This window comes from Labeo rohita, chromosome 20, assembly GCF_022985175.1.
Source record: "Labeo rohita strain BAU-BD-2019 chromosome 20, IGBB_LRoh.1.0, whole genome shotgun sequence".
Classification (NCBI taxonomy): Eukaryota; Metazoa; Chordata; class Actinopteri; order Cypriniformes; family Cyprinidae; genus Labeo; species Labeo rohita.
Window position 1 is genome coordinate 9,727,958 of NC_066888.1, and position 72,089 is coordinate 9,800,046.

Sequence of the window (72,089 nt, forward strand, 5' to 3'; positions counted from 1 at the left end):
TCCCCTGGGGATTTTCAAGCTGTACACTTGCTAGCCAACAGTATGTGATCACCACTGACCTGAATCAGTCTCCAACACCTCCGACATTCAGACTTAGACAAATGCTCAGCAGACGTGATAAAACCTACACCCTCAATGCTGAGCACAAAAAAATCCAGAATGACATCCGCTGTCTCTGAGTTTATGACTTTATTGGTTTGTGCGGGACTTTTATGAGTCCTCAGGCATATGGCCACATGCGCTGTATACTTAAAGATTTACTCCAGGTACAAGAAGAGCACTGTGACCCCCGGAGGAGCTGTCCAGCCAGAAGCTGCTGTGGAAGGGATGGGAATTAGGCCGTGTGGAGGGTGGGCACAGCAGGAAGGACGTCCAGGGGCTCTGAGGGTCTTTTCACTCTACGGCCCACCGTAGAGGAGGGGCGACAGGGCTGGGCTCCGCTTTCCACTTCCTTTAGGGAAATGGAGCACATTCCTGAATCCAACCTAGAAATGCACAGAAATAATCACAAAGAGGAGAGGAAGAGAGAAAGGGAGGTGGATGACATCTGTGCAACCAATCAAAGATGTTGAGGTTGAATGCAAGGGTCAAAGGTGATGGTTTACAGAAAATACACATTCAGATATGAGTACATTTTAACTGAAAGCTTGAGCTGTTTTTAGGACTTTTTTTTCATAAATATTAGGTTGGGGCAAGATGTCACAATGTTATTTTAGTATTATTTAGAAACTATAATGGTATTTATTAACATTTAATTAGATGTTATTTTTATATGTACAGATTTTCTTTTTTTATTATGTTAGTTATGTTTTTAGTCATTTTAATATGGGCTTTTGTCATCTATATTTCTACTAGGTATAATGTATTTTTATTTTAGTTTTGGTAATTTTAGTACTTCAGTTTAAACCGATTTTTGTATGGTGATCTAATTTTTGTATGGTGATATAATTTTGTAAAGTATTTAAGTTTATGTTAAGATTTAATATTTTTATTTTATTTTATTTTATTTTATTTTATTTTATTTTATTTTATTTTATTTTATTTTATTTTATTTTATTTTATTTTTTAGTAATTTATTTTTCCCTGAATTGGTATTTAGCCATAATTTATATTTATTTCAGTTTTAGTCATACTAGTATTTATTTCAGTTAGTTGCCAAGACAGCTTTTCTAATTTTTGTATGGTGATATAATTTTGTACAGTATTTAAGTTTAGTTTTAAATGTAATATTTTATTTTATTTTATTTTTTAGTAATTTATTTTTCCTTACATTACTGTTTAGCCGTATCTTTTTTTTTTTTTTTTTTCAGTTTTATTCATTTTAAGATTTATTTCAGTTAGTTGCCAAGACAGCCTTTCTAATTTTTGTATGATGATATAATTTTGTAAAGTATTTAAGTTTAAGTTTTAGATTTAATATTTTACAATAATAATAATTTTTAATACATAAAAATAATTGTATTATTTATTTATTATTTATTTTATTTTATTTTAAATAATTTTGATATGTGCTTTTGTCATTTTACTGCTTAATTCTTTTCTGTATTACTATGTAGCTGTAATTTATTTTTATTTCAGTTTTAGTAATTTTGGTGCTTCAACTTAAACAGATTTATTTCAGTTCATTGCCAAGACAGTTTTTTCTAATTTGTATGATGATATGATTTTGTAATGTATTTAAATTTTATTTTATTTTATTTTATTTTATTTTATTTTATTTTATTTTATTTTATTTTATTTTATTTTATTTTATTTTTTAGTAATTTGTATATGTGCTGTTGTCATTTTACTGTTTTATTCTTTTGTATAATTCTATTTATCTATAATTTATATTTATTTATTTATTCATTCATTCATTATTTCATTTAACTTGTAAAAAGTTTATCTTTTATTATTTTATTTTATTTTTATTTTAGCTACAGAAAATATTTTTGAATAGTTTCAGTTAGGGTTAGGGATACATTTATTTAAAAACAAACAAACAAACAAACAAAAAAACAATACTGTCTTTAAATGTCAATTGTTGCTGTCTAAATTACCCCTTAAGTTACCCCTTATGTGATTTTGTGTGTTCTTTTTATTTATTTATTCAATTATTTATTGCAATAACGGTGAACTTCAGAAATAAACCTAATGAAAAACATTCGCAGGAGTAAAAAGTGTGACAAGCCCCAGTCTCCCCCAAAAAGATGAAAGGGTTATTTAAAGCGAAAGAAATGAGTTATCAGTGTTTGACGCACAGCACAATTTTCATGGTAAATCCATTATGAATGGTGGCAACATTTCCAGACACTAATCCACACACAGCAGCATTTATAGTGTATTTTTTTTTTTTTTTTTTTTCTCTCTTCTTATGAAGACACATTTGTAGGTGGGTCTCACAGGATTTAATCAAACTCTGATTTCTGTGGGATTATCCTGCAGCTCAATTGAATTTTCTCAGATTTACAGTATTAAAACAATATCCCAGAATTTCCGGTTGGCTTTAAACATAATAAGAAAAGCAATCCAAAGAACATCCTCTTTAATTGTCAAAGACAGGATTGGCCCACTTTTGGCTGCTCTCATTTTTGTCATACAGGGCTACGCCGAGCCCTATTAAGAATTTTGCTGGGAAATTGCGTTTTCTTATCAGATTACCTTTTAAAATAAACACCTGCAGATAATGAGGATCACATTGCTCATTTGTTGTATATGATGAGAGTTATTTTGTAATTAAAGTTAGCATGTTTTGTTTTTATTTAATTAAAGTTGGTTTATACAGACCTGAAAACACTCAAGATGATTTTCTGACTGCCTGACTAATGCAAACATGGCCTGTCTAAACTGGGTAAAGAAACTAGGGTAATATGTCAAGTGCAATGGTTCATATCTCACAGATGTTTTATGTAAACATACATTAGATGAATGTCCAGGCTTTAAGCAACCAGCGTGGTAAAGGTGTAGGTTTAATTGCATATTGTGCTTTCTAAACAGCCCTTCACACATAATGTGTTTGTAATCGTTTCTTTGTTTTTGTGCTTTTGTCTTGTTTTGATTTTCTTAATTTGTACTCTTCTCCTGTTTACTGTTTCATGTTGCCCCAAAACCACAGAAAGGCAAGCTTGCAACCTTCAGCCAAAAAAAGCCTAATTGCTAATGCTAACGTTGTTTTAGCTGTAAGCAGGGAAGGAGACCAAAGGCCATTGTATGATTGGCTGAGGTGCCTCACGTGATCCAAGTTAGCGGTTACGCTTTTTTCAATGGTAAGTACTACAGACTTACAGTACTACAGACAGTAGTCAGTTATTCCACAAGGTGGCAACACTGTCATGAATCATTATAGCAGCATATAGAACTATGCAAATCATTTAGCTAAATAATAGCCTGAATTGGTAAGCTCTCTAGTTTTTTCCATAATGCCAGCTATGGGGCAAAGTGAGCCATATGCTGTGGGGTAAGTTGAGCCAGCACTTTAGCTCACCCGACCATTAGGCACTGAAGTTAAATTAAAGCTCTGAAGTATAAACTGGCATTTTAATGTGATATTACGCAACTGGTTTAGTTTATCATATATATAGATATTATTTGTAGTTTATTTGATAAGGGCAGTGTACAAGTGCACCAAACCCTTCTCTGAGAACCAGAAAATGCTTTTCATCACATAATAAAGTTCTTAATGGCCAGTCTGACATTGCAGAAAAGAAAAGCAGCCAAGAAAAGCAGCCAAGTATCTTTTGTCTAAAATGTTTATTCGTTTCAGTCACATTCACCTTCAATCTAATTCAGTTTTTAATTCATTTTACTCAACAAACTCAACAAACAACAGACTCTGTTTAGTCTGTTTTTTTGGCAAGGTTAAAACTTTCTAAAACTGTTAAACACATTGTTTTAGAAATGCAAACAATTAAAGATTGAAAATTAAACTTCATATGATTGGGTATATTTAGTTTAAAGGAGAAGTCCACTTCCAGAACAACAGTTTACAGATAATGTACTCACCTTCTTTTCATCCAAGATGTTCATGTCTTTCTTTCTTCAGTTTGAGGAAAACATTTTTCTCCATATAATGGACTGATATGGTGCCCCAAGTTTGAACTTTCAAAATGCAGTTTAAATGTGGCTTCAAACGATCCCAAATGCGGCCAGCCGAGGAAGAAGGGTCTTATCTAGTGAAATGATTGATTATTTTCATTAAAAAAAAAAATACAATTTAAATACTTTTTAATCTCAAATGCTCGTCTTGTCTCGCTCTCTCTGAACTCTGTGTACTCTGGCTTAAGACAGAAAACTCCAATCCTATTTTCTCCCTCAACTTCAAAAATCATTTTAAAATCATCCTACATCGCTGAAAAAGTACCGACCCAGTCTTTGCAAAGAGAACATGCAAAGAATATCAAACATCCTTAACAAAAAAGGTAAAACAGCGATATAGGACAATTTTGAAGTTGAGGGAGAACATGAAATGGGAGTTTTTCGACATACCCTTAATGTGGCTGCAACCACTCCTTCAGTGACTGCAGCATCGTGACAAGTGTTGACATGTTCACATCCTGCCAGGATGGCATCTAGCACGTCTTGTCTTTGCTATTTGTAAGCTCTTTTAGTAGCTGTGGTCTACTAAAAGCCTTAAAGGCTTCAGGGCCTCAGTGGAGAGAACAAAAACGCAGGTCTTTAGGAAGTTTTATTTGTCCACAGGCATCTTCCTATTTTTTTCCTTCTTCTTAGAGAGCAGTGAAGACTTGCATTGCTTCTCTTGTTGTCCATCGACTGAAAATTACAACCAAAAGTGGCACAATGTGGCATCGTATCAGTAAAAATAGCAACAGGTAACGTTGTTGGACGCTCTGCTGAAAACGTTTGCATATGTATTAGTGTTTTTATACATATATTACATTTAAAATGTTGACTGTTTAAATCCATCTGAATCCACCCAATGTTTTGAATCCAGTTTTCTTCTCTCCCAGGGTCTGACAGGGTCATCACGAGTGCTTTCAGTTCAGCTTTGTGTTTCACTAACTACTCAAGAGCATCATGCAACAGTCTGTTTCTCTGCAGTTTAATTACTACATTTGAAAACATCCTGTTATCATCCAGTCCGTAAGTAAACCTTGTTTTAATTTGTGGAGCCGATTTCCCAAATGTTGTTCAAGGTTGCCATAGAACATCTGCGTGAGGGTCATTATTGTGCAAGAGCACATACTGGAGGTCTAATGCTGGAGTCTGAATAAAACCCACACAGAAATATGGGAGAGCTGAGATCAGTTTTTTCCCCTCAAAGAACAGACGTATCCTCATATTATGACAGACATGCTTTAATATTGACAAGTATGGCAAGTCAACAAATTTAAATCCCAAACCGACTTCAGTTTAGCAACAGTTTTCGATTGACTGGCTCTTAGTGGTCTCGCTGTTTACGCCACACCATTAGAGATGACAAGATTTACTATAACTCTCTGGATATTACTGCCAATGGCATAACAATGACGTTAGTTCTCCTCCAATAAATGTAAACTGAGTTCAATTAGTTACAGTTGTTGTTGTGTGTCCTTGTCTCCCATGGTTGTGCGCCGCAGGCTCAGGCTCCATATGAGGACTGTAGTCTGAGGCTTTAAAGGCGGGTTTTCCTGATCTGTCTGATCTGTTTGGGTCTGGGATTTATCTGATCATCAGATGGACGCAGCATGCTGAAAAAGGCTCTGACGTACCTGAGGCCGATATGGGGACAGATACTGTAGGAACCTCTCGGCTCAAGTCCTTCTTTGTTTGATTAAAGCCAGAAAAGGGAAAACAGACAGAAATTATAGATAAGGGTGAAAGGGAATGTTCATCTGATTTAAATGTCAGTCTGTTCATCACACAGACGTCATTTGGCTTCAGAGGACGTAGAATATAGTGCATGAGTTGCATAGAACATTTTTATGATTTGGACTTTTATGGTAGTTTTGTGTGTTTTTATGGCATGGGTAGGCAGTGCTGCTCTTGGAAAGCTATTGTACCATTCAGCTCCAACCCTAGTAACTTTAGTAACTTTATATCCAAAATAGCAAGTTTCTTTTTCAGAAATGTGACTTTATTTCTTATACTAGCAATTTTAATTTTCATAATTTCATTTTTTTCATTTTTTTCATTTATTGCAGCTTCATATTTTATATTTGTGACTTTATTTGTCATAATTTTGATTTTATTTTTCTTAATTGTAAATTTATATCCCAAAATTGCAAGTTTATTTTTCAGAATTGTGACTTTATTTCTCATACTAGAAATTTATTTTTCACAATTTCATTTTTTTAATTTTTGCAGCTTTATATCTCATAATTCTGACTTTATTTGTCACAGTTTAGATTTTATTTTCTTAATTGTAATTTATATCTCAAAATTGCAATTTTATTTTTCAGAAATGTGACTTTATTTCTTATACTAGCAATTTTATTTTCCATAATTTCATTTTTTTTTAATTATTGCAGCTTTATATTTCATATTTGTGACTTTATTTGTCACAATTTTGATTTTATTTTTCTTAATTGTAACTTTATATCTCAAAATTACAACTTTATTTTTCAGAATTGTGACTTTATTTCTTATACTAGGAATTTTATATTTCATAATTTCATTTTTTCATTATTGCAGCTTTACATCTCATAATTACGACTGTATTTGTCACAATTTAGATTTTATTTTTTTTCTAAACTGTAACTTTATATCTCAAAATTGCAACTATTTTTCAGAATTGTGACTTTATTTCTCATACTAGCAATTTTTCATAATTTATTTTTCTTTTTAATTTTTGCAGCTTTATATCTCATAATTCTGACTTTATTTGTCACAATTTAGATTTTATTTTCTTAATTGTAATTTATATCTCAAAATTGCAATTTTAGTTTTCAGAAATGTGACTTTATTTCTTATACTAGCAATTTTATTTTTCAGAATTTCATTTTTTTATTATTGCAGCTTCATATTTCATATTTGTTACTTTATTTGTCACAATTTTTATTTTATTTTTCTTAATTGTAACTATATCTCAAAATTGCAAGCTTATTTTTCAGAAATGTGACTTTATTTCTTATACTAGGAATTTTATATTTCATAATTTCATTTTTTTCATTATTGCAGCTTTATATCTCATACCGTATTTGTTGACTTTATTTGTCATCAATTTGATTTTATTTTTCTTAATTATAACTTTATATCTCAAAATTACAACTTTATTTTTCAGAATTGTGACCATTTTTCATACTAGCAACTTTATTTTTCATAATTTCATTTTTCATTATTGCAGCTTTATATCTCATAATTACGACTTTGTCACAATTTCAATTTTATTTTTTTATATTTTAACTTTATATCTCAAAATTGCAACTATTTTTCAGAATTGTGACTTCATTTCTCATACTAGCAATTTTAATTTTCATAATTTCATTTTTGTTTTTCATTTTTGTTTTTTTATTTGCAGCTTCATATCACATAATTACAACTTTCTGTCGCAATTTTGATTTTATTTTTCTTAACTGTAATTTTATATCTCAAAATTGCAAGTTTATTTTTCAGAAATGTGACTTATTCTTATACTAGCAATTTATTTTTTATAATTTCATTTTTTTTTTGTTCATTTTTGCAGCTTTATATCTCATAATTATGACTTTATTTGTCACCATTTTGATGTGATTTGTCTTTAATTGTGGCTCTCATAAAAGCATCTATTTTTCCGAATTGAAACTGCATTTTTATTGTGACTATTTCTCATAACTGTCTTTATTTTCATAATTTGATCATTACATCTTATAATTGCAGGGTTATTTTTCATAATAAATATGTTGTTTGTTTGTTTGTTTATTTATTTATTTTCCTAATTGTGACTTAGTCCCAAAATTGCAACTTTATTTTTTTATACTTACGACTTTGGTGCTTATGAAATCAACTTCATGCAGCTTTTTTTTGTACATGTTTTTTTTTATATTGCACCGTTGCTTGTGTCTTTATTTTTAACATTTTTATTTTATTTTTCTTGTCACTTAATCTCAAAATTATTTATTTTTCATAATTAAAATATTATAGCTCATAACTGGTTCTTTAGTTTCAAAATTGTAACCGTTTTGGACTACTTTATTTTGCACAGTTTTGCACATCCTATCTCAAAATTATGAAGATGAGAGTCTGCAGAACAAAAAGGGTGTTTCCCAATTAGAGTTTTTTAATACTTTAAATAGTGTCTTTATTTTTCATAATTCCTTCTTTATTTTCAATAACTGTTCCTATACTGTATATCTTTTAATGCAACTTTCTGTATTACAATATAGTTTCAGTATAGTGTAACTTTATATGTCACAATGTAGTTCTTATTGCACAATGTGTCTTATTTTATTTGTTTATTTTTAGGTGAACTATCCCTTTAAATCTCCTGAGCTCTGAAAGAGCAAACTGTGAGCAGTAACATTTCCTTTGGGCCTAACTCTAGTCCTAACTAAGCCTGAAGTCTGGATGGATGATGGGAATAATCTTTAACAAGGATGTAAATCCAGGAGCAAAATGAAGGTAAGCATCAGGATTTCATATTATGATACATTCTAAGACACAACAAACAACAACAGTGCTGGATGCTGATAATGCTAACAATCAATAAATCCGCACATGGAAGCCTTCTCTGCGACTGCAAAAGCTGCAAGCAGCTTATGTTTGATACTCATTGAAATAGACTAATGTTTCATTTAGTTTTTCAAACTTCTTTGAGCCTTGAAAGCCATAAATATAAAAAATAAATGAGTCAAAACTGAGTCAAGCACATGTGGTTCATTTTAGCCTGGACCTTTTTTTTAAAATATTTCATAGTTTGTTTATATGTCGTTAGAAATTTTGCCAGTGTTCAGCTATTACTTCAGCTTGCTTTGTTTGTTGCAAAATGTCAGTCAGGAGATGTTGTGTCCTTGTGAGGAATGAAATGCCCTTTATCCAGCTGGTCAGAGTCCTCATTCATGGTACATTAGTGGTAATTGTGAGGAGGTCCAAATCCATCTCTGTACTGTGTCTGTTACTGTCATGGACAGAGCGTGTCCCATTTTCCAGTAATGAGATGAAGCACGTTTGGAATCTGTGAGTAATGATGGTGCAAGGATGAGTCTTTGCGTGATGTGCTCGACTTAACTCGCATAAATACACGCTGGTGGACACCTGTGTCCTGTCTCGTGTAGTCCGAATCGCACAGAGGTGATCTGGAACGCATCAACGGCAGACGATTAGGGAGGTTTTCTCTCCCCTGTCTCATTTGCGTTTTCCCCGAAACGGCATATTTTACTGTCAAAAGAGACAAATGGTCTGTTTGGGTATATCTAGCTGTCACTAGAAAAATTACATCAAGGTGAGGTCATACAGAATTGTGTGCCAGTACATTATAAATTCTTATGTTCATGTTCACCATGGGGTTCAGACATCTGAGACTGCAAAAATAATAATAATAATGAGTAAATGTGATTGATTAATAAATTATGTATACTGCACAAATAAATACATACATAGTCAAATGGGGAAGATATATTATTATTATTTTTTTTTTTTATCAATTTATTTGACAATTATACAATAAGTCAAAAATTAATTTAATGTAATACATTATTATTAATAGTTTTTTTTTTTTTAATTATGTGTTTATATGTTTGTTTTCTACTGATATTTTCTGATAACTTCTCTGTTGGATAATGTAATTTTTTTGTCGAAATATCAATCTTATTTATTTGTTTTATTTGTTTTGTCCTTTTATTTAAATGAACAAATGAATACATTTATGAATAAATTATATCAAATATCAAGTGTCAAAGTATCAATTTCTCTGTTTGATCTTGTAATTATTTTTTGATTTATATACATATTTATCTATATATCAATTTTATTTAATTATTTGTTTTTGTTTCTTTCTTTTTTTGTATGTTTCCTATTTGTATTCCTATTCCTGATATTCCCTCCTGTGTAAACAAACAGATGAATAAATACATTTATGATTCAACTGTATCAAAATTAAAATACAGTTACCCTACTGGATCATGTAATTTTATTTTATTTTATTTTATTATTATTATTATTATTATTATTATTATTATTATTATTATTATTGTTGTTGTTGTAATATACATATTTATTTATTTATATATCAATTTTATTTATGTTTGTTTGTTACTGATATTTCCTACTATTTAAATTAAATAAATAAATACATTTATGCAAAATTGTATCAAAATTAAAATACAATTTCCTTATTGTATCATGTAATTATTTTTGGGTAATATATATTTGTTTATCTATATATAAAATTAATTAATTAATTGACTAATTGTCTGTATAAAATACAATTCCTGTCCAAATAAAAATACAATTTCCCTATTGAATCATGTAATTATTTTTTGGGTAATATACACATTTATCTGTTTGTCTGTCTGTTTGTTTGTTTGTTTTGTTTGTTTCCTACTGATTTTCATCCTATTTAAATGAACGAAGAAATAAATACATTTATGAATAAATTGTATCAACATTAAAATACAAATTCCCTGTTGTATTTTATTAGTTTGCTGTCTTTGGCATTGTCCCTATGTAACTTTTTCATATAAATGATATTTTATTTAAATCAAATTATTTTTATTATTATTATTAATGTAATTGCAGTTAAATTAACTTTAATTATTTACTTTACTTGATAAACCTCAAATAATTGAAAAATAATAAGTGAGAATGTGAATGATTGATTACATAAACTGCACAAAATAAATGAACATAAATAATCCAATTAGGAAACTGTATTATAATTTTCATATACATTTATTTAAGAATTCAAAAAGCCAAAAAATATAATACATAATACTCATTATTATTAGTAATTATTTGGTTTTGTTTAAATGAACATGAAATGTAATTACATATATATATTATTAAGTTAAATTAATTGGCTTCTTTACAGTTTCTTTACAGTTCACATTTGCTAAAGTAATGCTTATAGTATTGACTAATGTGTGTATGATTTGAAAGCTTTGTTTCATTTTGAGTATAGGTGAAATGGTTTTGAAGCGATTGTTTAATTTTGCCAGAAAAGTCAGGGGTTCAGTGAATTTAGTTTGAATGTTTGGATTTGAAGATGGCTTGAAGAACACAGATAAACCAGATATTGTTGCAGACAAGTGTTTATTGTCCTTACATTTTACCTTATCATTCAAAACGTTTAACATTATATCTTGTTTCTATTCAGTTACAGCAATATGGCTTTATCCATATTAGAGAAGCTGGAACGGAACGTCATCAGTGATACTTCTTTGACACGTGTATTTTCTGCACTAGGGTGCCCTCTGGCATCCAGTATAAATGAAAGCCATTCTATTTTGCGTAAAAATCTAAAAAATAATACCTCTCTCAAAATAAAAATTAAGCAGACATATACTAAACCACACTTTTTCCAGTGTACAGAGGTGTACGGGAGTATTTTGTTAATTTGTTGCAAAAAAACCCACACTGAAGTGGCAAGATATCCGAAAAAACCGAGGTACGTATTGAACCGTGGACTAACCGTATTGTTGCATCCCTAGTGGACGATCTTAGCATTAGCATGGGAAGTTTCCATTGAGATTTATCAGAATGAACACATGTTGATGGTATTACAGGTCAGATGGCATCAGAGGAGCTGAACTCCTCACTGACACTCACATTCACGCTCTTCCCTCCTTCCTCATCTGCTGTTATCCTGTCAATCCTCATTCGCGCTTTCTCTCGCCCTCTGAGACCTGCAGCATTGCTCTCCTGGCCTCTCTCTCGCACATTATCTCTTGTCAAGACACTCCCCGCCTTTATCTGTCAGTCACCTTTTTCATCATCATACTGTCTTTCAGAGTAGGGAGGAAAAAAGCGAGTAAAAAAGCTAAATTCTAAACCCTCCCCATAGTTATGAAGCAGAGTTTCTCTCGTCATTTCAAAGCAAAACTTAAATTCTCATGAATTATTGTGCTGTTATGTAAATACAGATAATGTGCTGTTAATGTATACATGCGTCATACATACAGTAGAGCCTTTCCACATATAGACCATATTCATTACACCAAGTGTTTATGTTGCCTTTTTGAGGTTGCCAAGCAGATTGATTGTTACCCTTTGAATCATGATAAGTATAAGTTTATCTGAAACTTCTGAGTAGGTAGTTTCTCACTTAGATAAAGCTAAGACCTGTGATTTACTACTAAACAAGCTCACTCTCCCACACTGGCATCAGATGTATTTTCTTTTACAAAATGCACAAAGATTTTAGCATGTAAGCATTGTTCTGTCGCTGGGAAAAATAATATGTGAGCTTTTACCACTCGTCATTTTATCTGGTCTTGTCTAGTTAGGACGCTGTCAGAACCAATGCATGTTTTGTTTCCTGTGTATCTCGGTTGTCTACAACATCATTCAACTGATGTAATGGTTCAGTGAAGAGCTATCAATCTGAAATTACTCTCTATTTCTCTCTATGGTTGAAGCCGGCCAAAGTTGATCTCATTGTTCTGGCTGGATTTAGACATGAATAAATCAAGCACATGCCATGTTGAATGAAAAGAGCTGTAGGACAGCTAAATATTCTGTCAAAACATTTTCAGCGAGGAAGATTTGCTGGATACAATAGTTTCGATTCTGGTGTAAATTTTGGTTGAGCAAGACGATGGATGAAACAGATCAGTTACGGCAGATCCGTTTACAGGAAACGTAGTCCCACTTGACCAAAACCATCCTCCTGAAGATTATTTGAAAGCTTGTGTGTGTGTTCATTTGTAGTGCGGATCCATTACAGAAGGCTGCAAATGCTATTTTCTCTGGCCGCAAAGCAATGAGAATTGCTGAGTCATCTGGCGTTGTTCGCTATTCAACACTGAAGTATGTCAACCAGTTACCAGATGTGCACAAAGGTGTAAGTCACTGACTGAATCCCAGTTCACTTATCCATCCTAAATACTGTAAGTATTTAAATGCACTACTAGTATGAGTAATACTGTTCATGGACGTACCTGTAGAATACACTTTTAATAAAATGTAGACTAAATTTGTCCACCACAATTTTTTTTTCAGGCAAGTGTGGAGATTTGCCAGTGTGAATAAATTTAAAATATAGTTGCAAGCAGCAATTACGGGGCCAAGCACAAAAGAGACAGAATGAGGAGCTAAGCATGGCAAGGCGCAAGAGACAGAGTACAAGAAGTAATTAAAGCCATTTTAGGATGATATCAGTTGAATGGCTGAAAAATCATAAATACAACCAATAATAATATAATTTAATGGCTTATCACTTTTGACCAATAGGTGGTGCTGTTTTCAAATTGATGTGATGTGTTATGTGTGAGGTGACAATGACACACAAAGTTTGGTGTCATTATGTCATAGCTTTACAAAGATGCAGCCTCAGAGTCATTTTGGCATCATGCCTCAAATGTAAAGTGGCGCTGTACAAAAACGGTTTTGTCTATCGACACAAAATCCATAACTTTGTTTAAGCATAGTCTAAAGATGATTTGAGACAAATTTGGTGAAAATCGGACCAACGGTCTAGGAGGAATTTGAACACGTGGGTTTTGTACATTAATCAAAATGGTGGGGAAAAAAAAAAAGGTATGTATGTTGTCGGCATGACCCAAGGAATATTTTGAGACCAGTTTTATTACAATAGGCTAATGCAATCCGAAGTTATTTGCATTTTTGGAAATTTCATTATTAATGTTTAATGAATGTGGCGTGGTCAGTGTGAGGTGACAATGGCACACATAAAATTTGGTGTCAGTATGTCAAAGTTTTGCAGAGATACAGCCTTAGATGTAGTTTGGCATCTTTCCAGCAAATTCGTTGATATGCTAAATGAAAACCGTTTTGTATATCAACACGAAAACCATAACTTTTTGCCAGCAAGGTCTGAAATGATCTGAGTCAAATTTGGTGAAAATTGGACTAACGGTCTAGGAGGAGTTTGAAAAAGTGGATTTTCAACATTAATCAAACTGGCGGACAGGATGTTTGGCCAATTTTGGCATAATGGGTATCAATGTTCTCGGCACGACCCAAGGAATCTATTGAGATCAACAATACAATAGGCTAATTTAAGCAGAAGTTATTAGCATTTCTGTAAATGTATTTATAACTTTTGTCCACAAAGTGGCGCTGCCCCCAAACTTTTTGAGTACTGACAGGGCATGGTGCCGAAGACACAAACCGAGTTTCGTAACGATACGTCAGTGTGTTCGTAAATATAGCATTTTTGTACAAAATTCAATATGGTCGACACCCAAAATGGCTGACATGTGAAAATTGGGTATGGTTCGACTCAGCATGATGCACCGAATCTGAAGACCAGTTTTATGAGTTTTGACCAAACCATTGAGAAGTTATAAGCAAAAATAGCCATTTTCTCCTGACCACTAGGTGGCACTGCGCCGAAACAATGCAGGTAGCCTGAAGTCTTGCTTTTTATAACACGCACTAAGTTTGGTCTCAATACGCCAAATCGTTGCAGAGATATAGCTTCACATACATTTTTGCGTGCTTTTCATAGAAGTTGTTCGCGCGTTATTCAAGAATGGTTCAACTAATCAACTTGAATTCCATAACTTTTTGCCAGCATGGTCTGAAGATGATCTGAGCCAATTTTGGTGAAAATCAGACAAACCGTCTAGGACGAGTTCGAAAAAGTAGATTTTTCGAACAAAATTTATAGAAAAAAAACTAAACCTTATGACGAATACCTTTCGAACTAAACCTTACGATTGAATTTTGGACTTCTTTCGACTCGCCATGAGCCAAGGATTCAGAGGGAAAAAAAAATTCCTTCTGTGCCTTATGGTTCAAAAGTTATTTGCATAAAATTATTGAAACTTTGGACAAGTGGTGGTGCTAGAGAGACTCCAAACTTGCTGTGGTTGTTGGGACTGTCCTCTAACGGTGTGCCAAATTTCACAACTTTCCCGCAAATGGTTCTATGGGCTGCCATAGACTCAAGTGGAAGAAGAAGAAGAAGAAGAAAAAGAACGCCAGCGCCAATGGATACAATAGGTGCCTTCACACCTTCAGTGCTTGGCCCCTAATTAAAAGAGAAAAGATACACTATGCATGACCTGACATTTTTATTTGTATCCAAAATGAGATGCTGTAAACATTACAGAGCGCTAAACGCTCTCACACAGTACGTTTCTTTCATACTCCAAACTGGTGGGCACTCTCATGCAAAAAGTCCAAAATGGATTTGTAGAAGTAATCACTTATGATTAGGGCTGCACGATGACTAGGGCTGCTTCTAAATTTCTAATATTTTCAACTGTTAATCATTTTGAAACATTTAAACCAGGCAGAGTTAACCTTACAGTAGCACTCAACACTGATTACTGTCAGACTTTCAAAATCCTTCATCACTTGAATTAAGATTATAAGTAAGGGATAATATACATCTTTATTTTGCGATAACAACTGGCTGAATGTACATTATCTCACTTATTGCACAGCTGCTTGATAGATTATTTAGATATTTCATGTCAAAATTATTAGACACGAAACACTGAACTGAGTTGAAATATTTGAACGCAAAGCTTCCATGAAGAAATCAGTTGCTAGCAAACGGCAAGTTCAAACTAGACATTTAAGGGATACAGTGCTGTCATACCAGTTTTCTTACACAACATTTCACCACATAAATAATAAAGTAGTAGTACTAGTTTTTGAGTTATCTGATAATCCATTACAGTGTACAAAAAAAAAAAAAAATGGCAGCAGCTGCGTTCGTATGAGACAATAGAGCAAATCCACGATACCAGGATGACAGAATTAAGAAATTGTACACATAATATTGAATTAAGCTGTAATATTTTATTAACTAACCAATAATTTTTTTTTACTTATATTTTTGGGCTTTTTATGTGATAGGACAGCAGAGAGATGACAGGAAAGAGCTGGTAGGAGAGAGGGGGAGCGGGATCGGCAAAGGACCTCGAGATGGGAATCGAACTCGGGTCACCGTGAGCGCAGTTGCGCTATGTCATAACAAGATCATAACATTGAAATCAAATGTTGCATAAAACACTAGCATCTAACAATGCCTTGGAAAAAACAATCTTAAAAAATAAAGTTTATGCATAAACCCAAATTGCAAATAAAACAGTTATCGAATAAGCATGTGTCCTATTCTGTGTCCTAAACTCCTGAAGAATTTGGTGTCTCATTTTAGAGCAGTCAATGCAATTTAAAAGAAGTCAATTAAATCTGTAAGTGGGGGTGGGTATGTGAAAAAATTCAGATGTAATCCCATTTGTAATCACTGGCATTTTTCAAAAGTTACTGTAATTTAATTACATATTTTTTCTCAGCAACTGTAACTAATTACAATTACATTTATTTTGTATTTAAATTACGTAATTCCGTTACATGTAACTAGTTACTCCCCAACACTGCATTTAAACATATCATAGACTATAGGGAGTGCCATTATTTTAATGACTGAAATGGTTGCACTCTGTGACCTACTGGTGCTCCATGTTGCTATTAAAATCTATTGTCACCACTGTAAGCTCTCAGACTTACATCGCTGCCCTTGTTGCCCTTCGACTATAAAATTACAATCAAAAGCCACACAACTTAGCATTGTATCAGTATTTTATTAAGTTAGGCTGAGGTAAAAATAGCAACAGGTAGCACCAGTACCTTGCCAAGAACAACCATTTGACGTCATAGAAATAATGGCGCCCCCCCATAGTCTAAAACAATGTGGAATTAATTCTTGTGGTTTAAGTTTTTCATCTAATATAAGTATATTTCAATTTCCTAAGTAAGTTCTAGTTTTAATTATCACACTGGTTTCAATGTGCTACCTCCATTCAAATTTAATTCAAATTCAGAAAGTTGAATTTTGAAAGCATTCTCAATTTAGTTCTCAAACCTGATGCTGTTGCATTTTGATTTCAACTTTGTGATATTTAGACCAAACAGATCACATTCAACTGAACAGGTGGTTGATCTGGCTGTACGTAATACTATTAAACACGGCTAAACCTTTTTAGTCATGCTTAGTTGCTTCTCAAAGTTAGTTAGTAGAAGTTAGAGCCCCGTGTCAGATTTCAGTTCACATTGGTTGCATACTTGTCCCGTGGCGAGTACGTTTACTTGGTATTGTGGAAGTGTCATCAGGCCTCTCTGTGTGATAGTGAGTGAGTCATTGTGGACTGTGGAGGGTTGCCCACACTGTTCACACCAAATTTCACGGCTATTTTCGGGGTGGCCCAGAACAAAACGCATTTTCTGCTTGCAAAATTTCCCAGCAGTGCCCCTGCTTCAGCTCACCGCCTTAGAAAAGAGGCGAAAAGTCACCATGGGTTTGCCAAAACCCCATTCTCTCGCCTTCCCACACACAATCTGACACACAATGATTTGGACCTCACACCTCTTTTTATAACACAAAAAAGAACACAAATAAAAGAGGAAATGATATGACATGTCGGTTGATTCCTTTTTGAGATCCATTTTGGATAACAAAGATCGAGGACGTTCTAATGAACTCTGAAACTTTCAGCTCAGACTCTTGGGTTAGGCTCAAAATCACATATTGGATCTCATGCTGCTTGATTATCCTAATATATGATAATGACCGCAAAAGCTCAGGACCACACAAGGAGAATATCTGCTTGAACGTTTAGATGTATTGCAGCCCCTGATCTTGAAAGCACATAATCAGAATCATCTCCGGTAAACAACAAACTTGGAACTTGTGTTGTGAACTTGACCTTTACTGCATTTGACACCGTTAACAGCTGCGCTCATCAACAGAGGAGGAAGTCATCCAAGGTTGACCAAAAACAAAGCACAATTGTTTTGTCTGAACACTAGCAGACCAGCACCAAACCACCATCAACCAGAGGTTTTTAGATGACCTGGAGTGCATTTCCCAAAAGCATCGTATGATCGCAAGTTCCATTGAACTCTATTGGTAACGACAGAACTTGCGACCATAGTTGCTTTTGGAAAATAAACCCCTGATCAGACAATTTTGGGCTGGGATTTGTCCCAGTTCTTGGGAGCTGTAGAGAAGTGATGCTCATCTAACACAGCTTTATGATGTAGTCTGCAGGGTCTTATGCATGTCAGAGTGTGATTGGGAAGTCTGGTCTCATATGGATGTCACGTTTCTCCAGCTCACGTCTACAAACATCTGCTTCTCATCTCATTGTCATCTCACTCACGCAAACACAAGAGTCCGGTCCTTTTCCCAGTCGCACTCATATCCAGCTGAATGTTTGTTCAACTCATTCCTCATGATTCACAAGAAAGACATGTCCCATTAGCAGTGCTTTTACAAAGTGTTTTGTGTTAGTCATAGATTTTTACAAAAGCTTTAGTAAATCTGCAGATTTAAGCACTGCCCTCCAAAAGTTTGGAAACACCCCTGGCAAAGTGTGGTTTTGGATGATATCAACATAAATCCCATCATTTTTTGGTGCAAACACATTAAAGTAAGTTGACATTATCATTGAAGACCAGCAATAATAATTTTCATTTTGATTACATAATAATGGCAATATATACATGTCAAAGTCAGACATGCCCCTTTGCCAGTTGTGATGCCTGGTTACTGGTTTAAACTTGACCCAGGTTTTTAAAAGATTTTTGGGTCAGCACACCTTAATATCTTCAATAATTGATTGCCAATTAAGTTTAGAATACAGTGAATTTAGGCTTAGATTATGCAGAGCTGTAATAGCTGCTAATGGTTGATATTTTGATGTCACACAACCAATATTTTGCAATATTGTGATGCTTGTTGTCCCTTATCAGTGCAAAAATATCACAAATTAAAAAGGATTCATGCCAATATTGTCCAAAACCCCACTTTTCTAGGGTGTTTCCAAACTTTTGGAGGGCAGTGTATCTCAAAAATCTGACCTTTTCCATGTTTAAGTGCTATAATCGTGTCCCCAGTGCATCTACCAACCCAGAAAATGTGAAAAAACAACCCAGTAACTTCATTATCATTAGCCTATTTCTGCAAGCATGTGAAAAAACGAACGCGTCAGATTTCACTCTCCCATGATGCGGTCATTTTGTTTCTGCAAGTGATAAAGGTGTACTACTTCTAATGCCATGGCAAAAGTTTGAGCAAAGCATGCTAATTGTTCTGTTGTTGGCTGCACGGATGAGCACAGGACATTATTTAGAGTCCCAGCCTCAGAGAAGACAAGAGAGCAGTGAATGTATTGACTTATTTACTGTATATTACGCTGCTGCCACACAGATCTAATATAAACCTGTCATTTCTTTCCCAGCTGTTTACCTTCACAGACATAACTGACCATGTGTTTTAACATAAACTTGTGTGTATTTGACAGTTTAAGCGCAATAAGACATGAAAGAGAACTTAGTTTAGTACTTACATGCCATGTGACAGACACTTTCTGTGCAGGTGCTTTAGATGTGCACGCTCAGAAAACCCTATATCAGAAGTTTAAAGCCATGTCCACACTCATTTTGTTTGAAAACGCAAATTTTTCTCTCCATTTCGGCCTGAGACAGCATTTTTGTCAAGGAAAACTGAGCTTTTTGAAAACGCTCTCCAAAGTGGATAAATCTAAAAAAAAACAGAGGCTTTTAAAAACGATGACACATTTAGTCATGTGACGCATATTGTACAAATAAACATCTCTGTTTATACTGGTAATTGTGCCTGTTATGTGCTATTCACTTCCACTCGGTTGCTAAAGATATTGACTTTCTTCACTCTTCATATTATAGTCCTAAAAAGATGATAGAAAATTTACTCACAATTGCTGTCCTGCGGCAAAACATGAGGGCAGCTACTCGTTAGATCAAACGTGAGTGAGCACGACATGGACGCGTCACTGAATGTTGAGATTTCCATAAAAAAAAAAAGAAATGTGGTAATTACTTGCAAGCAAAGCAGCTTGTTTACATTGATTCAGTTTATGTTTTTCTATGACATTGTTAGCACATTACTAATCAGGTGTTATGTTGCCAGGTTTGCAACAAAACCCGTCCAATTTGTTGTTGGTGGTTCCCAGGTAAAATGAACATTCCAGGAGCTAAATATCACGTCGATTCAACCCACAGACATGAAAAACAATCCACTGCAACAGCGTTAAAAGAGCCCAATTCGGGGGGGAAAACCATGGACTTGGCAACACTGTTGCTAAAATCTTGCACTTTTGCTTTTTTCCTTATCTTTTGTTTTGTTTTTTGTAAACAGTCTGAACAGTCTGTGTTAATCACCTGGAAATCTTCTAAAAACATACAAGTTTTTGTAAGCAAAATTTAGACTGATTCATTGAAAAGACCTGACTTAAAGTAATGATTTAATCTAAAATTAAGCAAAGTGACTTACATTTTAGTTGGATCCTTATGCAAAGTTCTTGAATGCCTATAGAAGATATATGTAACATATGTCACATGCATTTTTGAAACTTTACTAGTCTGTTTGCATAATTTTTTGTGCTCGAAAACCTCTATCGTCCAGCATATTTTTAAAAATCTGTCCCTTTGTGTTCCACGCTGGAAGACATCCATACAGGTTTGGAATGACATGAGGGTGAAAAATAAAATTGTAATGTTCCTGTGTCATTCAGTATTTTCATTAGTAATTTCATTGACAGTTTAACTCTGCACATTAGTCTCCAGTTTCTCCCTGTAGCTTCTTGCTCGTTTCTCTCTCACTTACTCCCTAACTCACTCTGAGAGGCCGTACTTCTGCCAGACGCTCCACATGGCAGGCTTCAGAGTTTAGACACGGTTGTGTGATGCCAAAAGTCAGGGGTCGGGGCGGAGGTCGAAAGTCCCCAGGTTACAGGGGGATATGGAGGATGAAAGACAGACAGTGCTTTACTGTCGTCTCCACGGCTGTCATATATCTATGTGAAAAAGAAACACGCTCTTGCCCTTCATCTCTCTCTCTCTCTCTCTCTCTCTCTGTTTTTCTGCGAAGGAGCAAGTGGTGTCCATATGTTCGTCGGTAGCTCTGTGTTTGGGAATTGCAAGAAATGTGTTAACTTAATAGTGTAGTTTAGGTTCTGAATCATCTCCGAATGCCACCGTTCCCATTGAGATCCTACTGTACCAGTGAGATCATCTGTTTCTGATGGCCTCAGCAGTCTGATGTCACTTCCAACATTAATACTATGGAGTGTTGTGCAATAATGCATGATTTCACTGCCTGAGGGAACATGCAGTACGTGTGCTTCGCCCTGCAGCCGTAGAAACATCTGCAGTTTTACATTCTTGTTGACATATGGCGCTAGGACACACGCTACTTCCAGATGTGAAAACTTTACTTTTTAGTATGCTGTTTACCAAAAGCTGTGACAAAATTCCTCTTATATAAGCTCTCCAGTAATTTATGGACAATTTTGGTACTTAAAATGAATCCAGTCACTTCCATCAAGCATATTATTCAATATTCAAACATTTGGTTAAATTGGCTGTTTTCTGTGTTTCCAGGCCCGTCTGGGCTCCACTGCATCTAAACAGTAAATCAGCCCTGGTTTCTGCTGAAACAGAGGTCTTTTGCTGAGAAATGTGTGTTGATAAAGCTTTCTTTTTGTGATAGTCAGTTTGTAAGTGTAAATACTGGTTATCCAGAGTTTGTTTGATTAGACTGTTCCAATACCATACCCTGCTTTCAGATGGCGTCCATTCCTGCACAAGGCCCCACAGTCACATCATGTGCCTGGCACTCATTCAAGCCTACTATGGCCCTTGAGTTGGAACCAATGGGGCACGGCGTATCCTTCAGGCCTGTTGTGAGAGGTGTGGTTTTAGTGTGAAGGTTAAGGAGATTGGTAATAGGCAGGCAGAGCATGAGAGACGTGTGCAACAGAAGTTTAAAGGGTGGATGGAAAAGGTAGAGGCTAAGGTTGAATATTAAAAGGTCTGTGAGAATGGTCGAGGTGTCATATAGAAAAGAGAGAATATTCAGCGCTATCTCATGACCAATTTGCACTTATTTTATGAGGTGGCAAATTCATACGAATTTGCATGATCTCACTTGTACGGTTTTGTATGATTTGCCTGGACAGTGCTCTCTGTTTTTCCCCCATAATCCAAAAACCAAACAAGTCTCACTGGAAATACGTGCCTCTACATACATTTTTACAACACTGTAAATACACACCTTACTGCATGATTCATAACAGTTTCAAAGTGAAATGTCCAGAGTTGCAGGCACGTATTGCTGCGTTTATATTGCGCTGCTTGAAGTACGTATTGCAGCTGTTCAGAATTTAAATATATGGGGAGTGTAAATATAAGGTCAATGCTCTGTTGTGTTGGAAATATCCCCTACACCAAACCCAACCATGACCTAACTGATAGTGTTAACCAGTGATCGGAATAACAGCGTTATAAATAAACAGCGTCGATGACGCCATTGCTTTTTTTTTGTTATGAGTAATCAAACAATTACTGTCTACCCGTTACAACGACGTTACCGTTACTGACAATAAAATGCGCCGTTACTATAATTTTCACGTTGCATTCTTCTTCTTAGGTAAATTCTGGATTATTCCTCTCAGTGCGTCATCTTCCAGAAACAAAAAGTAACTGAGATTAACTTGATGAATGTTCACATTTGTTTACAGAGGTGATGTGGGCATTTACCTACATGTCCTTGTGTCTCACATGAATGTTTAAAATTTGAAAAGCGGAGCCGCTCGTGGGTGTGATTACATTAGAGATGAGTTTAGATGGGAAAACTGGAGCTTGCGTTGATATCATACAGACTTTATCAGAGAATATTTGTTTTTGACATCACTTACTTCATTTAAAAGTAGGCATTTCAAGCTTTCTATACATATACATTTTTATTCTATACATTTTTCATGTCTGTGAGGCATGTATTCGCTGAGATTCAGGTTGTTTCATTTACGTGTCTGTGCAGAGAGGTGATGGAGACCAACCCAGCAGAGAGCACACTGTTTATTTTCTTAATTTTACAAAAGCACATTGTTTTCTTGTTATTATGACTATAAAAGTACACCCTTTGCCTTTGCAAAATGATGGTAGTATTTTTAGTTATTTTCGTGGTCAAGAAAAAATGAGACAGACAGCACCGGTGTGGTCTTCAACCCCACAGGATATAACAGTTTTGCCCGCGGGTTGAAGCGACCCCCAATAATGTGATATTTAGCCCATAGAAAGTGTCTCTCACATTGTCCCACAGCAACATCAAAATAGTGCAGAATAGTGTACAATCTTTTATTCATTTACCATATTTAATATTGGAGGCATCCAAGTTATTTGACATACTTGAACATTTTTTAAAAAGTAACACAATAGTTACTTCCCTGGTAAAATTAGTTACTTTTATAATGATGTAACTCGGTTACTATTTGTGAGAAGTAAGTAGTAACTATAGCTAATTACTTTTTTTAAAGTTACGTGCACAACAGTGGTGTTTACAAATGCAAAAGTGATATAAAAATGCATTTGTTGATGCAGCCGTGCTATTTTAACTTTCTTATATGGATTTGAGCTATTTGTCGAGGCGTAGTCATCACTCAAGTGCAACGCCATATCGAGTGAGCTACCGAGCAAACCTACTGAATTGGAAAACTCATGCATACGAAGCCATAATATAATATTCTGTAAATTTGTGGAAAATTAGACTTTATTAATCAAAACTTAAATCGTACTTTGTGTAAAAAGGAATAAAAGCTGTCAGAGTTTTACTGCCTCTAGTGTTCATTTCAACTGGAAACTGCAGTGATTCATACATATAGGTGTATTTTTTCAGTTTTGCAGAAATGTATATAGAGGCATGTATTTCTAATGAGCCTGTTTTGCCAAAAACATACAGGACAGGTGAATTGGAAAAGGTGGAGGTTAAGGATTTGCTTGTAGGTGTGACAATGAGTATGAATGTGCAAGTGTGTTTCATCTCTGTGGTGAAGTGGCTATCCATATGGCAGGGCTTGCCAAATCTGGCCCTAGTTTTGTGTATCCAGTTAGACTGACAGCAGAAGGTCTGGGAACCATGGCCACTTTAAAGGCTCAAGAGGAAATATGATTCACACACTTTTGAAAATCCAGTATTGAGTTGATCCTGATAAGCACTCATTGTCAGTTGTAAACACGACAGCTTTCTTCTTCCATGAGGGGATTTGGCATCACAGCGTCTTTGTTTTCAGCCGGAACATTAAAGAACATGACACACGTCTCCCGGAAACTCTATATAATTCAACCAATCCAATGACGACTTTAAAACTTTTGAAGTGTTCCAATTTTGTGTGCCATATGCATCAGACATTCTAACAGCAGTCAAAGCTGATCAAACTTGCCTGCCTGCAGCTTTTTAGTAGTCCTAAATACTTGATTTGCTTGGTCAGGTGTGTTTGATTAGGTTTGGTGCTAAGCTCTGCAGGAAAGTGGATCTTGAAGGCCAGAGTCCAGAATCCCTGATCCAGGGTGTTTCAAGGTGAGTCCACAACCTTACGCTTACAGAAAAAGTTAACAGTTACTGCAGTACCAATCCCAATTTAAACCACCTGTGTGTAATTTGCAAACATCTTAATTAACTTGTTCAGAGTGTGTTTGGTTAGAGTCAGCGCTGAATTTAGCAGGACAAAGACCATGCAGGACTGGAGTTGAAAAGCCCTGTAGTACAGTGATGGTGTCAGATGATAACCTCATTGCTCATTGATATACAGTTGCCCCAAAATACGTATGTGCATATTATTCACACTTGTCTGAATGTCTTTACTTTCCCATGAAAGTAAAAAAGAGGAGGTGCTATCTTTCACTGAAATAAATTACACTTATTGAAATTTTATTTTTGTGCATTTGTATTGTGTGGCTTAAGTCTCAATTAACCAAATATGTTAGTGTCCAAAAATAACTGCCCAAAAATGTCTCTCTTTCTGTGAGTGTGACATTAATGTTGAAGGTTCAAGATGTGCCTTCATTGTTGATGTATCTGTATAACGTGCACTTACATTCTGTTCCAGCTGGTGATGGATATGAGCAGGTTCCTCATGTTAGCATGGCAGTATGGGCTGTAGTTTTACATTCTGGAGTGCTCATTTAGACAAGTTTCCAAAGCCTTGTCATTTGAGTTTAGTCCAGGTGTTCAACTACGCTCTCACACTGAGTGATGTTTTTCCACATTAAGTATGCTCGCTGGACATCTCTACCTCCCACTGGGGCCGAACAGGGGTCATTTACTCCACCAGCCTGCCTGAAAGACCCATCACTACCTCAAGCAGAACTAAAGACAGAGCCAGATATAGACAGCAGTGTGGGTGTGTGTTTGAGTGAGAGTGAGTGCATTAAGGTAGTTAATGTGTGTGTTCCTGTCCATGTATGGGAGGAAGAATAAAGGACATTGAATGAGAAATACAGGCTCTGTTTGCACTCAATAACTCGGGAACTCATTTCTGCTGCTTTATATTCTGCGTCCTGTTTGCTGCCTCAATTCAAATTCAGTTCAAATGTAGGAATCAAACTCGAATTAAAGCATTCTCAACTGGGGAATAGATTAGTCTATATACAAATTAGTATTGTCAACAGCACTGACATCAGTAGTGAAATTTTAAAAATGTGACATCAGCATTTCCTGTTCATCATTTTGAGCACTATTGAGTGGATCTTTAAAAACCTATGATTGGCAATTGTGTTCATGCGCTCAACAGATGTGTCTGTGATTGGTTATGCTGATCATTGCTTCAAAAGCTATTTCACACTCTTCGCCAAGTGCTTTCACAGATACACATGGGAGTGTGTATCATCAGCAGCTCAGTCTATGAGCAGATATATTAGGGATTCACTGATAGAGATGGCTTTCAAACATTTATGTGTGTATCTGCGTAAGCGCTCAGTAAAGAGCGTGGAGCGATGACCATTGTAGCCAATCACTATGGAAGGCCAAATGGTTAAAAAACACAAATTTTAAAGGGTAATTCACCCAAAAATGAAATTAACCCATTATTTACTCACCCTCAAGGCATACTAGGTGTATATGACTTCCTTCTTTATGACGAATGCAATCGGAGTAATATTAATCATTTTTTTTCTGGCTCTTCCAAGCTTTATAATGGCAATGGGTGGGTGTTTCTCTTCAACAGTCCAAAACAAGTCAAATAAAACGCATCCATCCATAATAAAAAGTGCCTCACACGGCTCCGGGGGTGGGTGAATAAAGGCCTTCTGTAGGAAAATTGATGTGTTTTTCTAAGAAATTATCCATATTTAAAATGTAATAATCAATTTTCTCTAGCTTGTGCTAACTGTTGTACACGGAAGCAGTTACGAACGACTGACGTAGGACGTCGGCGTTGCATTGACAACACGTAAAATCCATGTATAATACTCTATTTCACACATTAAATAAGTGTTGTTTGTGCGTGAGAAATCAGTGCGTTAAATATGTGCAAACAACACATATGTAAACGTGACATACGCATATTATATATGTTAAATACACAGATTTTGAGTGTTAAATGTTAAAATTCAAGTTTTTGAACCATTTGGCCTTCCATAAATCACAGACATATCTGTTGAGCACGTAAACACAATGGCCAATCAGAGATGTTTAAGAATCCACTCGACAGTGCTCAAAATGTTAGTGGGAAATGCTGATATAGTCACATTTGTAAATTTCAGTATCCGACTGGTATCAACATCGGTACTTTTGACAACCAATATAACCAATACTCAATCAGAGATTTGTGATGCTTCTTGTAATGTCAGTTTTAACATCTGTGTGTGTGTATCTGTGTAAGCGCTCAGTAAAGAGTGTGGAGCGATCACTGTGGAAGGTCAAATGGTTCAAAAACACAAATTTTAAAGGGTTAGTTCACCCAAAAATGAAAAATAGCCCATTATTTACTCACCCTCAAGGCATCGTAGGTGTATATGACTTCCTTCTTTCAGACGAATGCAGTATAAAGCACATCCATCCATAATAAAACAAAAAAAGTGCCACACACCACTCCAGGGGTTGAATTGTAGTGAACTGATGCATTTTTGTAAGAAAGATATCCATGTTTGAAATGTAATAATCACTTTTCTCTAGATAACGCTAACTGTTGTACATGGAAGCAGATAACGCAGGACGTCGGTGTTGCATGAGCAACACGTAAAATACAGATATGATATGTGTATTTCACCCATTAAATATGTGTTGTTTGCGTGTGATAAATCAGTGAAATATGCAAATAATATATAGAAATCAGCAAAATACACATATAATATATGTTAATTACACATATTTTATGTGTTGTTGCCGTGTTAAAATTCACGTGTTTTTGAACCATTTGGCCTTCCATAAATCACAGACATATCTGTTGAGCAGTTTAAGAATCCACTCAACAGCGCTCAAAATGCTCAAATTAGAAATGCTTAGATTAAAATGCTGATATTGTCACATTTTTAAAATATCAGTAACTGACTGCTACCAACTTCTGTACTTTTGACAACCAATATAACCAATACTCGATCAGAGATTTGTGATTCTGGGAAGTTGTGTAAGAATTTTCACATACGTATTTCTTCTTGTAATGTCAGTTTTAACATCTATGCAATTGCTTTATGCTCCCCCAGCAGTAATTGTGGTTTAACCACTCTGAATATTTGTTTTGCTGGAAAGACAAACCACTGTTTACAGGCAGAATACTTCCTGTCTCCATAAACAATGATGTTGAAATCTTTAGTTGGACTTCAGTTGCTTTTAGTAATTCCTGTGTGTGAGAGATGTTTGGAGTGTGGCTAACATCCATGTGAAAATAAATTCTGTTGTTGTTGTTGTGTAAGAGTATATGTGGTTGTTTGTGTGTGTTGGGGTCCCATATTGTGAGGTTGAATGTTCTCAAGGCCAAGTGGTTTTACAGCACACACAGTTTCTTCTAAATGAGTCCATTTCCTCCAGCTCTCACTGAGGCACTGTAACCTCCAGCTGCATAGATCTCCACCACATTACTTCTATTGGCTCTCTGGCTCTTAAACCACATCCACACTGGAGCCAGAAGAATGCTAATTGCCCAGTCTGGCTTTTTTAAAAGTTAGTCTAACCTATAGTAGGTATATTAGCCCTCAGTAGGTGTAAATGGATCCGTTATATACACGTTTATTTTTTTTTCTGTACAATTGTGGTAATAAATTTAGTGGCAGTGGAAAAAAATATTAATTTCAATAGTTACTGAAACTGTCTTATTTTGGGAGAAAGTAGAGGGGTGAATTATATTTGCAGATGTATGGCCACTGCACTGCTGTAAATGCACTGCTGACGCTGATACATTACATTCATGAAGTGTTACAATTATCCTCTCCTGTATATTAGAGTACTAAGGACTGTTTAATGTGCTTTACTTTTGGCTGACTTCATCCTGAACCTTTGCTGCTCCCAATTTTTCAGTATTCTACAGTACGTTAATTGAAGGGTCAGTGTCACTACAGTACGTGACTTGCTGAAGGCCAGGTGTGTGTTAGTAATCTTTTGCCTTGTCAGTGAGCCTCTTTATTGCTACCATTATAACATTTTTAAAAGCTTGGAGTGGGTTTATAGTGGTTACTGTAATTCCCCCAGCTCATCAGTCAATAATAGCCCTGCACATAATCATAAGAGCTCTTCAGAGGTCAACAGGGGTCAATATCATTCAGAAGCTATAAAGGAAAATTGCTATGAAGAGGGAGTGGAGATGCTAAAAAGAATGAAAGGGAAATGGAGTGAGTGATGGAGAGATATTAAAAATGTCAGCGGGTGAGAACTGGGAAAGTGGAGAAGAAAAGCGGGAGCTGAGAGAAGGAGTGTGAGCGGGAACAGGTCTTGGGTTCGACCTCCCGTCTGTTTTAATTTGCTTCTCTGCTTTGTGCCAAGCAGGGCCTATAGTCACTGGGTGAACCACAGCTCTGGCATTCCTGTTTCTCCAGAATTCCTCTTCTGTCAATCTTCTGTTATCTGTTTTTTCATCGGGATATTAAAGACAGGAACGAATCCTGAGAAGTAACTTTATACATATGTTGGTTTACTTCATGTGGGTTCATGTAAGCCAAACCTGCGCAGATTTGGTGCAAGTACTGAACTTGTGACTCATCGTGATTTATTAAATGCAGCCTAATTGCACAGCATCTGAGCATATCTAGCTTACTTGAACATACCTGTTACTACACGACAAATAACAGCATGGCTGGCACGTTGGTTTTCTTTTGCATTGAAGAAATAACAAAAAGTTATTAAGCATTAAAATCATTTCTAAAACTGCACATTTGCTCTTTGCACATCTAACAGTGTCTACCTATATTGTCATTCACTCCTGACAGGAACTGTCCAAATATTGATTAAAAAGTTACAGCAGCTGCTTTAGGTAGCCTATCTGTAACTTACTGTATAACTGATTGCTATCATACCGATCTTGCCATTTGTGAAACTAGATTATTTTTTTACTGAGCCCTGTGATTGTGAAGCAACAAATATATTTAATTATTGAATTATATGCAGTCTTCCTAAGACACACACACGCATTTAAAGTGAGTATATGGATGGTTTGGTTGGCATGGTCTGTAGCAGACATTTCTTCATGCGGGGAAAATGGTGAACAACAGTTCAATGAACAAGAAATAGATATTAAGTGATATAAATTGGAGATAATATGTATATGTGACCCTGGACCACAAAACCACTCGACCAAATATTGTCCTATTCTAAGAAACCATATGTAAATGGAAAGCTTATTTATTCAGCTTTTAGATGATGTATAAATCTCAATTTTGAAAAATTTAAGGCCTGCCTCTGGCCTTTTTGTTTGTTTGTTTTTATTTTTGTATTTATTTATTGGCTAGTAGAAGTTACGAATGACTGGTAACTTAAAAATTTAGTAGCCAAATTGGCTGGTGAGTGAAAAAGTTAATTTCAAACCCTGGCTAAAATGTATAAATTAATATATAAATTAATCATGAATTTAAACTTGATTGCAAAATAGATGGAGATCCGTGGTAAGCTTATATATTTATTAATATGGAAATAAAAATGTTAAAGCCACTTCTGTAAGTATCCTTGGTGCTTTTATCTGCCACAATAATTCAATAGCTTCTGAATTATTTTCATTTGCGAGATTTAATTGTAATAGATTCAGTTAATCATCTACACTATAAAAAACAATTTGTTGAGTCATCTTAAAATAATTTGTTACCTGGCTGCCTTAAAATTTTAAGTTAAGTCAACTCAAAAAAAAGTTTATGCAACTTGAAATGTTAAATTATACTAAGTGACAACTTAGATATTTGAGTTGATTAAACTTAAAATTTTAAGGAGGCAGGGTAACTAATTATTTTAAGCTGACTCAACAAATTGTGTTTTTTGTTTTTTACAGTGTATGTAATACATTTAATTTTGTTAGAGTCATCATAAAGTAGGGTTGTAACGACTCACTCAACTCATGATGCGATACTGAATTCACGATTTTTTAACAAAATGAGATTAAAGGCAAATTATAAATAAAAAGGTGTCCTTTTATTATTTCTCAAACAAGATGCTGTACATTTCTTTTATGAAATTTTAAAATATGTAAAAAAACAAAAAACAAAATTGAATGCATGAGCGGAAATTAGATTGTATCGTTTCAAAATCTGAAGCAAAAACAGAATGGTCTGACTTTTATGATAGCATTTTCCACTACTGAATTAAAAATAAAATGAGGTAGTTGCAATTGAATTGACTTTTTTAAAAGTCTGACGAGTTAAAGTCCAATTTTGAGAGAAAAAAAGACTGCTGTGTTCTCAGAGTTCTGAGTAAAAAAGAATTGTTTGTGTTGTACAATTCCAAGAAAAATGTTAGAATTGCAAATTTGTATCGCACAAATCTAAGAAAATAAAGTCAGAATTGTGAGATAAAAAGTCGCAGTAACTTTCAGTGATGGAAACGGATTTCCATGGACTATATTACATAAAACATCTGCACAAAACAAAAACAGTAGACGTACATTATGGTAAACCATAAACACAACTGTTTGGATTGAAAGAAATGGTAAAACTTATGAATAATAAACTCAAGAGGAGGCACAATATTCTGAGTTTCCATGTTTACTTAGCTTCACTCTGTGTACTCCTACTATAATTGGACAATTGAACTATTTTGCTGATTCAGAGTTTTTAAGGCACCATATTACAGTTTAACAAGTGTGAGTGGCGTTCTCTAGATCCGTAAAATGTTTCCTGCTGAGGTACATTCAAATTAAATGCCAGGGCTGTAGCTCCAAATCCAAACTGTAAGAAAAGTCAGACTCTTAAATAAGTTTTCACCAGTTAACACTGTGGTTAGTTGAGCTGGATGTAGAAAAGAAACCGCCAGAGATCTGCAGTGATACAGATGGCCAATGTTGCATTATTTTTAACACTGTAACAGTGTAACACTTTTATATAAGCTCGCATTTAAAGAAGTGCAAAAAAATAGCTTTCCTGTCAGAATCTGGCTTATTTCCCAGCAGTTCGCTTATATTTTCTCAACTCTGGCCCTGTTCACATGTACAGATCACCATTTGGTATACTGACCTTTTAGACAGTATTCACACCAAAGGTTGGACCACACTGCTGAATTGATATTTTGCATAGATGGAAACTTTGTCCTTCACATCAATATTCCCCTCATGTTTTCGCACTCTTACACACGCAAAAAGTAATTCTGGTTCACTTCGCTCCTGACTCGTGGCCCCTTTTCCAGGTGTTCGTGCAATTTCGCATGTCACGTTATAGCGCTGCACCGCGGCTTTGTAGTTGAGGTCACATCTGAGAATGTGTGCGTGTGTGAGAACAGCAGGCATTTGTGCTGACTGTGGTTTTGAAGTAGATTCCATTAGAGATGTGAAGACCACACTTGCATTCAGATAGTACCAAATGTACAATGAGTATAAATGTCAACTGCAGTCTGTGTGATTTGGTGTGATAACTGGCCTGAAAGCATGAAGCCTTCCATCTGCACACTGCAGGTAGAAAAGAAGTACATTTTCCACTTGTGCCGCTGTGGTTTCTCATGAAGCTTTTATTTTTAATCTAAGGTGTGAATGTGATTATTTATATTAGGTGTGAGAAAGCAAACATGCTTCATATCAAATTCTAGTGATCTAGACAGCACTTTTGGACATCATAGGCACATTTCGAGTGGCACATGTCCAAAATGCTGTTCATTTAGTTAAATCTGTAGGCCTCTGGTCTTTTAAAAACCTAATTAGGCCTTAAATCCAACATGGTGGATGAAGTGAGAAAAAGGTACTATTCCTTGAAGTCTTTAAATATTATTATAAAACATTCACTACCATAAATTGTCACTGCAGTCATTCATTTTAATTTAAAATGGTCTATTCCACCTGACATTTGTGTGCTTTGTATTTTTATTAGAATATCATGTTGTTAGCTTAGCAACATGCCAGTGTTGTACTCTATTGAAATCAACCAGTGGTTCCCGCCTCAAATGTTAGATTTTTTTTTCTGTAAAAAGACAAACATAAATACTGATGAAAGCCAAAATATTAAATGTCACAGATGTATATTTACTAAATATTCCACTGTTTTGTAGAGGGGGATCAAAATGGCAGTTTTCACCTGAGATTTGTAAAAATTAGTTGATCTTTGTTTCATCACATGCCAGTTGTGACAGTTTAAATATGGCAAAAAAAACTTCTTGTGTGTGTTTTTTTTTTTTTTTTTTTTTTTTTTTTTTTTTTTATATAACTCAAGAAGTATTAAAGATATCTTAATATCCTTTTAGATTCTGGTTCTTAACAAACATTCCCTTTATATATTCATTTTAAAGTCCCTCAATGGGTAAATCCCAGAGATATGGAGATCTTGATATGGCTCTATGAGTAAACTAGACAAATATACATGAATGCACCTTCCGATCTACATGTATCCATCTATGTTCACGCAAATCATTCGTGATCCAGCTTCACTTACAGCAGAAGTGAGTATAAGGGTTTTATTATGAATCTTTGCGATCGCCTTTCCTAATAATGTGCTAGTTAGCATGTTTAGTGGCTAAATGCGGCTAAATGCGGCTAAAGTAAACAGGCTCGTCACTCCACAAAGAGAAGAGAGGGGCGGGGCAAGCAGAGCTCATTTGCATTTAAAGCAGCCTTGCCCAGAATGAGATGATTTTTGAAGAGCTGATTTTGGCAGGGTAAAAAGGGTGTTGTTTTACACTACCATTGAGAATTTTTAACCAGAGTATATTTTAGACTTTTCATTAAGACCCTAAAGAATCATATCAACTTGTGGAAAATGGGCATCCGATGACCCCTTAATATTTTTTTTTTTTCTGTAGAAAAACAAACATAAATAGTGATGAAAGCCAAAATATGAAATGTCACAGATGTATATTTACTAAATATTCCACTGTTTTGTAGAGGGGGATCAAAATGGCAGTTTTCACCAGAGATTCGTAGCCAGGGGTGTAAAATGACTTTAGAAAGTCTGGCAGCATCATTATTTTATTTTTACCCAGAGATTTTATTGTTGGTAAAATGAGTTGATCTTTGTTTCGTCATATGCCAATTCACTCAAGAAGTATTAAAGATAACTTAATATCCATTTAGATTCTGGTTCTTAACAAACATTCCCTTTATATCTTCATTTTAAAGTCCCTCAGTGGGTAAATTCCAGAGATATGGGGATCTTAATATGGCTCCATGAGTACACTAGACAAATATACACTATTTCAGTGCTCAAAAACCAAATGTGGGTCACTTTGCATACATCTGATACTTTTAAAAAGGAATATCTTAAGAACAAATAATGTTAAAACTAGATGTATCTTCTAAATTTCCCTAAATAAAATATAGATCTTGTGAGAGCAAGTTAATGGGCCTCAACTTAAGCATTTTCAGTGGAGCTTTGGTACTCAGAGTTATGTTTAATGCAATTATTTTGATAGAAGGAAACAAGATACATTTCTACTTTAAACATTTTTTATTCTACAGACCGTCCTCTTTAAATTTAGAAGGCATCAGCTGTGTGCAAAGTGAATCACATTTGGTTTTTGATCACTGAAAAGGGGGAAATGGGGCATGGTGCTGAATTATGAATTATATGGGGCCTTGAAAAAAAAAGTTTATTAAGAATAAAAATCTAGAAGGATATTAAAATATCTTGAATAGTTTTAGAGTTGCAGACATGCAAACTTATATGGAAAAAGTATATGGCACTCAGACAGGTATGTTTCATTCAGTTGCGTTGATAGAAAGTCACACGGTACATTTTTTTAGTTTCAACATCATTTGTTCTTCAGGTAGTCCAAACTTGTGGCAAAAAATACAATTTTTAATGTAGGTATATTTGAGTGGCATATATGCAAATGCTGGCATCTGAAGGCCTCTGGTATTTTAAAAACCTAATTAGGCAGCATTTTAAGGCCTTAAAAACACAATCTAAAATATCTTAAATAGGTTTAGAGTTACAGACATGCAAACTTTAGCTTAGCAACATGCCAATGTTGTACTCTATTGAAATCAATTGGGTCATTACATGTCAACTCAACCGGTGGTTCCCAGCTCAAATCTTTGATTTTGTTAAAGGGGTCATCGGATCTTAAGTTCACTTTTACATGTTGTTTGAACATTAATGTGTGTTGGCAGTGTATATACAAATCTACCCTATAATGATAAAAATCCATGCAGTGTTTTTAATTAATCTGTAAAAATAACATCCCCTTTTTCAAATCAAACCATTCTCAGATGCCATTCTCAGATCCTTGTGGCGTCACACTGACAGAAGACGCTCCCACAATAGTTGATTGACATGAGCATTTTACCTCAGATAAGCTGTAATAGTCCGCCCTCTTTGTTTCGATGCCAGAGCAGGGATGTAAGTTAGACAAGAATATCTCCGATTGAGCGATTGAGGTGTTGTGTTGCTGGATGTAATAATGAACACAGTGGTCGTCATTTACTCCCGACATCTGAGTCGCTGAAGATGTAGTGGATTACATTTGTTTGTGAAGGGAATGCACCTCCCGATCTACATATATCCGTCTATGTTTGCGCGATTCATTCGTGATCCAGCTTCACTTACAGCAGAAGTGAGTATAAGGGTTTTTTAATGAATCTTTGCGATCACCTTTCCTAATAATGAGCTAGTTAGCAAGTTTAGCGGCTAAACGTGGCTAAACGCAGCTTAAGTAAACAGGCTCGTCACTCTACAGAGAGAAGAAAGGGGCGGGGCGAGCAGAGCTCATTAACATTTAAAGCAGCCTCGACAAGAATGGGATGATTTTTGCAGAGCTGATTTTGTCAAGATAAAAAGGTTGTTGTTTTACACAACCACTGAGAATTTTTAATCAAAGTATATTATAGACTTTTCATTAAGACCCTAAAAAAATCATATCAACTTGTGGAAAATGGGCATCCGATGACCCCTTAATATTTTTTTTCTGTAGAAAGACAAACATAAATACTGATGAACTTTTTGTCATTTTTGAACTCACTGTTGACATAAAATGAAACAAAAATGACTCGAGTCAACCAATTTTACTAAAAGGCTTGCCAATCTCTGTGTAAAAATAGAGTAATAATGCTGCTAGCTTTCTAAAGTCCTTTTTAAACCCCTGTAAATTGGCTTCAAGTCCCATGTGAAAATTGTCATTTTGACCCCCCCTTAAAAAAATAGCGCATTACTCAGTAAATATACTTCCGTGACATTTAATATTTTGGCTCTCATGACTATGTTCATCTTTCTACATAAAAAAAAAATATGAACAAAATCAAAGAATTGAGTCTGGGAAGTTTCCTGAAATTGATTTGACACGGAATGACCCAATTGTGAGTTAAGTCTCAGACTGAGGTACAGACTGATATTTTTGTGTTGCTGTGTATGTAGTGTCTTATGTGATTCCATATAAGTTCAGATGCTGTCTGTGTAGGCAGGAGACTAGACAGCTTGGTGTTGACTCACAGCTGTGGAAGGATGAAGTGTACTGACCTGAAACCCACATGGAAGACCATGACCACTTTCACTATCGCTCAGTCACGCCTCTTACTTTCAATCTCTCTTTCATCCTCCTTTCATTGCCATTCTCAGTGTTATGCACATTATCTTACATTGTTTTTCCCCTACTGTATTTTATTCTTTTGTACTGTCCTTCTCTCACTTCCTCTGACTGAGTGACCCTGTCGGACTGACAGTAATTATAGTCTTCAGTTGAGGAAGTGGTTTAATGCAGTTTACACTGTTACCGCAGTCGTAACTCAGTTTTCAGGCTTAATGGGGGGTCAAATTCTGCTGAATGTTAAGGACACTCAACCTCTCGCTGAATCAAAACAGGCCGTAAAGTGCAGTCACATGTCTATTGACAGCTTTGCTTGTATCTGTTTGCTGCAAAAAGCCATTTAGATACACATAATGTATATACACGGTTTCATTTACACTTTCGAAAAATCCAGTTTTATATTATTTATTATTGTTTTACTTAGAATATTGTGGTAAGTTTTGCACAATATAAAAATTAAGTGAAGTCACAATATTTTTTGTTTGCCGTTTCTGTTTAATATTGTGAAATTTACTAGCAATTTCAGAGTGAAAACTGTAAATACCACAGCATTTTGTATATATGACGTTGTATATATGTTATAGTATATGATCAAAAACACAGTAAAAACAGAAAAAATGTACAATATTATTACAATTTAAAATATCAGTTTTTCATTTGAATATATATTACAATGTAATTTATTCCTGTGATGCAAAGCTGAATTTTCAGCAGCATTATACCAGTGTTCAGTGTCACATGATCCTTCAAAAATCATTCTAATTTGTGACCCACAAAACCAGTCATATTATATATAATATATTTGTAGCAATAGCCAATAATAAATTGAATGGGTCAAAATTATATTATCGATTTTTTTTTTTTTTTTTTTTTTTTAAATGCCAAAAATCATTAGGATATTAAGTAAAGATCATGAAGATATTTTGTAAATTTCCTACCATAAATGTATCAAAACTTATCTTAATTTTTGATTAGTAACATGCATTGCTAAGAAGTTTATATGGATAATTTTAAAGGTGATTTTTTTCAATATTTAGATTTTTTTGCACCTTTTTTTATTTTCAAATAGTTGTATCTCAGCCAAATATTGTCCTATCCTAACAAACCATACATCAATGGAAAGCTTTTGTGGTCCATGGCCACATACGTGCTCAAGAAACATATCAACATATTTTTTTGTGGAAACAGTGATACAATTTTTAAGATAAATTGATGAACAGAAAATTCAAAAGAACATAAATTATTTAAAATATATATATATATATATATTTTGTAACATAGTCTTCACTCTCATTTTAATGCGTCCTTACTGAAAAAGGTTTAAAAAAAAATCTTACTCACTAGTGGCTTAAGGCTTTTGGACCACATGTAAAGCAAAACAAAAACAAAACACAAAAAATAGCCCTTGGATGTACAGACAGTTCCAGGAAAAAAGGAGGAGTTTAAATTGACTGGAAAGTGACCCAAGTTTGTGTGTGTGCCAGGGTTGCGGTGTGTCTGTGTGTTTGTGTTCACACCGCTGAACCCTGTAATTTGCAGAGGGAGACAGACTGCTGCGAGACAAGCTTACATTCACAAACTGTACTCGCCGTGATGCTGCTCCTCGCATTATGCCTGGACTTTCCCTCTCTGCCAGAGCGTGCACACGCACACACACACACACAGTGTTTATTTCCTTCTGAGCGAGTCTGGGTGCTCTCCTTCACTTGCTGACAGCATACATCTTACATAAATAATTCTGTAATAGAAAACGTGACACTTACTATATACAGTACACTGGGATCCAGTTCGAGACCACATTGAAAGTTTTGAGATTTCAAATTTGATTTATTTGAAAAATATTTTATTTTATTTTAATTTTAGGGGCCAAACACCACACATCATCATCTTCTTTGTCGTCGTCTTCTACTTTGGGAGTCAATGGGAACCCATAGAACCGTTTGCAGGTAAGTTATGAAATTTGGTACACTGATAGATGACAGTCTCAACAGTAACCATAGCAAGTTTGGAGTCTCTAAATCTAACTGTAGCGCCACCACTTGTCCAAAATGTCCCCCCCCCCTCCTTTGATTCCTTGGCTCATGCCAACTGAAATGCACACCAAAATGTAAAATTCTATGGGTTAAGATTTTTCACAATTCTTAATAGTTTGAAAAACCTACTTTTTAGAGCTTGTCCTAAACAGTTTGTCTGATTTTCACCAAAATTGGCTCAGATCATCTTCAGACAATGCTGGCAAAAAGTTATGGAATTCAAGTTGATTAGTCAAACCGTTCTTGATTAACGCGCAAATAAATTTGACAAAGTTCACGCAAAAATGGATCTAAGGCTATATCTCTGCAACAGTTCAGGGTATTGAGACCAAATTTGGTGTGTTTTATAATAACCATGACTGGCTACCTGCACTTTTTCAGTGGAGCGCCACCTAGTCGTTGATATGAAAGATTTTTGCGTATAACTTCTGAACAGTTTGGTCAAAAATCACGAAACTGGTCTGTTTAGATTCGGTGTTGAACCATACCCAATTTTCCCATGTTGGGCATTTTGAGCACAGGACATTTAGAATTTTGCCATAAAATGCTATATTTTATGAATGCATTGGCGTGTCTTTACGAATCTCGGTATATGTGTCTTTGGCACCATGCCCTGATAGTACTCAAAAAGTTTCAGTAAGCGCCAATAGCCTTGTGGTTAGTGCGTTGACATATAGTGCAAGTGCTGTCTTCTCTCTAGTCCTATGTCAATAAAAGGCATAAAAAGCCCCAAAAAATTACTAAAAAAACTTTTTCAAACTCCTCCTAGACTATTGGTCTGATTTTCATCAAATTTGACTTGCATCATCTTCAGACCATGCTGACAAAGAGTTATGGATTTCATGTCGATATACAAAACAGTTCTTTAACGCATCAACAAATTTGCTGGAATGATGCCAAAACTGCGTCTGAGGCTGTATCTCTGCAACAATTTGAGACATTGACACCAAACTTTGTATGTGCCATTGTCACCTCACGCTGTCCATTGGTCTAAATTGGTAAACAATTATATATAATTGTAATCACAATTATAATACTTTGTAAATCTCTTAGACCTTTAAATTCAACCCTGATGAGATGAAATAATACATGAAATTCAGTTTAACACCTTTCTCTTTGCAACTCAACCATTTCCACTCTGGCAATCTTGCACTGTAACAGTTTTTTAACTATCCATTTGTCCAACATAAAAAAAGAACTCAAAACAATGATAATCACAGTCAGAACACTCTTTGAACGCCCCCTTTGAACAGACATGCACGTTATCTGTCCAAGGTATTTGATTCAGTGAATCATGAAATGCTGCTGAACAAACTTAGCAGTGTTGGTTTCAGACCAGGGACATTGAAATGGTTTTGAAATTATTTGGTGGATCGGTCTGTGTTCATGTTGAGGATCTCAAATCTGAGTTTCTTGATATATCTTGTTTATCTATGTTCTTTCTATTTTCTATGTTTTCTATTTATATCCACCTGTTTCCGAGGGCCGCTACTGTAAAAAAGAATGTGGGAACAACTTCCGGTGAGGCGGCAGTAGTAGTATACCAATGGTATTTTGTGTGCTAATTGTTTTTCGGATCCTTGTTTACCTTGTAAAGTTGCAAACCTTTATGAGAGATGTCATTAAGGTGCTCAGGGACAACATGTGTTGTTTGAAGCTGTGCATAGTTTGGATAGCTAAATCTTGAATGACTGTTAACTAGTGATGTGACATTTGAACCGAGGCATCGGAGCTTGTGTTAAGGGGTGTGCCAGATGAAGCCTCAATTCGAGGCTTGTGCTGTTAACGTAGAAATCACGAAACCAGTGACAAACGAAGCCTCGCTTTCTCTCCAGTCCCATGCGAGATTCACTTTGTCGGTTTAAACCCCCAGATGTTACTTATTCATTTATATTTTTAAATTCCCAGTCATACAAGTAATATGAAAAATACAAATTATTTCAGAAAAATTAAATATTTGCCATATGCACTTCATGTGTACATTATTCTTCTATTACATCAGATATTTGTACTAGCATTTAATGCCACAGTTTAATGGGTAAATGAATTTATCAGAGACAGAAATTCAACAAACAAACACACACACTGTTAGGCTTATATTTGAGCACGTATATGAGTCGATCTGTGAAATGTGTGGTGAATGCTTCGTCAGATGGTATTTCTTTCACATGCTTCTGACTGCTTTATTTTTTGCTAACCGCCAGATCGCTCTGTTTTCGACTCACTTTAAGGTTTGAATCTTTTCCCAAAATGGTCAGATGAAATGTCGGTGCTTCACGAGGCTTCATTTGCCCATCACTACTACGTCACGTGTTACGTCACGCTTGTTTACTTCAAACCAGAAGACGCTCCCACTTTTGACACAAGGGCTCATGGGGCATAGGAAACTTGTGGATAAATGATTTGGGACAATTTGGATAATTATTACAGATGGAAAAACATGAAGTACAAATAAAAAGTACAAATAAATGTCTTTAGAAAAAAATATATTTTTACAGCTCTAATAATATGCTTTATAGCAATATACGTTTTAAAGATATACATCTGATTAATTATAATGTATTATAACTGCTTACAATTATTTGCGCACACAGCGGGTTATTAAGCGCTATGGGAAACTTATCATGAAAATAGCAGAACATTACGAAAATTAACTGTAATTGCTTTTAAGTACTCTGCAACTGTATCTCTTGATATTTGAGCTAGTTCATTTTGTAAGGAAGTGCTGAACAATATAGAGTACATTAGCAATGCTAGGAACATGATTAAAACTCCAGAAAATCTCCAGGTAGTTACATGCTGTCTGAGCCTGTCATAAATCCTTGAGTAAGACTAGCTAGATGCTGATTCCATCTGCTCTGTTGTGGCAGAGCTAAGTGTTCATGGGTAATGTGAGATTTCTGATGCCTGTCACTCGTCATCTACAGGAGTCACAGAATATTAAAGTTCCCACTTTCATTTGTGTCTCTCTCCCGGTGTCTTTCTGCATTTTGAGTGTTAGTGTAACCCCAAGTTCTCTCATCTCGGGTTTCCCTTTTAGTTGGCCATCTCAAGAATTTCCCAAGTAAATGTGTGCTCTCTTCCAGTGTGGGCGAGACACATGCAGCCAGATCAAGCAGTGCTGAGTATGCAGTTGGAGGTTATTAAAATCAAAACTGGAGTAAATACTTGAGAAAATCTGCTGTGATGGGAAAGTGATCACTGTCAGTGATGTAAATCCAAACTTGCTGTGCTGTTGGTTCCTATACTCTACCGCTGTGTTTGACTCTCTGTCCTCCCATTGGTAGATGCCCCATCATGTTGCTGCTTATTTGCAACATCAGCTGTTTTCAATATCAAATGATTTATCTTTCTCAAGATGCCAGAAATCAGCCCTCTGAAGGGCTCATCCCTATGCTCTAATCCAGGGGTTCCCAATTCCAATCCTGGCGCCTCCTTGCTCCACACATTTTGTATGTGTCTCTTTTATCTGACAGGCTCAGTTGAGCGGTGAGTTCCATTCTTTTACTTCAAAGTGGACTTCAAAGGGTGTTTCGCCATCTTAGGGGCGATTCCAAGCTGAAGCCGGTGTGTTTGTATGCGACTGTTTAGGGTTGTAAAATGACTAAGACTTGACAAATCAACTCTAAGGCTTTTAAATTTGACAGATTACATTAAGTGAAATTTATTGTTAAATAATATGTTTGATGCTGCAGGGTGTTGCGAATGAACACATTTTGTCAAAAGAAGTGAATTGCAAGAGATATCCCATTCTTAGGATGTAGGGAGCCGTGAACAATGTGTAGGGATCCTCAACTGACCCTTTGCACAGACCCAGCTTTCACACCACACGTCATGTTCTCACATAAAATACATTGCGGAGCAAAGAGGAAACCAATGTGCTGATAGATAAGACAGAGCAGGTTACTTCTGGTATGAAACAAAGTTTCAGCTTTCAAATTTTGCCATTTTTTTTAAACAATACTGTTTTGTGGCTCTTTAATGTGTTGTGACAGATCACTGTAGTGCCTCAGTTCAAGCAGCATGTGAACTGATCATTTCTTCCTCTTTACTAATTATAGCACAAAATAAACATGAATGAATATCAGAATGTATCTTCTTTCAACCGCAGAAAGACACCATTTTTCAATTTCAAGTGCACCGACATTAATCCACTGTCTTGTCTTGTTTGTTTGTCCAAGAAAATGGCAGATTAGCATTATGCGTCAGATCGCCTGTCGATCAAACTCCCAGTGATGGGTCATTTGGGACTTCTAACAAGCTGATAATGTCCTGAATCAGGTGTGTTAGATAATGCCAGGGTCACACTGCAGGACTTTCTGGGGTACCGTCTAGTTGCTGTTATGTACATTACACAACATATTGGTAACAGGAGTTCATACATTACAAAACTTTGGATTAGGAAGAATTACAAACAGCTCTGCCTTGTCAGTGCTCTAGGCTGCAACCAAATGGTAACATTTTGCAACCATTTTTTCTGATGGCGCAACAATTTTAGAGCAGTCGCACTGGTGGGACTACCGTGTTGTTCAACTCATATGCATTGCAACAGGAATAGCAGTGCTTATGAGAAACCTCTAACAGAAAACGAAACAGAAGCGTAATAAATCCACGCTACGTTTGAGCTGCACAGCACGGGCTGTTTATCAGCTCAGACCGCAACAGAAACAAACTTGTCCGAACTCAGAACAGCTTAACTTGAGAACCAAAGTTGATTTCACTCCGCTGTTACTGAACAGTGCTGCAAGACCCAACACATTCTCCCAACTCACATATTGATGCTTGGTCAGGACGCTTTGCCATCAACTTTTTGACGCACAGGGTACCCCCTTAGCGTCATTTTTTTGACATGCAGGGTCCTCCATTGCTTTAAATAAGAAACCCTTGGCCTCAGTATGCTGATGCGAAAGGCAGTGGGAATTTTATCGTCATGCTAAAATTATATACAGGGTAATCAAGAATTCTATTATAAACAGATCAAACATTGCTGACATATATGTGCACGTCATATAACTAGAAGTAGTAACACTGCTGTTGTGGCAGAAATAGTCGAATGTTATTACATTATTCATTTAGGTGTTTGTGCAACCTTTTAAGAGAGAGGAATTCAAGCACTTTTCAATGACTTTCAAGCATTTCACACAACTATTTCCATTTGCATTTTAAAGTTCTAAAATGATCCAATTTGAATGTTATTTTTAATGGGATGACAAAATTGTACTTTTGGTAAACAAACATGTAAACTTAAAAAAAAAATACGTCAAATTACCATTTAATTAATTAGAATATACACATTTTCTATATTAAAATTCTAATTTTCTTTATAAAAATTAAATTTTCTATACTTCCCAACTCAAGCTTAGTGCTTCACTGTCACTTATAGTGCTGCACTTATTAATGCAAAACAATAGTCATTTTATGAGTAAAATTCCCACACACCACCTTCCCAGCGCTATCAAATCTGCTCCAGGTGCCACTGCTCTCAAATGTTAATCTGGAGCCCTGCTTGTCTACATTTTACAACCAAAAGCACAATATTTGGTATGAGAAATGACACAAGATCACATGAAAATGGATTTATTCTTGTCAAAAACAGACAAAAACTATTCATGTTATCTTTACAATGAAAACAATCCAAGTTATCTGTCCACTGATATGCAGTGAAAAATAAGTAAAAAAAGCAGAAAATGAAGGAGAGAATGGTTGGTTGGTTGCTGATGTTTTGTTACAGGTCTATTATGACTCCATTCCCCTTAAAGGAGAAGTCCACTTCCAGAACAAAAATTTACAGATGTTCATGTTCATTTTTTCAGTCGTAAAGAAATTATGTTTTCTGAGGAAAACATTTCAGCATTTTCTCCATATAATGGAGAATATATAATGATATGGTGCCCCAAGTTTGAACTTCCAAAATGCAGTTTAAATGTGGCTTCAAATCATCCCAAATGCGGTTATAAATGATCCCAGCCGGAAGAAGGGTATTATCTAGCTAAACAATCTGTTATTTTCATAAAAAATAATACAATTTATATACTTTTTAATGTCAAACGCTCGTCTTGTCTTGTCTGACAGTTTTTTTTTTTTTTTTTTAGGATATGTCAGAAAACTCCATCTCATGTTTTCCCTCAACTTCAAAATAAAGTGTTTGAGATTGTGAACAGTTTGGAATGCAGCATCCAAATTGCACATGCACACTCCAACAGCTGGTATTGGCAAAAAAAAATTGCTATTCATTCTCTCTGTTGAAATCTTCAGACATGTTTACAAAGATTGTTTAATGTACAGAATGAATTATCTTCTGCTTGTAAACAGGCCGCAAAACATCCGTGTTCTATGTCAGTTTACATCATTATGAAAAGTAACTGTTTACCAGGGAAAGTAACTGTTGTGTTACTTTTTTTTTTTTTTTAAGCATGTTCAATGTCCAATAATAAATGTTAAATGATTGAAATGGACACTAAATAGAATAAATCATTACTATAAAACATTGTACACTAATCTACACTATTTTTAATGTTGCTGTGGGACAATGTGAGAGACACCTGTCAAAATCAATAAATTACTGTAAATATGTGAGCCTGGACCACAAAACCAGTCATAAGTAGCACAGGTATGTTTGTAGCAGTAGCCAAAAATACATTGTATGGGTCAAAATGATCAATTTTTCTTTTATGCCAAAAATCATTAAGATATTAAGTAAAGATCATGTTCTAAAGATATATCATAAAGTTCCTACCATAAATATATCAAAAGTTAATTTTTGATTAGTAATATGAATTGCTAAGAACATCATTCGGACAACTTTAAAGGTGATTTTTCTCAGTATTGAATTTTTATTATTTTTTTTTGTTGTTGTTGTTGTTGTTTTTTTTTTTTTTGCAGCCTCAGATTCCAGATTTTCAAACGGTTGTAACCTGGCCAAATATTGTTCTATCCTAACAAATCACACATCATTGGAGCTTATTTATTTATCTATAAAAAATTAACCCTTATGACTGGTTTTGTGGTCCAGGGTCACATATCAACCCTCTATAGACACCTTGGCAATGGAATCACCACTAGCTAGTAAATTTTTGATAATTTAGCATTAAACTTTAGTAATTAGAACTTAAGTAATTAGAATAACCATGTATGTATGCATATTTGTCATGTCGACTGAACTTAGGACTGGTGCTTAAGATATTGTTTGTAATTTAGTGTTTCTATAAAAATGGGAAAAAAAAAAAAAAAATAATACTGAAAAGATAACAAAACTACTACGAATTCTACTACTAATAACAATATAAAATGCACTAAGGATGAATGAGGACCACCTACTACCAGAGAAACCGGCAGTTTTTAAAAGCTGAAGAATTGTAAAGAAACTCTGTTCAAAAAAGAATATCGTTTACATGTAGTATGTAAATTCTGCATGGTATTAGACTCTCTCGCTTTGTATCTTTCTTTGTGTGTGTGTGAGACAAAGCGACGGCAAGTCGTGTGTCTTCACACTAGAGTTTACGGTTGGTCAAATACAAGTACACTGCAAAATTATAATAATATTATAATAAATTATAGTAACGCTGCATTTTATTGTCAGTAATGTCAACGGCGTTGTAACGAAGGAAACCATAATTAGTTTGATTACTCGGTACTGAAAAAAATAAGGCTGTTAGTAAGTCTGTTTATTTATAATACTGTTATTCCCATCACTGGTTATTACGTTGGTTTCATATGGAATACTTTATAAGAGAATATTTGTTTACGATAAGACTTAATACTTTTAAAAGTAGACATGTCAAGCTTTCTATAGATTTATCTCTCATGCCTGTGTGTCGAGTATTCGCTGAGTTTCAGTTTTTGTGACGCGTTTCAAAATAATGATCACGGAGTCCAAGGTGGCAGAGAGCGCACCCTGTTTTCTTTATTTTACAAAAGCACAGTTTTGTTGTTATTATGTGAGTATACAAATAAAAGTAGACCCTTTGCGGATTCAATTGATTTATTTCTCTTATTCATATGATCAAACATAACAGATTAATTTAAGTTACTTTAGGGGTTATCAGAAAAAATGCTACAAAACACAGTCGACCCCAGAGGGTTAAAATAAATACATAATTTTACAAAAACACGTGTAGAGTTCTCTGCAAGTAAGACCCACGACTGTCATATAAACATGTTACTTCTTTTCTCTCCAAATGTGGTAGAAAGAATGCTTGAGAAACGTAAATTAAATTAAATGAGAAGTGTTTAAAAGGACTTTAACACGTACTATGGACTGGGCCTGTTAAAGACGCAATTGTGACTTGGTAATATGCCCCAAAACTCTTCTGTTCCACACTCAAAACGATGCACTTTTTCTTAAAAAAAAAAAAAAAAAAAAAACATACAGTACATACAGTACTTATAGTGAATAGTATAAGTAGGCTACACTACACTGTAAAAAAAAAACAAAAACAATTTGTTGAGTCAGCTTAAAATAATTTGTTACCCTGCTGCCTTAAAATTTTAAGTTCAGTCAACTAAAATAAGTTTAGTCAACTTAAAATGTTAAGTTCTACTAAGTAACAACTTAGATATTTGTGTTTAACTTAACAGATGGGTAAGTAACCCAGCTGCCTTAAAATTTTAAGTTGATTCAGCTCAGATATCTAAGTTGTCACTTAGTATAATTTAACATTTCAAGTTGAGTAAACTTTTTTTTTGAGTTGACTGAACTTAAAATTTGAAGGCAGCCAGGTTACAAATTATTTTACGTTGACTCAACAAATTGTTTTTTACAGTGTAGTTTGCTGCATTACAAAATGTAATTTTGTATGTATTTCCAAACAAGACGATGCTAAACACTATGTGGGCAATTGAATGAATGTGAACAATTTCTTGAGCATGGATTTCATGAATCATTTCTTCAAATAGCCATTTTAGTCATCTTGTAGGCTATTTGAAACAGTAAAAATGTACTGTTTTGTTTTGAAAAAGTACCTTGTTTTGTATTCACACTACAGAATTCCCTATTAGGTCAGCAACTGATAATTCAACTGAATAACTTGCCCTTTATACGTGTACTTTTTGTGTTAATTACATACTTTTTTCTCTAAGATTATTGAAGATGTTGCTAGTCCGTTGCTAGTCCGTTCCTAATCCTCTGACCTTTAACCTCAATGCAACAAGTCAAAGGTTAGAGGTGAAACACAATCTGCTCTAGCTTTGTCAAGAATGCCTCTAGGAGTGTCACAAAGATGTTCACTGGAGTGCCTGAGCAAAGTAACCTCTAGAGTCATGTCATATCAAAGTCATGTAGCTTTATGCACAGAGCTGGTAGCTTGTCCTCTTCATGATGACTGTACAATGTACACTGTGCTTCATTTCCATGTTTCAACTCTGCAATGAATTACAAACTGTACATATATCTAGGTTTTGCATATGATTTGACAAATTATTGACATTTTATGAAGATAAACTCTCCTGTCCTGCTGATTACATTCAAAACGCACATATTCTCACATGCCAGTAATGTTTTCTTAGATAGTTCTCTTTATTTTTCCCCCACCTCTAGTAACGTTCCTATGGTGGCCTTGTTTATGCTATTCATTGTGGTTTAGAAAAGGCTGAACTTTAAAAATGTGTGAGTGAAATGGAGGAGGGGACTTTTTAACACCACACACCAAAATGTTACGCAAAACAGCTCCTAACCCTCACTCCCAAGTGTCCATATGGACCTCTGAGAAAACAAGCGAGTGAATGAAAGGACAAGATGATCAATATTAGAAGCAGATGTTGTGAATGAGAGTGTCCTCCAGGGTTACTGCTGTTGTGGCCGCTGTGGAGGTCTCTTGAAGGGCTCTTGATGCACAGGACACTCAGAGAAATGTACGGTTAAGCGGTCAGGCTTTCGAAATCCGCTTAAGTTTTATGAGGGGGTATGCTGTGAATCTCTTTACGTGGTGTGTTGTTCTGTTTCTGGTGTCTTTCTGGCAAACTGAACCAAAAGGGAAAAGAGTGATTTAGGATTTATGAAGTATGTTTTTCGTGCTTCTCTGATGGGAAATTTTTGTTTAGCCTACAGGTGGTGTTTTTGACGTTTCTTGACTTACTTACAGTAGATGAGTTTGAGCCAAACTTGTTGGAAATCCCCATATTATTATTTACTGCTAATGAATGTAGGAACTTTTTTCCAGAATAAATGTGCAGGTGTAACATTCGGTCAGTAAAATTCACTTGCCAACAGTCTATACATTTGGCAGGTTTCTCCTATGATGTTATGAATTATTTTATTAGTAATTTTAGGGAAATCATTCACACAGAAATAAAAATTCTGCCAATTTTTAGGAAAATGTTCAAAATGAGAAATAAATTCATGTTTTGTGCAATGAAGTTATAATTGTGAGTTACAATACTGTTCAAAATCAAGGGTTATGTAACCCTAATGTAACCTGCATTTATATATAAACAAAAGAAAAAGAAAAGAAAAAGAAAAAGAAAACACAATTACTAAAAATTACTAGAAAAAAAGCCTGCTTTTTATTTATTTCTTTTATTTTCTTTTATTAGATTTTATTTTTTTATTTTATTTTAATTTAATTGTATTATTTTAAATTTTTTTAATTGTATTTTCATGTATATACACACATATACATATATATACATATATATTATTTTTACTATTTTTTATTATATTAATAATTAATAATTGTATTTATTATATTTTATATATATATATATATATATATATATATATATATATATATATATATAAGCAGTTCCAAATTAATAAATAAATATATATAATTAAGAGCAGGCTTTTATTTTATTTTATTTTTATTTTGGAATAGAAGTCCCTCAACAAGCCTGCATTGTTCATTCGAAAAAGAAAAGAAAATAGAAGCTTGGTGAAAAATAATAAAATAAAATAACATAAAATAAAATAAAATAAAAGCCTGCTTTTTTGGTTACAAAATGAACATGAAAATAATGAATATGCACACACACACACATTTAGTATTTTATTTTATTTTATTTTTATTTATTTATTTATGTTTTGGAAAAGAAGTCTCTCACCAAGCCTGCATTTATTTAAACAGTAAAAAGCAATAAAATTGTGAAATATTATTACAATTTAAAATAGCTGTTCTCTCTCTTTTAATATATATTTAAAATGTCATTATTTCCGTAATGACAGTTGAATTTTCCCCAGCCATAATTCTGGTAATGTTCAATGTCACATGATCAGAATTCATTCTAATATCCTGATATAGTCTAATGAAATTATCAATGTTATCAGTGGTCTAAAAAAATATTAATGGTAAAAAAAAAAAACAGTTGTGCTGCTTCATATTTTTGTAGAAATCATTTGTTGATGAATAGTGTTCAAAAGAGCAGCAATTTTTTCAAATGGAAATCTTTTCTGATATTATAAGAGAGTTTACTGTCACTTTTGATCAATTCAATGCGTAAAATTATTAATTTACTAAAATGACTAAACTTTTGAGCAGTAGTCTATAAAGTCCTAATTATTATTAGTTGAAACTAGAAAAAAGAAGTCACAGTTGTAAGATAGAAAGTTGTGAGATTTGTATGTAAAGACGAGCAGAATCTCTGAATGAATTGTTCCTTTAAAAAAAAAAAAAAAAAACAACATAACGAAACACATTAAATCAGAGCCCTAAGACAAAGTAAAGTGGTGTAGGAGACACTCTGCGTGGTGTGGAAAGTAATCCCAGAAGCATGTAATTGCGAGCAAACAGTGTTTCTCAGCGTACAGCTACAGCAGGGTATTTTTCCACTGACAGCCGGGTCAGAACGTAGGTTAAAGGAAACAATAAGAGATGATAGAAACCAACGGAGTGTTTTTCTAGAGGCGTGGACACACAGTTAAATAGGTGAAATATGGTGGCCTCAGCAGGTGGGGGGGATCTAGGTTATATCTAATAGAGAGAGAGAGCGAGGGAGACAGACGGGAGGGAGCGTTTTCCCCCTGCTTTCGCCTGTCTGGGTTTTTCTTTGAGCTCAGCAGGACTGGTAGAGTCCGTCTGCTAATTCGCATTTCACACATACCAACAGGAGGCCTCCGACAGACAGACAGAGAGGAGAGAGGGATTATGGGAAGGAGTGAGGAAAGGCAGAACTTCACTGAGAGAAAGTGTGAACAGAAAGACAAGGAAGATTAATGGAAAATTTGTAGTAGTAACAGAGTGAAAGACGTGGAGAAATTAGCTGCTGTATTTGTCAGATGCTGAAGACGTGAAGTCGGTCAGTAGGTTTGGTTTAAGTTGGCGTGGCTGAGCAGCAGGCTGGCAGATTCCAGGGTAACACCAATTACGATGCCAGGATTTGGCTCTTTCCTCATTCTTTCTCCACTGTGCTGTTCCACTGAGAAATGTTCATCTCAATTTAAAACCAGTTTAATGAATTAATTAATCAATTCAGTTTATTTATTTTATTTAAGTTTGTTTGTTTGTTTGTTGTACCAACAGTGGCAACAATGACTTAAATATAAAAATAAATATAAAATAATTTTATGACTATTTTTCCATTTTATTTTGGTAGCATAAAGTAGAAAAAATGTCCTAATTTCAGTCTTTACATTTTTTTCATTTATAATAACAATAATATCAACAACAACAAAACAATAATAATACTGTAACAACAACAACAATAATAATAATGAGTTTTTTCAATAAATTAATTATTTACTAAATTATTATAATTATTATTATTATTAAATAATTGTAGATTTTATATATTTATCTGATATATTTATTTGAACAAAATAGTTTCATTGCTTATTAACGTGATTTAACCACCATGCAGGAACAAAATAAATAAATACATAATAATAATAATAATAATAATAATAATAATAATAATAATAATAATAATAATAATAATGTATTTATTCATTGACTTATTTATTTATTGAAGAAAATAAAATGATATTATTATTATTATTATTATTATTATTATTAAATAATTGTAGAATTTATTTATTTATCTGGTATATTTATTTGAACAAAATTGCTTTATTGCTTATTAACGTGATTAACCACCATGCAGGAACAAAATAAATAAATAAATAAATACATAATAATAATTAATATTAATAATAATAATAATAATTGTGTATTTATTTATTTACTTATTTATTTATTGAAGAAACTAACAACAACAACAACAACAACAACAATAATAATAATAATAATAATAATAATAATAATAATAATAATAATAATAATAATAATAATAATAATAATAAATGGTGTATTTCTTAATTAATTAATTAGTTGGTTAATTAATTAATTATTTGAAGAAACTAAAAATGACATTGTCATTGTCATTACTGGTATTATTATTATTATTATTATTATTATTATTATTATTATTATTACTATTATTTTTAAATAATTGTATATTTTATTTATTTATCTGATATATTTATTTAATTCTTCTTCATTACTTATTAACATGATTTAACCAACATGCAGAAAAAATATAACAACAACAACAACAACAACAACAATAATAATGTCTTAGTTACTAAAAAAATGGTATTTTATATAATAATAATAATAATAATAATAATAATAATAATAATAATAATTTATATATATATATATATATACTGTATATATATATATATATATATATATATATATATATATATATATATATATATATATATATATATATATATATATGTATAGTTGGTTAGTTAGTTAGCTGATGTAACCACCAAGTAGGAAAAAAGAAATAAAAAAAAAGGCTATTATTATTATTATTATTATTATTATTATTAAATAAGTAATTGTATGTTTTATTTATTTATCTGGTGTATTTCTTTTAACTACATTGCTTCATTTGTTATTAATTTAATTTAACCAGCCTGCAAAAAAGAAAATATATTTTTGAATAATAATAATAATAATAATAATAATAATAACAACAACAACAAAACAACAACTAAATTGCTTCATTGCATATTTTTAAAAAAAGAAAAAAAAAAAAAATTTAATGATATGGCATGATGTGTACACTGACACTCTTAAACTTTGTAATGTTTGTTTGTTTTTAAGACTTCTCTCCTTTTCTTTATCATTGACGCACTTATCATTGACCCAAGCCCTTGATACACACACTGTCCAGACTTGTATTATCACTGCTTGATCATGTCTTTGGATTGCAGGATTTCAGGGTAAAGGCTGTTTGGATTATGGAAACCTGAGTCAGAACATTTTCATATGTATTCACTTCACCTCTATCTGTCCATCTTCCTTTGGTTTGCATCCAGACGCTTACTGTGTTGCATCCAGACGCTCGGGCCAAGAGCTAGAGCTGTTTCGCTGGAGGACTGTGGCTATGGGGGATTTTTTTGCGTGCCGTCCAGAGGCTGTAAATACCAGCCGAGCAAGTGTGGTTTATTTACTCTGGCGGAGACCTCAACAGCTCAAACCCAGAGACACAGAAAAGAGGCTCTGATAATCCCACTTCTCTGGAACATTTGTCTCTGTGACTGAGGTTTTGGTTTCTAGATCCAGCCCTAGAGGAACAGAGATAGAGATGAGGAGTGATAGCATGATGAACCTGGACTGTCTCTCTCCCTGTGTCCTGAGGAGACGCATGACTGACAGCAAACTCACAGCTGTGAACAGAGCTGATTCAGATGGAGAGGACAGAGTTTTACAGAGTCCAGAGAGACCGCCTTATGTCATCTCACTTGTGTATGTAATCCTTCAAAGTACTTTTTGGCCCCTTTATGGACTAGTGTTAATGTCGTTAACGAAAATTGACAAAAAATGTTTGTGGACGAGCTTTTTTCCCCTGACTAAAACTAAATTGGATGACAGTAGGGTCGTTAAACAAAAACTGTGACTAGGGCTGTCACAATTTCCGGATTCAGTTAGAGTGCTCAGTTTTAAAAACTCTTCGATTACATTTACATTTTTACCTGTGTCGAGTAACTGAGAAAATACTGGAAGTGGCGCATTTAACGGACCAAAATCCATGAAACGAATATTAGATGTTGTCCAAGGCTGCATTATCTATTAAACCCATTTAGTGATCATAATAAAGCATATTGTACAAATGCTACGATTCAATTAAATAAATATATACGATGCTGGTTGGTTTAATATATGCATTCTAATTATTTACATGTGTGTATGTTATGTACCTGTCTGTCAGAACGGCTCCGTTTCCAGTAAATGCTGCTACACAAGAACTGTTATCATTTACATGTGTGGAGCATCTCAAACTCCATCTCTGCATATTGTTGTGAGTTTGCGCTTATTATAACGTCCATCTGGGAACACAGCGTGCACCATTTAATCAGATTTGTAAGGTAAATCATTTATAAACCCACGCAAACACAGGAGTCAATATCAATATGCTAACTGTTCATCGTGATTTCAAAATAAAATCTCAAACCCTCACTCTGAGTTTACACGTTTTGATGTCTACATATATTTAAGAAATTACAGTGGCTGTAGCATTTCTGTCATAAAGAAGTGGCCAAATATTAAAGATTAAGTGGGCATTTTTATTAAATGTTGTTTAGTCAATATTAAACAAGGATTAGATCACTCAGTAAAGTGTAAAAACAATCGTCAGGCCGTTAGCGCCCTCTGCAGATCTTTGATATAATGCCTGTATGTATTAGCTTTATTGTTGATATGTGACGTGTTTTAAAGGGGTCATCGGATGCCCATTTTCCACAAGTTGATATGATTCTTTAGGGTCTTAATGAAAAGTCTCTAATATACTTTGATTAAAAATTCTCAATGGTTTTGTAAAACAACACCCTTTTTACCTTGTCAAAATCGGCTCTGCCGATTGTTCCTTTAAATGCAAATGAGCTCTGCTCGCCCCGCCCCTCTCTTCTCTCTGGAAAGACGGTCTTGTTTATTTTAGCCACATTTAGCCGCTAAACTTCCTAACTACCACGTTATAAGGAAAGGCGTTCGCAAAGATTCATAAAAAAACGCTTATACTCACTTCTGCTGTAAGTGAAGCTGGATCACGAATGAATCGCGCAAACATAGACGGATGTATGTAGATCAGGAGGTGCATTCCCTTCACAAACAAACGTAATCTACTGCATCTTCAGTGGCTCAGATGTCGGGAGTAAATGACGACCACTATGTTCATTATTACATCCAGCAACGCAACACAACACCTCAATCGCTCAGTCGGAGATATTCTTGTCTAACTTACATCCCTGCTCCGGCATCACAACATGGAAAGTTACTGGACTGTGACAGCTGGTCTGAAGTAAGAGCTCATGTCAATCAACTATTGTGGGAGCGGCCTCTGTGCGTGTGACGGCACACCGACAGGCATCTGAGAACGACTCGATTTGAAAAAGGGGATATTATTTTTACAGATTAATTCAAAACCACCGCATGGATTTTTATCATTATAGGGTAGATTTGTACATTCATGTTCAAACAACATGAAAAAGTGAACTTAGCATCCGATGACCCCTTTAACAGTTTTGTTTAATAAAACCATGACTACAGTAGTCAACATTAAAGTCGATCAAAAAAAAGTTCATCAAAGTTGTCCTAAGACAAGAATAGGTATTGTTTTGGTTTTAGGACAACTTTGATGAAAGGTTTTGATCCACTTTAAATGTTGACTGCTGTATATCAAAATGCCATATCGTTGACGATAAAAGATGAGACTAAAAATGTATTTAAAAAATAAAAACTATACCAAAATCTCTTTATTTCTGTCGAAAAAAACACAAACAAACTGTTGTACATGCCTCACAGTGTTGCCAAGTCTGCGGTTTTCCCACGGAATTTGGCTACTTTAACACTGTTGCCACAGGTTGTTTTTGATGTCTGTGGGTTGGAGCGACCCCAATGACGTCATATTTAGCCCCTGAAATACGAATTTACCAGGGGTACCCTGACAAAAAAAATGTGTATTTTATCCCCCGGAACGCAATATTTAACGGGGACCCCCCTTGAAATGTGATTGGGCTAGTTTTGAGTAGCAATTGGGTGGGTTTTGTTGTAAAAACCTGGCAACCCTGATGCCTCAATACGTGAGCTTTCATGTGTGCGGTTACCAGATACCAAGAGTTTAAATCCCCAGATCAGAGCTTCTCTGTTAAGGCTGGCCACACACTAGACGATTTTCAAAACTTAACTGATTTTAAAACCATGGGAGACCACAGACATGAAGGTAGTTTCAACCGATTTTTAGCCTAATAATCTTCTGAACGCACACGCTAGACGGTTCAACCAGACCGCGACACCACACACTTGTTGACTGTTGGAACAATTCCACAGTGACACAAGTCTCACAGAGACTCGTGAGATCGAACGTGAATAGAGAAGAAAAACAAATGGAAAGCAGTCAACGTTGTCAGCTGGCTCTCCTGGCATGCGTTCTGTTAAACACATTATAAAAAAAGAATATGGGTGATGTATTCTGCTTTCATGGCAGTGTTGAGCTATAGAAGCATGCAACATGTCCTAGAAAAGTTTATTTCCAACCTGCTTCAGCACACCTGGCCTGTGACGTACAGTAAGTGATCTTGAAGACATTGATTAGCTGGTTCAGGTGTGTTTGATTAGGGTTGGAACTAAGCTCTGCAGGACAGTGGGGTCCCCAGGAGCAGGACTGAAGACACCTGCTCGCTCTTATTGGCTATCACGGGTATTATGTCAGGTGCAGCCAGATTTGAGTTCAGGGATGCTCTGTCTTGATCAGGAGCAGTTAAATAATCTTAACGACACCACACAATAGATGATTTTTTTGGACAAAAAAAGAAATGCTTGCGACATGCCATAAATTGGGCCACGCCCCGCCTCCCTGATCGTACGGGAAACAAATCAGGCTTAAAATCGGCCTTAAAATCCTCTAGTGCGTGGCCAGCTTTAAAGGATACATTTCTTCTTGCTGTTTTGCTTATTTTTTTGCAATCTGGCAACCATACCTTCACTCTTCATTGCGGATGTGCCGATGATGATCTGAAAACATAGACAAACAAGTAAGCTGGATTTAAGTGATCTCCATTTGAGATGTTCAGCTTAAATAAAAATTGGCATTTAGCCAGTCTTTGTTCAGTCATGTGATCTCGACTATATTGTTTTAATAGAGAAACATTACTGCAATTAGGAATTATTGGCATTACTATTAGGAATTTCATCATTAAATATTTTGGGTTGTTTTTACCAGTTTTCATAATGTAGAGAGAGTGGATATCTAAGTCTTTGATATTGATTTATGTAATAAAAAGCCTATAACAAATCCGTACACATAACCCTGGTTTCACAAACAAGGCTTAAGCCTAGTCCTAAACTAAAATGTAAGTCTGTGCTGTTTCTACAGAAAGAACCTTGCACTGACTAATCTTAAAACATGTCAGTGCCTTTGTTTTGTCTTTAGATGCACACCAGTAATGTTTTTTCCAAGGCACGTTTATAAAAATTACTTAAATGTCCTAATTGAACAAAGACCTAATCCTGTCTGTGAAACTGGGCCTAGATGGGGTAAAATAAACCATGTGTGTGAGTCCACATGAGTTGTGATTATCAATACCTGAAATGTAAACATAAATTTCTCAAATTGCAACAATCATTGCGATTTATAATTTTGAGCAAAAAATGTGTTTTCACTGACAAGCAACCCACATTTGACACGGGGACTAATTTGAAAAACTAACCCCCGGTTTCATAGACAAGGCTTAAGCCTAGTCCTAGACTAAAATGTAAGTCTGAACTGCAACTTGCAGTGACTGATCTTAAAATGTATTAGTGCCATTTTTTTTTTTCTCTCAAGATTAGAGAATAATTAGTAATGTTTTTCTTTGTTTGTTTGTTTGTTTGTTTTTTTTTTTTGGGGTGTTTATAAAAATTACTTAAATGTTCTAATTAAACTATGACCTAATTCAGGTTTAGTCTAAACCCTGTCTGTGAAATCAGGTATGAGACTAAAACTAAATAAAAAATGGCTCACAAAATTAACACGCTTATGGATTGAGATTTTTTATTATTATTTTTTTTGTCTCAAGATGCACACCAGTAATGTTTTTTTTTTTTTTATTTCTAAGCACGTTTATAAAAATGACTTAAATCTCCTAATTGAACTATCACCTAATCCTGGCTTAGTCTAAACTCTGTCTGTGAAATCGGGCCTAAGACTAAAACTAAATAAAAAATGGCTCACAAAATTAATACACTTATGGATTGAGATTTTTATTATTATTATTATTATTTTTTTTTTTTTTTTTTTTTTCTCAAGATGCACACCAGTAATGTTTTTTTTTTGTTTTTTGTTTTTTTTCTTCTAAGCACGTTTATAAAAATGACTTAAATCTCCTAATTGAACTATCACCTAATCCTGGCTTAGTCTAAACTCTGTCTGTGAAATCAGGCCTAAGACTAAAACTAAATAAAAAAAATGGCTGACAAAATTAACACTCTTATGGATTGGTTTTTTTTTATTAGTAGTAGTAGTAGTAGTATTTAATTATATAAGTACATTTGCAGTAACAATTGAAATAAAAATAAAATGCAGAAAAATTAACATAAATTACAAAATAAAATAAATATATAATTGAAAAGACCTTCAAAGATAGTTAAAGGGATAGTTCACCACAAAATGAAATTTCTGTCATTTTTGACTCACCCTCATTCATTCATCTTTGGAACACAAATTAAGATATTTTAGATACAATCTGAGAGCTTTCATTGTTGGGTGAACTGTCCCTATAATATTATTTTTAAAATGTGTTCAAAGTAAAATACTAATTCAAAAATGAATCACAATAAAATGTTTTAATTCACTGATAGCAATAGTAATAGAATAAAATATATAATAATAAATAATAATAAAAAAAATCCCTACTATTTACACCAATCACCATTAGCACTAAAGCTGCAAAGACAACGTCCATTATAACTGCAAAACAGATCAATGCCCAGACATCTGTGGACAGACCTGCGGGAGTGATGGATGAGAACCTGCCAGGTGATTTATGTAAGAGAGGAAGGGGGAGGGTTTGTCAGGGCAGGGGTACGTCCACATTAAACGTTGGTTTGAACCCTGCCAGAGGCCCTGCCGTCCCCTGGATCTTTGAAGTCTTGAGGGTAAGTGGTCTTTAGGGGCCCTGTTTGTGGAGGCAACAGTGTGCCTGCATCTGGTAAAGGGCCATAGAGAGGCGTGGGTATTGGAAAATCTGAACCTACCGTGTTTTGGTTACAAAACTTTAAGATTTCTTTTGTGACATCATATTTGGCTTTGTCTGAGTCTTTTATTTTGTTACCAGTAGACTTTTCATCTGTGTTTTTTAAAATTTCAGACTTTGTTTTTAACAACCCTATCAGAGAGTTTATGAACGTGCTGTGTTCCCGAGTAGGGTCGAGCAACCATCCTCAAGCCATCAGAAATTAATCAGTCATTTTAATTTGAAGGATTTGTTGGCCCCACCGCCCAACCCAACTGTGCATCATGAGATTGTTTCCATCTCTCTCTTTCTCTCTCTCCGTGTCTCTCACCCATGGCAAATAACTATGGAAAATTCCAACCTAATTACTGTGATTTATGTAAAATGTCAAACTTCTGTCCATCTGGAAAAATATCAGGATCTGTTTGTAGAATCTGAAGTGGATTTTTTTGAAGGGAAATGTGGCAGAAAAGTAGGTGGAGAACGGGGAATCACTTACACGAAAAGATCATTTGTCAACTTTAGAGACAAAGGAATACAATGTAGGAGATATCCAGACCTCCTTTCCATGTCAGCCTCGTGTCACAGTTGTTAAGTGATAAGTTCATGTTTCTGTTTGCATGTGAGGAGAGGAAGAGAGAGATCAAATGACATAGAACTGTAAGTTTTTTTTCTTTTTTTTTTTTAAAGACGCTCACCAAATAGAATTTAAAATAACTGCTTAATATTCTCTGTTTAATATGCTGTAAAAGTTAGTTTATTTCTGTGATGGCAAAGTTGAATTTTCAACATTTTTTTGAAACAGTGTTTTGAAACAAGAAAATATGACTAGGAATCATTACAAATATCATGTACGTGTGTGTGTGTGTGTGTGTGTATGAGGATTAGTTCACTTGCAAAATAAACATTTCCTGAAAATTTGCTCACCCCCATGTCATCCAAGATGTTCATGTCTTTCTTTTTCCAGTTGAAAGGAAATTAAGGTTTTTGAGGAAAACATTCCAGGATTTTCCCCCATATACACTCTTGAAAATAAAGGTGCTTCATGATCCCATAGGAGAACCTTATTTGTTTAAATGGTTCCAAAACGAACCTTTAACATCTAAAGAACCTTTCTGTTTCACAAAGGTTCTTTGTGGTGAAAGAAGGTTTTTCAGATTATAAAAAGGTAAGAAAGAGATGGTTCTTTAAAGATCCTTTGACTTAAAGGGGTCATCGGATGCTAGGTTCACTTTTACATGTTGTTTGAACATTAATGTGTGTTGGCAGTGTATATACAAATCTACCCTATAATGATAAAAATCCATGCAATGGTTTTTAATTCATCTGTAAAAATAATATTCCCTTTTTCAAATCGAGCCGTTCTCAGATGCCTGTCAGTGTGGCGTCACACCCACAGAGGCTCCCACGATAGTTTATTGACATGAACGTCTTACCTAAGATCAGCTGTAACAGTCCACCCTCTTTGTTTCGCTGCCATAGCAGGAATGTAAATTAGACAAGAATATCTCAGATTGAGCGATTGAGGTGTTGTGTTGCTGGATGTAATAATGAACATAGTGGTCGTCATTTACTCCCGACATCTGAGCCGCTGAATATGCAGTGGATTATGTTTGTTTGTGAAGGGAATGCACCTCCCGATCTACATATATCCGTCTATGTTCACGCAAATCATTCATGATCCAGCTTCACTTACAGCAGAAGTGAGTATAAGGGGGGGTTTTTTATGAATCTTTGCGATCGCCTTTCCTAATAATGTGCTAGTTAGCAAGTTTAGAGGCTAGACACGGCTAAATGCGGCTAAAGTAAACAGGCTCGTCACTCCACAGAGAGAAGAGAGGGGCGGGGCGAGCAGAGCTCATTTGCATTTAAAGCAGCCTTGACCAGAATGAGATGATTTTTGAAGAGCTGATTTTGGCAAGGTAAAAAGGGTGTTGTTTTACACAACCATTGAGAATTTTCAACCAAAGTATATTATAGACTTTTCATTAAGACCCTAAAAGAATCATATCAACTTGTGGAAAATGGGCATCCGATGACCCCTTTAATGGTTCTTTTTGGAACCAAAAATGTTTTTTCTATAGCATCTTTGTGAAGAACCTTTTAAAGCATGTTTATTTTTAAAAGTGTAGCAAACTTCAATGGTGGCCAATGGGTTGAAGGTCCAAATTGCAGTTTCACTGCGGTTTCAAAGGGCTGTAAATAAAAATTAATAAACTTTTTAACCACAAATGCTCGTCTTGCACTAGCTTGACTTCATGCATTACATAGTCACGTTGGAGAGGTCACGTGTGCCGTAGGCAGAAGTACCAACCCAGTGTTTACAATGCAAAGATGCAACAAAAGTCAAACGACCTTTTCAAAAAAAGATAAAACAACGATGTTGGACTGGGGTTGTCAAAAGGTACCGGGTTCGGTACTTTCGGTACTGAATTTTTAAAAACGTCCATTTCCTGCTCACATTTGAGCGCTGTTGAGCTGATTTTTAAACATCAGCGCTCACACTGAGCGCTCACACATAAGCACAACGGGAGCGTTTGAAAGCCACGTGTGTCAGCAGATCCCTAATACATCTGCATATAGACAGATCCGCTGACAGACACGGCTTTCAAACGCTCCCGTTGTGCTTATGTGTGAGCGCTCGGTGTGGAGCATGAAGCGCTTATCATTGTAGCCAATCACAGTCATGTCTGTCGAGCACGTGAACACTATGGCCAATCAGCGATGTTTAAAAAATCGTCTCAACAGCGCTCAAATGTGAGCGGGAAATGGACGTTTTAAAAATTTCAGTACCGAACCGGTACCTTTTGTCAACCCTATGTTGGATGATTTTGAAGTTGGAGGAGAAAATTAGATGGAGATTTTCACCCTACCTTACCCTTTTGAACCAGAGTACACAGACGAAGAACTAACCAATGCGTGAAGTCAGAGCTAGTGCAAGACGACTACTTGTGGATAAAAAGTACGCATATTCAATCAATAAACCGATCATTTCGCTAGATAAGACCCTTATTTCTCGACTAGGATCGTGTAGAGCCCTTTGAAGCTGCACTGAAACTGCTTCAACCTGCTGATCCCCATTGAAGTCCACTATATGGACAAAAACCCTGTAATATTTTCTTCAAAAACCTTTATTTCTTTTTGACTGAAGAAAGACAGACATGAACATCTTGGATGACAAGGGAGTGAGTAAATTATCAGGAATTTTTTATTCTAGAATGAACTAATCCTTTAATTGAAGTTGGGGTTGATTAATACATTGTTTTTTTTTCCAAATCTGTGTTAACAAAAATGAAACTCTGCTACATATTATTCATATTATTTTTTTTTTATTTTCTTTTCTAAGACCTACAATAGGTGTTTTAACTTAATGCCCCACGTAAGAAAAATGAAATGTTATGAATGTCATCTCATTTATAAATGATCCCAGAATAGGCCTACCTCATTTCCAGTCAGTAATTGCTAAACGCATCAGACACAGGCTGATTTCATGCACTGAGCTCATGTTGGCTCTCTGGAAGTGTGTGGGAGGATGAGCCCTCAGTGAGCCCTCAGCCCTCAAGTCAATAAAACAGAAAGCGCCGGAAATGATTTACTCAGAATATCCCACAACGAAATTAGGCAGTTTAATCTCATTTTCAATCCTGCTGGTTGCGTTGCATTTTAATATTATTGTTAAATCGGCTGAGGCCTGTTTGAGTGCTGACACATATTTTAATGGAACTAAAAAAGTAAGTCTATTCCTGTGAGTCTGACCTTGTTCTGAAGGATTTGGAGGTGTTATAGACAAAAATAGAGTAGATGAGACTGGTGGCTAGGAGAATAAGAAAGCCCTGACATCTGGACATGTTGATGAGCGCTTTTGCTTTGTAGCGTTTACTCTTACTGTACAAAATCAGATTTGTCTATTGTAATGATGCTGTTCATGACTTTTATTTTAAAAAGCCTATTCAGACCTTGTGTATGATTCCTGGAGAAAGTTGTCTGTTAGAATTTACATTTAATCTCAATATCAGTCGATCGTTTACCTTTATTATCTCAGAAGCGTATGCAATATTAAATGCTTGATTTATAAGAGTTAAATATTACATTTACTACTTTCTAACAAGCTTAAAAAGTTCTGTTCCAGACTTAAAGGAGAATTTCACTTCCAGAACAACAATTTACAGATAATGTACTCAGGCCCTTGTCATCCAAGATGTTCATGTCTTTCTTTCTTCAGTCGTAAAGAAATTGTTTTTTGAGGAAAACATTTGAGCATTTTTCTCCATAAAATGGACTGCTATGGTGCCCCGAGTTTGAACTTCAAAAAAAGCAGTTTAAATGCGGCTTCAAACGATCCCAAATGCGGGTATTATCTAGCGAAAAGATTGGTTATTTTCATAAAAATAATATAATTTATATACATTTCAGTGTCAAATGGTCGTCTTGTCTTACTCGGCCTGAAGTCTGTGTATTCTACTTCAAGACAGTAAGGGCATGTCGAAAAACTCCATATTTTCTCCCTCAACTTCAAAATCATCCTATATCGCTGTTTTACCTTTTTTGTTAAGGGTGTTTGATCTTCTTTGCATGTTCACTTTGCAAAGACTGGGTCGGTACTTCTGCAGCGATGTAGGGTGATTTTGAAATGATTTTTGAAGTTGAGGGAGAAAATACGATTGGAGTTTTTCGACATACCCTAACTCTCTTCAGCCAGAATACACAGAGTTCAGGGAGAGTAAGACAAGATAAGCGTTTGACATTAAAAGTATTTCAATTGTATTTTTTGGTAAATGAAAATAACCGCTCGTTTCACTAGATAAGACCCGTCTTCCTCAGCTGGGATCGTTTAAAACCTCATTTGGGATCGTTTGAAGCCGTACTTAAACTGCATTTGGAAGTTCAAACTCTGGGCATCATATCAGTCCATTATATGGAGAAAAGTCCTGAAATGTTTTCCTCAAATAACATAATTTCTTTACGACTGAAGAAAGAAAGACATGAACATTGGATGACAAGGATATGAGTACATTATATGTGAATTGTTGTTCTGGAAGTGGACTTCTCCTTGAAAAAACATTTTAGATATATATGCCAGTATTTTTTTTTTCCTGTTGTATTTCAACAAGTTGTCCAGTTCCTGCAAATGAAAAGCAGTCTTACAATACTCACATGACCAGACGTCAGCATAGGTAAAGGAGTTTTTGAGGAGTGCCTCATTTAGTCTACATTTTCACAGCTGTTCTTTAAGGAAGCTGAATAATAATTCCTGGAAAATCTGGAAGTTATTTTAATGATTCACAGATAAAGGTCAGCTGTAAAAGAACAGCCAGGGTTCTTATTAAAGCGCTTGTTTTTCAGCTGTGTAAAGCCAGAGCTTAATGTGTGATAGAGAGTTTTAAGAATATTTTCTAATATCCATGTAAAAATGCTTAAACCTAAAAATAACAGGGAACTACACTTCACAGAAGTTTGTTTGTTTGTTTGTTTGTTTTTTCCCCAGTGTTTATAAATGTGTGGTGAATATAGTGCTGACATCAGCTGTTGTTGAGTCACAAAAAATTGTTTTTGCTATTAACAGAAGAAATGAGTACCTGTGTTATGTAAGTTCAGTGATTCATTCATGGTTACACTGTTTTAGCTAAACTGACTTTATTTTTTTTCCTTTAAACTCATCTTGGAATAACACTTGTAGTCATCAGTGTAAAAGGAAGCAGACAACCTGATCTACTTTTGTACCTCTGTGAGTTATTTCCACATCCGTAGTATTCTCATTTCCCAATCATATACTCTAAAAACACTTCAGTGGCACTTCTGTCCTTGTCTGTTTCCTCTTTGCCAACTTCCTGTCTCTGTAGCTTGGCTACCAGAGATATATTTATGTAACTATAATGTGAGCTTATAGAACAATGAAATAGACAGTGATACCACATACAGTTTAGATTTGCTCTGAATTACTGTAAGCTCATTTTCAACACATAAAGAAAATAGTCATGCTTCGGTAAATCATATTTTTAACAAAACTATAACCTATAATGCTAAGCAGGGCTTGCAAAAGGGCTCGCTAGCCCGATGTCCCGAGCCAATTGTGACGTCCAGTCAGGCTACCAAAATGTATGACTGCCCTATCTTAAAGGCACAATATTGTTTTCATTAAAATATCCTAAAACCGCTAGAAGAGTGATATACAGTGGGTACGGAAAGTATTCAGACCCCCTTAAATTTTTCACTCTTTGTTATATTGCAGCCATTTGCTAAAATCATTCAAGTTCATTTTTTTCCCCTCATTAATGTACACACAGCACCCCATATTGACAGAAAAACACAGAACTGTTGACACTTTTGCAGATTTATTTAAAAAGAAAAACTGAAATATCACATGGTCCTAAGTATTCAGACCCTTTGCTGTGACACTCATATATTTAACTCAGGTGCTGTCCATTTCTTCTGATAATCCTTGAGATGGTTCTACACCTTCATTTGAGTCCAGCTGTGTTTGATTATACTGATTGGACTTGATTAGGAAAGCCACACACCTGTCTATATAAGACCTTACAGCTCACAGTGCATGTCAGAGCAAATGAGAATCATGAGGTCAAAGGAACTGCCTGAAGAGCTCAGAGACAGAATTGTGGCAAGGCACAGATCTGGCCAAGGTTACAAAAAAATTTCTGCTGCACTTAAGGTTCCTAAGAGCACAGTGGCCTCCATAATCCTTAAACGGAAGACGTTTGGGACGACCAGAACCCTTCCTAGAGCTGGCCGTCCGGCCAAACTGAGCTATCGGGGGAGAAGAGCCTTGGTGAGAGAGGTAAAGAAGAACCCAAAGATCACTGTGGCTGAGCTCCAGAGATGCAGTCGGGAGATGGGAGAAAGTTGTAGAAAGTCAACCATCACTGCAGCCCTCCACCAGTCGGGGCTTTATGGCAGAGTGGCCCGACGCAAGCCTCTCCTCAGTGCAAGACACATGAAAGCCCGCGTGGAGTTTGCTAAAAAAAACACCTGAAGGACTCCAAGATGGTGAGAAATAAGATTGTTACGTGTTTGATGTTTAAAAGGGATGATAGCGTAACATTTAAGTGAGACAATAGCTGATGAGCGTGAGGCAGATCAAAAGATGACAACAACAACAACAACAGAGTACGTTTAAGGTATTTACTTTGGTAAAAGTTGCGTTATGAGTGTACAATTAAATAAATGAAAAGAGAGAGATATTAATACAAATAGCAAAAGAAAAAGATGTGAGTGTCACCCAAATCAAAGAAAATAAACAACACAAAACAGCCTTACGTCTAACCTCTAAACTAATTAGAAAAAAAAAGAACAAGAAAAGAAAACCGAAATCTTCAGCGTGTACGACGCCCTAACTAAACTCAATTAAGCTAAAAAGCAGAAGTACAACAGTGGCGTGACACACACAAACCTAAACTAACAGCGTACAAACTAAACTAATCAAAGGAGCAAAAAACAAGCAAAGTCATGGCAGATGACTAATTGTTCGAGTTGTCAAAAGGGGCATTTAGGATTAACTCAACGCCCAGAAATCCAGGTGTATTCTTAACTTTAAACTTGGTATGTGATTCTAACGCCATACGGACAGAAATCTCGCTCTAAATTCGATACAAGTCAATAGCCAAAACAAACCTATAAATAAATCAAAGTATACTGCACAAAGCATTACTTCGAAAAATCAGGAAACTTTAAACATTCAAAGACACACAAGACTGACTGCTGACCGCGTGGAGCACAAGGTACGCTGGCGTGGTGCACCCCAACACGCTCTGAGCTCGAGGCCTCAAATGCAGCCGGCAAATCAGTGGATTGGCAACATGATGACGTCATAACGATGACTGACAGCCTGGTCAGCCAATAAACACAGACCTAGAAATGAGTAAGAAATAATACAGAGAGATGGGGAAGTGATGAGAAAAACGAAATATACACAAAAGCACACGTGGAACGTAATAAAGATTCTCTGGTCTGATGAGACCAAGATAGAACTTTCTGGCCTTAATTCTAAGTGGTATGTGTGGAGAAAACCAGGCACTGCTCATCACCTGTCCAATACAGTCCCAACAGTGAAGCATGGTGGTGGCAGCATCATGCTGTGGGGGTGTTTTTCAGCTGCAGGGACAGGACAACTGGTTGCAATCGAGGGAAAGATGGATGCGGCCAAGTACAGGGATATCCTGGACGAAAACCTTCTCCAGAGTGCTCAGGACCTCAGACTGGGCCGAAGGTTTACCTTCCAACAAGACAATGACCCTAAGCACACAGCTAAAATAACGAAGGAGTGGCTTCACAACAACTCCGTGACTGTTCTTGAATGGCCCAGCCAGAGCCCTGACTTAAACCCAATTGAGCATCTCTGGAGAGACCTAAAAATGGCTGTCCACCAACGTTTACCATCCAACCTGACAGAACTGGAGAGGATCTGCAAGGAGGAATGGCAAAGGATCCCCAAATCCAGGTGTGAAAAACTTGTTGCATCTTTCCCAAAAAGACTCATGGCTGTATTAGATCAAAAGGGTGCTTCTACTAAATACTGAGCAAAGGGTCTGAATACTTAGGACCATGTGATATTTCAGTTTTTCTTTTTTAATAAATCTGCAAAAATGTCAACAATTCTGTGTTTTTCTGTCAATATGGGGTGCTGTGTGTACATTAATGAGGAAAAAAAATGAACTTAAATGATTTTAGCAAATGCCTGCAATATAACAAAGAGTGAAAAATTTAAGGGGGTCTGAATACTTTCCGTACCCACTGTATATTTAGCAGGCTTGTGTACTTACATTATCCCAAATGTTTTAAAGAATGTTTAAATCCTGAGAAAAAAGCAATTTTAACTAGTGTAATGGGCCTGCCAATGACATCATACACCCTTGATTTTCCTATTTTATTTTGTAGAAAACATGGAAACCCCAAATACACTTTAAAGGGATAGTTCAAAAATTAAAATTTGATGTTTATCTGCTTACCCCAGGGCATCCAAGATGTATGTGACTTTGTTTCTTCAGTAGAACACAAACGAAGATATTTAACTCAAATAGTTGCAGTCTGTCAGTCATATAATGGCAGTACGGGATCCACGGCTTTGAGAGTAAAAAAACATACACAGACAAAACCAAATTAAACCCTGCGGCTTGTGATGATACACTGAGGTGTTAAGACATGAAACAATCGGTCTGTGCAAGAAACTGAACAGTAAGAACACCAGGAAAGCAGGTTTGACAAATCAGTGGACTGGCGCTTACATATTAGACTCCTAAAAACAACTTTGCTCATGTGCAAACAAGTGCACGCACAACCGTGGAAGATTTCCAGTCCACTCGAGTCATGTCTGGGGTGTGCGATTATACAGCATATCTTCTACGATAATATGGTAAGTGTTGTTGTAATGATGTGTGATCTGACTTTATAAAGTAGGCTATATCACCAAATCGCACACAGAGTGCATGCACGTTGATTTATTAGTCTATTTTAACTCAAAATTTCAGGCATTCTAAATTGTAGACGGCAAAAATGGTTCTGTATGCTTTATTTATATAATTCAATATAGTTATAACTTAAGCTATATCACACAAAGAGTAGTTTTTTCTGCAGATGTCAGCATAACACATTTAATAATCATTTTATTAGTTTAGTTTAGTAAAGCAATAAGTGACTTACAACTTAGACATAATATTGCTTGTTTTTCTCAATTTTGCCAATGAAAAGAGTTCCAAACAAACATTGCAGCATTGTTCTGCGTCTCTGAGAATGGATGGTGTTTACTTACTGAATGAATCTGCTTTTTAAACGAATCGGTTGATAAAAATTATTCAGTGATTCACTAATTAGCACAGTCAAATGCTTTGATCCAGAATGAATCAGCCGTTTGAATGAATCGGTTGAATCTCAATGACTCACTTATTAACAGTCACTTACTGCCACCTACTGGTGGTTTTATTTTCACATTTCAACAATTTTTTTCATGTCTTAAAGGAGAAGTCCACTTCCAGACAACAATTTGCAAATAATTTACTCACCCCCTTGTCATCCAAGATGTTTGTCTTTTTGTCTTCAGTTGCAAAGTTTTTGAGGAAAACATTTCATTTTCTTCATATAATGGACTTCAGTTGTGCCCCCGATTTTGAACTTCCAAAATGTAGGTTAAATGCAGCTTAAAAAGGCTCTAAACGATCCCATCCGAGGAAGAAGGGTCTTATCTAGCGAAACGATCCGTCTTTTTTTCGAAAAATAAAAATTTGTATACTTGTTAAGCACAAAAGCTTGTGTAGCACAGGCTCTGGGATGCACGTTCTTGAATGATTCATTCATTTTGAACGGATCTTTAATGTGACTCAGAAAGAACGAGCCGTCTCGGGGAGTGATTCGTTCAGTCGTGCATGTGCAACATCCTATTAGGTTTTGTACTGGAATTAGTTCACCTGTTTCGAGTCTTCGGGTTTTTCGAGTCATTCGTTCATCTTATGGGACTGTCACGTGATGAACGAACGACTCCAACCCAAAAACTTGTCAGATAAGAGGTGAGGTGAGCTAATAATAGACTAAAGACTCAGTTAACAATGAACTAATCTTTTCTGTTTCTTATAGCATTATAGTTTTGTCTTGTTTGTAGTGTGTGTAAGCAGTAGATGTGTTAGGAAAGTAACACGTAACATTTTAATTATTTTGCTAAAATGAACGAAATGACTCTGAAAAAAGATTTGTTCATTTTGCTGAACGAGACTCAAAGGTCAGAGTCGGTAAAATGATCCGATCACTACTATGAATCATGTCTAAGTTCATGGTCTGTGTACTCCGGCTCAAAAAGGTAGAGAATGCCGAAAAACGCCATCTTATTTTCTCATACAACTTCAGAATCGTCTGACATCATTGTAGCTTAAACAGTGTTTGACTTACTTGCACTTTGTTAGTCTTTGCGCGTTCGCTTTGTAAACACTGGGTCTGTAGTTCCGCGTGACCTTTTGACGTGATTCAGTAGTACGTAGTGTCGTGAACGCGCATCTCAGAGCCTGTGCTACACAAGCTTTTGTGCTTAAAAAGTATACAAATGCTTATTTTTCGAAAAAAAATGACCGATCGTTTCTCTAGATAAGACCCTTCTTCCTCGGCTGGGATCATTTAGAGCCTTTTGAAGCTGCATTTAAACTACATTTTGGAAGTTCAAAATCGGGGGCACAATTGAAATCCATTATATGAAGAAAAATCCTGAAATGTTTTCCTCAAAAACCATAATTTCTTTACGGCTGAAGACAGAAAGACATGAACATCTTGGATGACAAGGGGGTGCGTAAATTATTTGTAAATTGTTGTTCTGGAAGTGGAGTTCTCCTTTAAATGAAACCGTAAATGCATCTAAATTATATTTCACATGCAAATTCCAGAATTATTTTCTTATGTTGGAATGAAAGACACTAAGTACCAGATGAAGAGCTTTTTATTCTTACCCAAAAATACAACATGGAAGAAAGAGTTAAAACCGAACACAATCTTGCTACTCAAGCTGTGTAGGAACATTTCATATATATTTATTTGCTTCTTTTCTGTTTTGCATTTACTTGTACTTTTACTTTCATTACTTAAGTACGTTTAAGATAAAAAAAAAAATACTTTTTGTACTTAAGTACAATAAATATCACATACTTTAAGACTTTTACTCAAGTAATATTCTGATCGGTGACTTCTACTCAAAATGGTAATTACTTGTGCTTATCCTGATTGTTGCAACTGATTTAAAAACTAAAAGATTATGATTGCGCAAACTCATCCAGAAGTGTTGACTCTTTACCAACTCCCAACTTTTGAGCCTGATCGACTGAAGTTATAGTTGCTTGCTCTTGTATATGCCAAAGCTTGACAGTTTTGGGTGAACTATCACTTTAAATCCTTTAAATATAAACTCATAAAAAACTGCATAATTGATAATTATACAAGAACATTTCTTGTATTGCCTACTTTGTCTCTGTTGCACTGCAGGATGTCGCTGTCACTGACTGACATGACATATCGACTAGCCTAATACAGTGTGATGAATGTTAGCAAAAGAGCAGTATAAGAGATTTGTTGAATTTTTGCTGTTCTCTCACTTTATTCTGTCTGATTCATTCCACAGTGAGGAATACACACTTTTCATTGGCAGGCAATTTGCATTCTCTGGCTCAGAGACTCCCAGCACATGTCACAGTTGACTTAGAGTCAGAGGTATGAGAGCTTAAGATCTCAGAGTGTTGTTAAACACAGGCTAGTCTGGCAGACAATTTCTCTGTCTGTCTCTTTCTCAGTTGTCTGTTAATTTATTAATTCATTGTTTTTCCACTGCTCGTGTATTGACACAAGCGCACTAATCATTAAATGAATTGGACTACATCTGTGTTATTAACAGTTTGTCCAAAAACAGAGGCAGACACACCTGCGCCGCATGACGACAGCTGACAAACTTAATATAACCTTCCTGGAACATGTCTAATACAAGTGATCAGATACACATGTACAGATGCAGTAATTTCCTCTTTTACTCAAGATTACTCATGGAGCATTTCATTGTAAATGAATCACAAGTGAAAGTTGCTTTCCCAGTGATAATGCAACTCCTACTTTTTTTTTAAACTATGTACTCTATTCAAAGATGTATGGAGTCAAATGACAGCTTTGTGTTCAGAACAAGTTAACATTCTTTGTTTTTACTTTGACTTTGTTTGATTTTAAGATCCATATTTTCACACTGAGGACAACTGAGGGACTCATATGCAACTATTACAAAAGGTTCAAACACTCACTGATGCTTTAGAAGGAAACACAATGCAATAAGGGGGTGTAAACTTGTGAACAGAATGAAGATTTTTCTTATTTTGCCTAAATATCATATTTTTTTGTCATTTAGTACTGTCCTTCAGAGGCTACAGAAGATACCTGCGTGTTTTCCAGATGACAAAACAAGTAATGCATGTTTTTTTCTTCTGAAGCATCAGTGAGTGTTTGAGCCTTCTGTAATAGTTGCATATGAGTTGCTCAGTTGTCCTCAGCGTCAAAAAAAGCATCTCAAAATCATACAGTTGTTGTTGGAAAGGGTTCAAATACACAAAAAATGCTGAAAAACCAAATAATTTGTGGGACCTGAAGCAATTTTCTGAAGAACAGCAGCTAGTTTAACTGTTCAGGACGAACAAGGGACTCGTTAACAACTATCACTAAAGCAAAAAACACAGCTGTGGATCATTCAGGTAACAACACAGTATTAAGAATCAAGTGTAAACTTTTGAACAGGGTATAAATAAATCCAGCTATTATTTTCTCTTGTCGACTATAGGTAAATGTCTTTTATGTGAAATATCTTATTCTGGTCAGTACTAAATAGAAAAAATAACATGCATTTTGTATGATCCCTCTTATTTTGGTAAAATAAACATTTGCAAGATTCTGCAGGGTGTATGTAAGTTATGACACTTTTCACTTTTTGCATGCGATTTCTTTAGTTTGCTTTTTTTAATACAACCTGCATTGTTCTTGGATGCATATATGTGCAGGATTTTAAGCGTTTTCAGTCATATTTTGTCATATGAATCCTTTTGTAAGAAGCTTGTGAATTTCCCATAGTGTCATAGGCTAATGAAGTTCAGCAAACAAGCATGCACATACTGTACATATAACTAGATTCACATGCTGCGTATGTTCTGCATTTGTGTCTTTGGCATCAGTCATAATCTCCCCAGTATTACTTTAGAAACATCATTGTTCAAAGACAACATGCTGGAACTCTTAAGTGAAGATTTTAAAACTAATTTAGGCTTGTACTTTTCTTTTTCTCTACTGAGCTCACTGAGAAACAAAACAAAAACAGTTTCTCAGTCAAAACAGCTTGGGGTCAGATTACAGCTTTCTCTGCCTTCTCATAAACATTAGTTTCTCTGCAGACAAAGAAAACAAATATTTGGATGCCTCATTG

General features: G+C 35.2%; 1 long non-coding RNA gene across 1 annotated transcript; it reads left to right on the forward strand.

Annotated features, from left to right (window-relative positions):
• The first annotated feature begins 5,575 nt into the window (after window positions 1-5,575).
• Window positions 5,576-37,907, forward strand: LOC127183074 (uncharacterized). The gene is made up of 3 exons (XR_007829995.1): window positions 5,576-5,713; window positions 8,359-8,514; window positions 37,838-37,907. It is a non-coding gene; the product is annotated as an uncharacterized LOC127183074 (long non-coding RNA).
• Window positions 37,908-72,089: the final 34,182 nt, after the last annotated feature.